At 37.5% G+C, this 62,547-nt stretch overlaps 10 protein-coding genes and 1 long non-coding RNA gene across 16 annotated transcripts in view; 9 read left to right on the top strand and 2 right to left on the bottom strand.

The window, feature by feature from the left end:
• Window positions 1–2,011: 2,011 nt before the first annotated feature.
• Window positions 2,012–7,355, top strand: LOC106309991 (wall-associated receptor kinase-like 9). 2 transcript variants are annotated; one of them, XM_013747178.1, is made up of 5 exons: window positions 2,012–2,095; window positions 4,520–4,594; window positions 4,757–5,611; window positions 5,780–5,908; window positions 6,013–7,355. In XM_013747178.1, the coding sequence occupies exons 1-5, from the start codon at window positions 2,029–2,031 to the stop codon at window positions 7,194–7,196; spliced, it is 2,310 nt and encodes a 769-aa protein (XP_013602632.1). In that variant the 5' UTR covers window positions 2,012–2,028; the 3' UTR covers window positions 7,197–7,355. The 2 variants fall into 2 exon arrangements, with proteins under 2 accessions (XP_013602632.1, XP_013602634.1); XM_013747180.1 differs by lacking the exons at window positions 2,012–2,095; window positions 4,520–4,594 and having other exon boundaries at window positions 4,687–5,611.
• Window positions 7,356–9,601: 2,246 nt separating this feature from the next.
• On the bottom strand, window positions 9,602–10,698 carry LOC106308370 (glutathione S-transferase T3-like). Its single transcript, XM_013745528.1, has 2 exons — window positions 9,964–10,698; window positions 9,602–9,754 (listed from the first exon to the last, which is right to left on the bottom strand). Exons 1-2 carry the CDS (start codon window positions 10,696–10,698, stop codon window positions 9,602–9,604), a joined length of 888 nt encoding a protein of 295 aa, XP_013600982.1.
• A 1,595-nt stretch (window positions 10,699–12,293) lies between these two features.
• On the top strand, window positions 12,294–14,642 carry LOC106310702 (high mobility group B protein 15-like). The gene is made up of 6 exons (XM_013747928.1): window positions 12,294–12,442; window positions 12,832–12,985; window positions 13,123–13,201; window positions 13,326–13,482; window positions 13,555–13,647; window positions 13,724–14,642. The coding sequence occupies exons 1-6, from the start codon at window positions 12,430–12,432 to the stop codon at window positions 14,461–14,463; spliced, it is 1,236 nt and encodes a 411-aa protein (XP_013603382.1). The 5' UTR covers window positions 12,294–12,429; the 3' UTR covers window positions 14,464–14,642.
• A 740-nt stretch (window positions 14,643–15,382) lies between these two features.
• LOC106312123 (ubiquitin carboxyl-terminal hydrolase 2) lies at window positions 15,383–18,919 on the top strand. Its single transcript, XM_013749519.1, has 3 exons — window positions 15,383–15,585; window positions 15,896–18,509; window positions 18,610–18,919. The coding sequence occupies exons 2-3, from the start codon at window positions 15,916–15,918 to the stop codon at window positions 18,833–18,835; spliced, it is 2,820 nt and encodes a 939-aa protein (XP_013604973.1). The 5' UTR covers window positions 15,383–15,585; window positions 15,896–15,915; the 3' UTR covers window positions 18,836–18,919.
• A 191-nt stretch (window positions 18,920–19,110) lies between these two features.
• LOC106307844 (chromatin assembly factor 1 subunit A-B-like) lies at window positions 19,111–22,374 on the top strand. Its single transcript, XM_013744917.1, has 12 exons — window positions 19,111–19,351; window positions 19,641–19,791; window positions 19,885–19,980; window positions 20,209–20,285; window positions 20,572–20,651; window positions 20,833–20,893; window positions 21,100–21,167; window positions 21,256–21,337; window positions 21,417–21,500; window positions 21,576–21,653; window positions 21,834–21,953; window positions 22,033–22,374. Exons 1-12 carry the CDS (start codon window positions 19,184–19,186, stop codon window positions 22,207–22,209), a joined length of 1,242 nt encoding a protein of 413 aa, XP_013600371.1. The 5' UTR covers window positions 19,111–19,183; the 3' UTR covers window positions 22,210–22,374.
• An 8,223-nt stretch (window positions 22,375–30,597) lies between these two features.
• LOC106310634 (TBC domain-containing protein C1952.17c) lies at window positions 30,598–33,398 on the top strand. The gene is made up of 9 exons (XM_013747859.1): window positions 30,598–31,078; window positions 31,150–31,242; window positions 31,496–31,600; window positions 31,756–31,908; window positions 32,032–32,130; window positions 32,217–32,345; window positions 32,545–32,724; window positions 32,928–33,044; window positions 33,162–33,398. The coding sequence occupies exons 1-9, from the start codon at window positions 30,770–30,772 to the stop codon at window positions 33,324–33,326; spliced, it is 1,350 nt and encodes a 449-aa protein (XP_013603313.1). The 5' UTR covers window positions 30,598–30,769; the 3' UTR covers window positions 33,327–33,398.
• Window positions 33,399–33,953: 555 nt separating this feature from the next.
• LOC106310633 (ankyrin repeat domain-containing protein 13C-B-like) lies at window positions 33,954–37,175 on the top strand. The gene is made up of 2 exons (XM_013747858.1): window positions 33,954–36,015; window positions 36,541–37,175. Exons 1-2 carry the CDS (start codon window positions 34,480–34,482, stop codon window positions 36,904–36,906), a joined length of 1,902 nt encoding a protein of 633 aa, XP_013603312.1. The 5' UTR covers window positions 33,954–34,479; the 3' UTR covers window positions 36,907–37,175.
• A 702-nt stretch (window positions 37,176–37,877) lies between these two features.
• Window positions 37,878–39,532, top strand: LOC106310632 (protein SULFUR DEFICIENCY-INDUCED 2-like). 2 transcript variants are annotated; one of them, XR_001263832.1, is made up of 5 exons: window positions 37,878–38,080; window positions 38,160–38,372; window positions 38,452–38,607; window positions 38,699–39,219; window positions 39,336–39,532. XR_001263832.1 is itself a non-coding variant. In XM_013747857.1 (4 exons), exons 1-4 carry the CDS (start codon window positions 37,994–37,996, stop codon window positions 39,116–39,118), a joined length of 876 nt encoding a protein of 291 aa, XP_013603311.1. In that variant the 5' UTR covers window positions 37,878–37,993; the 3' UTR covers window positions 39,119–39,532. The 2 variants fall into 2 exon arrangements, 1 of the variants encoding a protein (XP_013603311.1); XM_013747857.1 differs by having other exon boundaries at window positions 38,699–39,532.
• Window positions 39,533–49,663: 10,131 nt separating this feature from the next.
• Window positions 49,664–52,038, bottom strand: LOC106310631. Of its 4 annotated transcripts, XR_001263831.1 has the most exons (7): window positions 51,808–52,019; window positions 51,584–51,695; window positions 51,272–51,495; window positions 51,053–51,111; window positions 50,780–50,834; window positions 50,260–50,594; window positions 49,664–50,168 (listed from the first exon to the last, which is right to left on the bottom strand). It is a non-coding gene; the product is annotated as an uncharacterized LOC106310631 (long non-coding RNA). The 4 variants fall into 4 exon arrangements; XR_001263828.1 differs by having other exon boundaries at window positions 51,053–51,495; window positions 51,808–52,038; XR_001263829.1 differs by having other exon boundaries at window positions 51,053–51,495; window positions 51,584–51,717.
• A 5,799-nt stretch (window positions 52,039–57,837) lies between these two features.
• LOC106310630 (vesicle-associated membrane protein 721) lies at window positions 57,838–59,159 on the top strand. The gene is made up of 5 exons (XM_013747855.1): window positions 57,838–58,130; window positions 58,291–58,432; window positions 58,518–58,638; window positions 58,725–58,787; window positions 58,854–59,159. The coding sequence occupies exons 1-5, from the start codon at window positions 57,941–57,943 to the stop codon at window positions 58,995–58,997; spliced, it is 660 nt and encodes a 219-aa protein (XP_013603309.1). The 5' UTR covers window positions 57,838–57,940; the 3' UTR covers window positions 58,998–59,159.
• A 478-nt stretch (window positions 59,160–59,637) lies between these two features.
• LOC106310629 (chromosome transmission fidelity protein 18 homolog) overlaps window positions 59,638–62,547 on the top strand; it is a 6,035-nt gene continuing 3,125 nt past the window's right edge. The window contains 10 exon segments of the mRNA XM_013747854.1: window positions 59,638–60,102; window positions 60,185–60,318; window positions 60,620–60,681; window positions 60,890–61,027; window positions 61,110–61,247; window positions 61,249–61,383; window positions 61,491–61,577; window positions 61,791–61,892; window positions 61,995–62,060; window positions 62,326–62,486. Coding sequence (XP_013603308.1) covers window positions 59,696–60,102; window positions 60,185–60,318; window positions 60,620–60,681; window positions 60,890–61,027; window positions 61,110–61,247; window positions 61,249–61,383; window positions 61,491–61,577; window positions 61,791–61,892; window positions 61,995–62,060; window positions 62,326–62,486 — 1,430 coding nt within the window. The 5' untranslated portion in view covers window positions 59,638–59,695.

Genomic DNA, 62,547 nt, shown 5'->3' with positions numbered 1-62,547 from the left:
AAAGGGTCATTGGAAGTCTAATGTACTTATCCAATTGTATAGTACCCGATTTAGCGCATGCGATCAAAGTATTAAGTCGTTACACAAGTAATCCAAGTCATATACACTAGAAAGCCATAACAAGGGTATTAAATTATTTGTGATACACCATAAGTTATAGACTGCTCTATAGTAAAGAACCAAGAGTCTTAGAAGGTTAAAGTGATGCAAACTGTATATCCGAATCTAAGAACTGGATATGTCTTTACACTTGGAGATGCAGTGATATCTTGGAAATCTCCCAAATAAACATTATTGGCCAGATTCCAAAGTAATATGAGTTCATTGCTATAGTCAAAAAGTTGAAGAAGCAGAATGGCTTTATAATTTTGGAAGGTATTCCAATGTTGGAGAAACCACTCCAGCTACGCTTAGTCAATCAGCTATAGCTCAGGAGCTGGATACTCTCTATAATGGTAAGTCGCATCACATAAGACAACGTAAAACCATTAGAAACTGTGATCTCAAAACGTCAGCTGACAACCTTATGGATTATTTACCAACGGTTTAACATGAGATTAAGTATTAAAATCATTGAAGGGGATGGGATTATTGCCTATTACTAAAGGATGTTTGATGGAAACCCTACCAACGTGACCGGAGATCCCAAGAAGTTGGTTCAAAGGGACAACTAAATCAAACAAAATCCGATAAAAGCACTGAAACCTACCCATATTCCAAGATGATAATAGTGCTCCTGTAAATTTAAGGTTAAGCATTGACTTTTAATGAGATAATACCATGGCCTTCATATACATGTATATAAAGTATTACAGGGTACTTTATTGTGTATATGGTAGGTGCACATGTCAATCACTTAGTGAGTGTGAAATGGGGCCGTTTCTAGGAGAATGAAGTTCAGGCTATACTCTCCGAGTTCACTCATGACTAACCAGGCAAGTTCACGACCAAAATGAACACAATAGAGAACTTAACTCTACGAGAAAACGCAGCTGTGTTATATCTGTTGACTCGGTTTACATAAACTTTCGGGGGGTTCAAGACATCATGTTCACCACCTGAAAAGTAAATCCGACAGATATTAACAATGAGTAGTTCAAAGCTGGAAAACGCTACTACATCATATACATATAGTTTTTTCGCTTATACTCTCGAAAAGTCCGTTTGTCTAGTCTACTGTTAGGTCTAGTTGTAGAGTCGGTCATAGTCTATCTAGTTTAGTGTTTAGAGTAATTTCTATTCACGTGGGGGATTGTTGGACCAATTTTATTATAAGCCCATTTGTGTAATAAATTGGTTATGTGAATAGAAAATCTTTTGCAATCCTAATGGGCTGAGTAAAAGATTGATTTTATGTGAATGATTATGGGGATTATTTGACTCATTTTGCAAGCTCAATAGGCTGAATAAATTTAATGGGTTAAGGTTTCAATAACTTAAAAAAAAAAAGGAGCCAACTTGGTGACCAAGTTAGCCAACTTGGTGGCCAAGTTTAGCCACCTTGGTGACCAAGTTAAGCCAACTTGGTGACCAAATTTAGCCAACTTGGTTTCCAAGTTTAGCTAACATGGTGACCAAGTTTAATTCTCTATAAATACCACCATGATCTCTCCATAATCATACATCTCACAACTCACACAATCATCTCTCTAACTACCATTTTCTCTCACTAGAAAAGAAAAAAAATACTTTTTAGATTTTATTCTTTAAAGTAACTGTCTCGAGAGTATATCGTAGTAGTTAGTTCGTAGATTCTACTGTTGCGAAATGGTCTCATCACGGTTGTATCATGGGATTCAAAAATCGCATAAAACCGTCACACATTACAGGCGATTTATTGAGTTAAGGAAAGAGATCAAATCTCGACTCCGTGAATTCGTCTATTTTCTTACAATTTCTTAAACGTTGTAAGTCTTTATATTATCGTTTATATGCTTTTTGTTTCGTAATTTTCAATCAGGATTTTCGCGATCCTACAGCAACAACGTGGGCCTTAGTGCACCTTCAGGGTTACAGTACAACAATGATATGAGCCGTTATTTCCTCGTCAAACATGGTGATCACCACGTTTCGATAGCACCAGATGATTTCGTTAGTAAGTCTTCTATATCAACTATACAATGATAACTCTATAAATTTCTCGCTAGTGTATCAAGAACATGAAATAAGAGCATCTGCATCAGTGAACTCCATGGGGAGTTCACACAGTTTTCGAAAAAAAAATATATTAAAATAAGCAAAAGAAGTGAACCTGTCTCCTGCAGGGTCACTGCACTGAACTTGGGTCATCACTGTAGTGCGGACCCCACGGCACGTGGTGGCCTGCGATTGGTCCGATTAATTAATTAATTTTTTTTAAAAAACAAAAAACAAACAGAAAAAATAATAATAAAAAAATACTTTGTGAACCCCTTCCATGGGGTTCACTGATGCAGATGCCGTAAACAATGGTTATGCATGTGTATGCACTTGTATCAAAGTAAGAAGTACTATTATGTTTTTTTCTTAAATCTGCACCAAGTTGAATGATATTTATTATGTTTTCAAAGCGCATACGACTCATATAACAAGCAGAGTGACAGGTAAAAAATACAAGTCGTATTTCTCATCATCTTATTCACAAAAATAGGGTTGTCGTTATTTTTTATTTGTTTTTGAAAACGAGCATCTTATATATTAAAACAGAAGTCACAATTTTGATTTATGTGTGATTTTTTAAAAAATTGACCTAATGGACATATTCCTAAAAATCACGTTACATTTAATATCTAATCTTATCATTTAAATTTTGGGCTTACCAGAAATTTTTATTGGACTATCAATAATTGGATTTAAACAATAAATGATTCATTGGATTTATAGATAGTATAAATTAAATAGATATAATTTAATGTTGTAATACTATATCTCTATATGCTAAATATTTAAATATTTGTCGATGTTAACTTTTAAAATTATAAAGATTTTTTTTTTAAATAACAAAAATCATATTATCTAACAATGAGTAATCTTTACTACCTTAAACCAATGAAAACAAATTTTAAACTATATAGTTTATTTTAAAAATTAAACAAAAATTAAATGTTTAATTATTTACTCGATAATATAAATCTATGAAGCGAAAAGTTTAATTTTAAAAAAAATTTCTAAATTTTGTGAAATGTTACAATATCTTTGAATATGACAATAAAACAATATTTTACTAATCTTTATATATATAGTTACGATTTTAATAATGAAATAATAATCCAAAAATATATATGTAGAAGAAGATACAAATACATGTGAAAGTTTGAAACAATCTATTCAATGAAAAAAATATACAGGAAACTTATTATGTTTTAAAAATTGATAGACACATATATATTATAATAAATATCATTTTAGAAATGAAAACAAAATATGTATATAAAAATAAATGAAAAAAAATCTGTGCGGTCGCGCGGATCGAGATCTAGTTCAAATCAAAAGACAAAACATACGAGGTATGGCTTTACAACTTTTTTTTTTACAGAGAGGAAATCTTGGTTGAACTTAATTAATATGAATTGTTACAAAAAGAGAAACAAAAATTAGAGGTTCTTTCCTTTGTAGTCTCCGAACATTTTGAAAGCTTCGGAGAAGAGAAAAAATCGAAGGGGAGCCATGAAATTTCCTTCTCTCTCGGGTCTCGCTTTCCTCCTATCTCAGCTCCAGTTTCCACGACATTTCGACTGAATGAACTAACCGGTTCAGGCTTCACTGAGGTTTAGGGTTTAGATCCGGTTCTGTTTTAAAACTCCTTAAAATCCGAGAACCAGATTCGAACCATATCTAATTATTTTATTTTGTTTTACCGGCTCACTAAACAAATAGTTTACTAAAAACCTAATGTAAACTTTTTTTTATAACTGATTTTCATTCATATTTCTCAACTTGTAGAAATTTTAGAATTTTGATTGGTTAAATAACTGTAGAAATTTAGTTTACAAAAAAAAAAATAATAACTGTAGAAATTTACTAACTACGGTAAACTTTGGTTGACAAGGGAATGCTGATTGGTTAAAGAATTGTAAAATTCAAAAAAGAAGGTCTTCAACTTTGGGACCAATTAAGAAGAAGAGCTTGATCAATGAGATAGATTGATTGTATATCATGACTACCTCACTTGGACCTACATCTTAATGTTTATTAATCTACGTTTTCTTCTTCGTTTTTCTACTAACTCAGCACATTAGTTCAACTAGATCCTGATGCTCTAAAGAACCAACCAATCGAAATTTATATGATTTGCATGAGAACACACTAACTCTGCCTTTGTATTCGTATTTCCTTTTTCAAAGAAATTGGTATAAAACATTAAAACTACTGGAAATATAAACCAAACTAAAAACAAAATTATTCACGAAAATTATAAGAGATGATGATAAATTATGATTGGAATGAGAGTCAGTTCATCGAATTTAAAATCATTTTTAAGTAAGACACTTTGCCCACCACAAGATAGTAATAAATTAATATTACTGCTTACACTTGCTAGGAAGTGGTTGTAATAGCAGTCGTTGGACACGAGATTGGACTTCTCAAACTTTCTTTTACGCACACATTAATGGAGGTAAGAATATTCAATTGTGACAAGCTCTCACTATTATATATACACTATATAGTATATGCTGAATTCAGATATGAAGAAAACATATTAAAAAAACAAATATGAACTGTGCACCACTACTCATGACTCATCTCTCACTACTACTTGTCTTGATTCTTGCTTCAGCAAATCTCACCGCTTCGAGATCATCTTGTCCGAGCCACTGTGGAAGCATCTCAATACCGTATCCTTTCGGGATCGGAAGCGATTGCTATCTCAACGAATGGTTTGCAATTCAATGCAACAATTCCACTTCCGGAGACCTTGTCCCCTATCTACCGAAGATTAACAAAGAAGTTGTCAAAATCTCTCTACCGGATCCAAATAATTTCGACGATGCCAAATCATACGGGTCACTTCGCATCAAAACCAACATAACGTCCATGGGATGTTCCAACAGCAGCGATGAAACAAAGTTTGATGAGCCTTTGAATATTACTGGATCCCCATTTACTATTAGCCGTTCCAACATCTTCCAAGCTATCGGCTGCAACTACAAGGCCACCTTGACACATCTTGACCCCACAGTGGTGGGGTGCATCTCGACTTGTGAGCCAAGAAAGATAGGTGATCATACAAGCTGCCGTGGTAACAAATGCTGCCAAGTAGACCCACCTAGTGAGATTGGACAAATAGTCGGAATCAGCATGGAGGAAATCTCTAGTAACGTAACAAGAAAGAGAGGGTGTCGAGTAGCCTTCTTAACTGACGAAAATCAAGACCCTCTAGCGTACCGTGAAGGCAAAGTAACTGATCCAAACTGGTTTTACGATAGGCAATATGTTAGACTCCAGCTAAGGTGGGCCATTCAGATGAAAAATCTCTCGTTTATCAATTCCTTGGGTTGCACAATGGGGCACTCCAGCTCTAGCGTTAGTCCTTGCATATGCGTGAATAATACAAACGATCAGATCAGCAGTGTAGGTTGTGCATGCCACAAGGGTTACATAGGTAACCCCTATATCATGGGTGGATGTAAAGGTTAGTAATTGTTTCTTATATTCCATGTAATGTAAATATCATGTAAGCTTATAACAAGTCATATATGGGTGGTAGCAAATCATAATCAATGATAACAATCAAAGTAATACAGACATATATAAGAGGTTATAATCATCTAATTACAATTTCGTGACATTGTTCATCTAGATATTGATGAGTGCCAACTCGACAAGGGTAACTACGAAAATTGTAGGCCACAAGGAGGCACTTGTGTGAATACTCCGGGAAGCTACCAGTGCGTATTCAAGAAGTACAAGACTATGCCAGTTACTATGGGTAACTAAAATCACATATTTGCTATATTGATACATCATGTATTGCATATTATCTGAGTGGTACAAAAATTAACTATTCTTTTCACATTTCTTGTGGGTTTGCAGGACTATGTGTAGGTTTTGGTGTGCTGATGATGGTTTTCGCAGTTGCCTTTTTGTTATGCAAATTTATCAAAAAGCAAAGGAAGATCATTTGCAAAAATAAGTTATTTAGACGTAATGGAGGTTTATTGTTGAAACAACAGTTGACTTCAACAGAAGGCAGCATCGAGAAGACAAAAGTATTCACCTCCAAAGAGCTAAAGAAAGCAACTGAAAACTTCAGTTCAACAAGAGTGCTTGGAAAAGGTGGCCAGGGCACCGTGTATAAAGGAATGCTTGTAGATGGTAGAATCGTAGCTGTGAAAAAATCTACCGTTGTAGATCAAGACAAGGTGGGAGAGTTCATTAACGAGGTTGTCATTCTATCGCAGATCAACCACAGAAACATCGTGAAACTCATAGGCTGTTGCCTTGAGACAGAAGTGCCTCTTCTAGTTTATGAGTTTGTTTCTAATGGTAACATTTTTGAGCATCTTCATGGTGAGTTTGATGAGTCCGCAATGACTAGTTGGGAGATGCGTTTGCGCATTGTCATAGATATTGCTGGAGCTCTTTCATACCTCCACTCATCAGCCTCGACTCCGATTTTTCATAGAGATGTCAAATCTACAAATATAATGTTGGACGAAAAATATCGAGTTAAAGTGTCTGACTTCGGCACTTCAAGATGGGTAACTGATGATCATACCCACCTAACTACTGTGGTTTCAGGTACAGTTGGATATGTAGATCCGGAGTACTTCCAGACTAGCCAATTCACCGACAAAAGTGATGTGTATAGCTTTGGGGTGGTGCTAGTGGAACTCATCACCGGAGAAAAGCCCATATCCCTTGTCCGGTTTCTAAGAAACAGAACACTGGCAGCTTATTTCATTCTTGCAATGGAAGAGAATCGACTCATCGACATTATCGACCCTCAAATCAGAGCTGAGTGCAAGCTAGAGCAAGTCATGGCGGCAGCACAACTTGCAAGGAGGTGTCTGATGCTTACTGGAAAGGATCGACCGAGCATGAGAGAAGTGGCAATGGAGTTAGAGAGAATTCGCTCATCAACTAAAGATTTACAGTCAAATGTTCATATTGTCATAAACAATGCGGAGGAAGCAGATATTGGTGTGGAATCGTGTAGCGTTGATACAACTTCAACGTTAGATGCCGAGCCGTTATTTCCTGGTCAAACATGGTGACCATCACATTTTCGATATCACTGGATGATTTCGTGATATTAGTATAAGTATTGTATAGTATATATCAACTAGACGACTATAACTCTATAAAGTTTGTATGAAAAACATGTGATAAGCGGTGTATATCTGCGTTATGGTTTCCATTTGTATTAAACTAAGTACTAGTATGGGTAGTTGTTGAATATGCACTGATTTGAATGATATGTTTCTTTAAGCACGTACATAAAAGTTATACAAGTGGTAGTTCTCATCATCTTACGTACTCACTCTCAGTTGTATATTATTTTAGGTTTAACACCAACCGAAATGACCTTCTACTAACGTAATTAATGTACACGGGTTAACACCAACCGAAATGACCTTCTACATGTCATGTTTCATAATATATACCCGTGAACCCTAAGAGCATCCACGTTAGTGAACCCCCCCTTTGGGTTTCATAGCATTTCTGCATTAGTGAACCTGAAGAAGAGGTTCATAAGAATTAGATAATATATTTATAATTTTTTTTTAGTTTTGAAATTATTTTGGAAAGATAAATATAATATTATAAAATATATTTTATAAATAAAATTTATTCATTACATTGATAATTGATGAACATACCAAGATTATTCATCTATGTTACCAAATTTTTGCCATACATTTTCAACTAAATCAGTTTTCAAACTATCATGTTTTCCTGAATCCCGAACTTCATTGCGCATGCCTAGCATGTTATTCAAATGCAAACTTTCTCTCCTTTTGACCTTCGAACTTCTGCTTGACTCTCCTGACTCGAACTGAGAAGTATCACTTAGAGAGTATCCGCCTCGTTCGTTCTCCACAATCATATTGTGCAATATGACACAAGTTCTCATAATCTTCCCTAACTTTTCCTTGTCCCATAGTAGACCTGGGTTTTTTACTATTGCAAACCTCGATTGCAATACCCCGAAAGCCCGTTCGACATCTTTCCTAGTGGATTCTTGATGTTTAGCAAACAGCTCTGCTTTATTACCTTGAGGAAGTGGGATGGATTGGATAAATGTTGACCAATTCAGATAAATTCTGTCAGTAAGTGTGATTGTTGACCTTGAATTTAACTTTAGGTGCTCGACCTTGTATAATGTCATCAAAAACAGGAGACCGATCAAGAACATTGATATCGTTTAGGGTACCTGGTAATCCGAAAAATGCGTGCCATATCCAAAGATCTTCTGATGCCACAGCCTCTAAGACAATTGTCGGCTTTCCTGAACCTCGTGTGTACTGCCCTCTCCAAGCCGTTGGGCAGTTTTTCCACTCCCAATGCATACAATCAATGCTGCCAATCATCCCTGGAAACCCGCGTACCTCTCCAATATCGAGTAATTGTTGAAGATCTTCCGCCGTAGGTCTTCTTAGATACTCTTCACCAAAAAAGTCTATTATCCCATTAGTGAAATGTTCCAAACATAAAAGTGCCGTACTTTCACCAAGTCGGAGATATTCGTCATACGTATCTCCCGATTCACCATATGCGAGCATACGTATAGCTGCCGTACATTTTTGAAGTGGTGATAGCCCTTTCCTTCCGTGAGCATTTCGTCTTTGCCGAAAGTATGGAACACCTGTACTGAGCCGCTCGACAATGCGAAGGAACAAGGGCTTGTTCATTCGAAAACGCCGCCTAAACATGTCCGGTGGGTAAGTAGGATTTTCGTGGAAATAGTCGTTCCATAGTTGAATGTGGCCTTGTTCCCGATCTCTTTCGATATAAGCTCGTCTTTTTGGTTTGTTGGCTTGTACATCAAGTAGGGAGTCGACGATATTATCAAATTCTTCGTCAAAAAATTCTTCAAAAGCTTCATCTACGCCATCTGACGATGAGGACGACATTTCTTTTAAAGAAAAAAAAAGAATAGATAAAAGAAGAAAATATGAATAAGAGTTGAAATTAAAAATATGATGGAGTTTTTTTTTTAAAAAAATGATTAAGAGAAAAATTTGAAAAAAAAGAGATAGAAGAAGAAAATATGATGAAGTGTTTTAAAAACAAAAAGCCTGATACAAGAAGAATGTGTGGGCGTGGGTGGATTGTCTTGTGGTTGTCTTGATAGAAGACGAATGTTTGGGCGTGGGGTTAGATAAGAAGAAGGATGTTTGCGCTTGATAGAAGAAGAATGTTTGGGCGTTGTGTTGTGATTGTTTAGATAAGAGATGGGAAATAGAGTTGTGTTCTGATTGTTTTAGAGAGAAGAGATGAACAAGAAGATGAGACCAATGCATAAATGAGACATAGATTATATAGTGATGTTATACAACATCCGTGACACTTGCATAAACAACAACAAGTACTTGAAAATGTGTTGTCACCAGTACAACCCATGACAACAACACTACTGCCTATTACAATATGTTTCCTGTGAAGCACAACCCATCAACTACACTACAGTACAACTACTACTACTACGATAACCCATCAACCTCAGAAAAAAACGTGCTGCGCCAGTAGAACCCGTGACCTCTAGAACCCGTGACCTGCAGAAGCAATAAACCTTGTAGAACCCGTGACCTCCAGAACCAACAACCTTCACCTGCAAAACGACACAAAAGAAGAAAAAACGACACCGAAGAAGAGAAGTTTTAGTCAACAAGTAATGAACTAAGAGTTTCCGCAACTAAGTAAAAGCAGTTATCAAGTAATGAACTAAGCAAATTATCAAGTAAACAACATAGAAAACTAGACAAATTATCAAATTGTCACCTAGAGCATCTCAGAAACTAGTTTGTCCTTCAGAGCCACCTCACTCTCAGTTAGAGTTTCTAGTTTCTTAGAGAGTAGACGATCTAGTATTTTTTGTTTCGATAGGTTCCGTTTCAAGTCTAGAATGCTCTCTAGTCGATCAAATGCTGCTTCATTCCCCTTTTTCTTGCGTTTGGCTGCTTTGCAAGCCTTCACACCAGGAGGCCTAGCCTCATCCGAGTCAGGGACTGACTCCGCAGCTTCCTTCTGTTTCTCCTTTGCACCATCTTTTGCGCAAGAGGTCGATCTCCACTTTTGATCAAACCTCAGCTCCCTCCACGCGTGTTCAAGTGTGAACTTCGCCTGGTAGTCGTTAAAGAAGATGTCATGAGCAGACTTCATGACATCGTTCTCATTTTGGCCACTAGCTTGCTCCTTCAAAGCCGCCTCATAGCTTCCAACAAACTTACACACCTGCTCATTAACCCTTCCCCACCTCTGCTTACACTGACTCCACTCTCTGGGAGCAAAGCCAGTGAGCTGAGCGCTTGAATTAAAGTAATCCTCTATTCTTTTCCAAAAAGACCCTAACTTCTGCTGGTTACTAACTATGGGATCCTTACTGGTGTTCAACCAGGCACTGATGAGGACTATGTCTTCTTGTGTTGTCCACTTTCTCCTCTCCACCGGTTTAGGAACATCAGAGGACCCTACATCTATGGTTTGAGTGGTTTGACTGCACTGAGAAGATAATAGGTTCACAAACCCGAGAGAATTAAGAGAAAAGGGATCCATTTTGGTTTCGGGTTGTGTTTTAATTTCTTTTTGGTTTTTTGACAAGTGCGTGGTGATTTAGAGTGATTTTGAGTATCTATAAAAGGTGTTTCTAACTACCAAACATTCATTACCCTTAATTAGACAACAAGTTTATCACAGAATGCATTCATTACACATCAAATCAATTTTTTAAACTCAAACAAGTTTCGGACAGATAGCATTTTATGACCATTCATCACAGCAACCAACCAACAACTATTTAATGAAACCTAAAATCTAGTACAGCTCCTACTCTAGATATTTAATGAAACTAGTTGAGTTCCTAGTTAAGTTAAGTATCAGTTCAACTACAACAAACAACCTACGCGGAAAGAACTTCTACTTCAGTGATACTCACCTCTGCTCCTGGAGGAGACAATCCTGCGTCGAATCGATCGAGAAAAGGAGAGAAAAGTGGAGAGAGATCGGCGTCCCACGGGAAATCGCCTGAGGAGGAAACCCTAGCTTTTCACGCGAAAATGAGAGAAATGATTCTCTCTCCACTTTCCTCCGCGTGACGTCGACTCCCCTTCCCCAGTGAAAATGCAACACCTGTCGTGAACCCGTATCGGACGGGGTCAAGCGTAAGAGGCGGGTCGCGAGATTAAACCCAATATATGATTTATTTTTATTATCCGGCCCTATGATACTGAGCCCATGAACCTGTTATAAACCTTTGATGGGGTTGCTCTAACGCTCGTACTTGTCTCGTCAACGTCATGGACACTCACCATTTGGATGAAGCTTTGGCCGCAAGTCACCTCTTTAGATATCAATTTCAAATTATTATTTTTCTCTTAGTAATTGTTATTTAAAAAAACACACAACATATGAATTTTTATTCTTCTAACTACTAAAAATCGGGTATGATATTTTGGAAATTGTTGAGATACTGAATCTTCCGGATTTGAATCATCAAATATATATGCATGACATTGTTCCTACTAAAAAGATGCATATATGAAAAGTATATATATATATATATATCGATTTTCCTCATGAAATATTTTTCTCATACTTTTTACCACTCTTATTTAAAAAGTGATAAATTGTAGATTTGCATATCTAATCTATTGATAGTCATTAATTTTTTTGACTTAAAACAGAAGTCACAATATTTTTGTTGTCTACTAATTTATAGTTTAATATAAATTATATGTTTCTTATTTATATCTTAATTTATGTGAAAAAACAGTCGAAATAATTTATATTTTAATAATTCTACACCACTCAAAAATAGCTGTTGGGAACAAGTATTAGAAAATAATTATCATTTTATATAAAAATAGACAAATTAGGTTTGAATAAAAATCATCAAACTATATTTGCCACAACTTATTAATAAAATACAAAATTAATATTTCAAAACTTATTTTTGTGGTCAATCTTCAAAATGTAAAATTTTAATTAAAATAGAAAATTGTTAAATACCTTTAAATCGATGTAATCTTCCTCTTTCTTGTCCCAAAAAAAATCTTCCTCTTTTTATTTATTTCCTTATATCGTGCATTATTTCTCATTCTCAGTTCTCTCGCACCCTCTGGTAAATATATATAAATTTGACCTATTTTATAGCCTCCCCATCTGTTATATTTTTGCTGCATCTCTGGGTTCCTCATTTACGCGTCCCTTCATTATATTCTCTCTAATGCATTGCTTCACGATTAAAAGCAAACCAAAGCTTTGATTTTTATGAATATTCAAGGGTAAATGGTCAGCAAAGGTGAGATCTTTTTAATCATTTCACTACTATTATTTAATCATCATTCTGTCGTCTGAGCTATTTTTAATATACTATCATCGTTTTCCCTGTTGCATCCCATCGAAATATCTATTCGTTGTCTGGTCATATAAACAGAGAGAGCTAATGGCTTCTTTGGAGAAAGTTGTTGTTGTGCAATACGTTTTCTTAGATGTCTATATTTGTTGTCATCATTACATTATACATATGTTCTTTCAAGTTTTCTTCATTTGCATCTATGTGGCTAAATATCCTCTGCTGTGTATCTTTTGGGTTTAGATATGTAGAAAGTCTCTAACTTTTGTTTCATTTATAAGCAGGAATGATCTTGAAGTTCTATACCTTTTTTTTGTTTTTTTTTGGTGTGTAAGGAATGGGATCAAGCTCTTGTCTTAAGCAAGGTCCAGTGCCAATGGACAATGTTCACATTACACCCGAAGCAACCTATGAAGCTGTGGTTGCAGACTCTAAACTGTTCATGGGTTCCTTGGAGAGGCTACACTCTCAATTGAGTACTAAATTCATGTAAGTTTCTTTTCTCCCTTATCCTTTCTTGTGAGAGTAAAGTCTTCATTTTGAGATTTAAGCTCTTTGATATGGTTGCAACACTATTAGCTTCTTCCAGGTTTCACCATTATTCATGTATGCATGTGTGATTGTAGGGTTCCGATTATAGGAGGGAAAGATTTGGACTTGCACAAGCTTTTCATTGAGGTAACCTCTCGTGGTGGAATCATTAAGGTATGTATTTCAAACTGCAGTATAGTTTTCACATGTTGTAATCAAAGTCTCATTTGTTTTTCCCTTTGTTATCTACATTGATTGATCTTTGTGCTTGGATCATTTACCTTGTATGGATTTGCAGATAATTCATGAAAGGAGATGGAAAGAAGTAACATCTAAGTTTGACTTCCCTGCAACAGCAACAAACGCATCATTTGTCATGCGCAAATACTACTTCTCCCTGCTTAACAACTATGAGCAGATCTATTTCTTCAGAACTAATAGCCAGATGCCTCCAGGTTTTAACTCATTACAACAAACACATGTTCTTGAGTTTACTTCTCTGTTTTGTAACATCATTTCTTCTGTAGACTCTCTCCAGAACCAATCCACTGTGGTGGGACTTGGAACCATAAGACCTCCACAAGAACTTCAAGCTCCACAACCAAGGATTGATTTTGGAGGTCTCAATTTTTGTTCTCTATTAGCTTCTATAGATGGTCTAACTGTGACTTACAAAAGCTGTTGTAACTGTTTCAGGATCTTTAACTGGTCCAAACGTGACTGGAGTGATCGATGGAAAATTCGAAGACGGTTACCTTGTAACTGTGACAATGGGAACAAAGCAGCTTAGAGGAGTTCTCTACGAGCTTCTTCCTCAACAGAGTCATTGTAGCTTTCCCAACACTAATGTCAACCTTCAGGGGGTTACTACAAAGCGTCCAAGGAGAAGAAAGAAGTCAGAGATCAAGAGACGCGACCCTGCTCATCCCAAACCCAACAGAAGCGGTTATAACTTCTTCTTCTCAGATCAGCACGCTAGGCTGAAGCCTCTTAACCCTGGCAAGGACAGAGAGATCAGCAGGATGATTGGTGAGCTCTGGAACAAGCTTAATGAGCAAGAGAGATTGGTTTACCAAGGGAAGGCGATGGAGGACAAGGAGAGGTATCTGATTGAGATGGAAGAGTATAGAGAGAAGCTTAGGACAGGACAGCTGATGATAAGTAACGCTGTTCCATTGCAGCAGAGGGTTCCAGAGCAGACGGCTGAAGCTGATTTTGTAATAGAAGAAGAGCAAGAAGGCGATTCAAGCGATTGCTCAGGAGAAAGCGAGCCACGTGATGATCCTGAACTGGAGGACGAGCCAGCTCTGAATCATTTAGGTCTAAACCTTAACTCTAATAGGACTGCTATAGTGGTGGGCGATGTTGTGATGGAAACATGTCCGAGTAAGAAACCTGAAGAGCCGAGTGTGGTGGTGGCTGCTGAGCAGAAGTGAAGATTCTTCTCTTGTTTCGTTTTCTAGTTGCTACTTTTTTTTCTTGTATTACACAGCCACAGGTATAAGGAGGTTAGGGTTTCACATGGTTACTTGTGGCATAAGACAATGTTTTTAGGCTTGGTACTGATGTTTTGTGTTTTTATTTTATTTAGGTTTTCTTCTGCAACAACACATGTTTTGGAGTGAATTTTTTAACATTTTTGTTGGTCTTTTATGCTAAAATCTTGTTTTGTTATACATATGAAAGAAAAGATCTATAAAAATATACACATTGCAAAGGGTGTAACTTAGAGAAAAGATCTATAAAAATATACACATTAAAGAATAATAGGTTTAAGTAAACAGAGTATGTTGTTTAGATTTTAGGTCAAAGATTTAAGTTAAACATACATTTTTTTTTCCTGTAGCAGACTGCTGTAGGACTTTTAATTGACCTTTCTAATTGGTGACCCTTAGATAAATAGAAAAATGTACAAAATAATAAGCAAAAATTCATTTAAGGAATTTAATAAATAAAAAATATGAATTTTGTTCATTTGATTTCTCATAAAAATTGAAGAAGAATTTGTTTCTATATAAATTCATTTCTCTAGAAGGAATTTTAAGGAATAGAGTAGCACTGGCATGATAATAATTTGATTAAAAATTCAATTCATTAGGTATAAAATTTGAGAAACAAAGAGATCACCATAATTTGTTTCCTAAAACATAGGTCACCAATTGGAGTCAATGTACACAAAAATAAGGATTTTATACCTTTTGTAACATTTGAAAAAGAACCTAAATTCTTAATGTAGAGCGGTATATTAAATTGTTTTAAGACGATTGTAAATTTAGGCCGGTTAAGGATGAACCAACCAAACCTATGCTTAACCAATCGGGTCTTCCCCTCTTCCGAAGCGAATCATTTCGTCGACTCTCTGTCTCCTTTTTAACGGCGGAAGCAACAACGAAGCAGCAGAAGTGATAACCCTCTCTCTCTGGCTGTGTTTAATCTATATGATTAGAGGCTAGATCCCAGTTTTTCCGAGTGTCGATTCTTCTTCAATCCTTTTCATGTGAAAGTCTCCCCAAAGCAGCTTCTCCTCCTTCTTCTATTTTGGGGAAGGGTCTTAGTGGGTAAAATCTCTGGATTCTTCTTTTTACTTTGTTATGATTGCGATAATTGCTTCTGCTGAGCAATGATAGGTTCTAGTTCCTTAGCGATTATGGATCTTTGTTTGATTGTCTTTACAAAGTCTTCTACTTTCTTTGTGGGTGGTCCTTGGAATCCTTGAAATTTTAATCATTTCGTATAAATTCTTAAAATTTTCTTGGAGCTGAGTATTGATTTTGAAAGTATGTGCACCGTTGCTTCATTGCTTTTTATGTAGATGATGTAATGAGAGTTGAGGTACTTTACTATTCTATTATTGGCTTTTATTTTCAGTGTGTTGTGGAGAGTAACTCATGGGGAAGAAAGCGAAGAAGAAGTCCCGAACCCCAACTAAGGAGAATCTCTCCAAGAAGGTCTCTGAGCAGCCTAGTGAGACCGGGGAAATAACTGCGGGAGGTTCAGTTCAAGCAGTTAAGGAGAAACAAGCTTGTGTGCATTTCGATAAGGGTCTTAATTTGGATAAACTGTTGGAGAAGATTAAGTCTTCCCGGCAGATTAAGTGTCAAGAATGCAAGGAAGGGGTGCACGGTAAGAGAGGAGCTAAGGAAAAGGTTAATAAGGGGAAACATGCTTTTTCTTCTTCTGCTGCTGACCCAAAAGCTGACAAGAAGGCTATTTGGGTTTGTTTGGAGTGTGGGGCTTTTGTTTGTGGAGGTGTTGGTTTACCCACTGGAGCGCAGAGTCATGTTGTGAGGCATATCAGAGTGACTCGCCACCGGTTGATGATTCAGTGGGAAAACCCTCAGTTAAGGTGGTGTTTTCCGTGCCAGTCGCTTCTCCCTGTTGAAAAAGAAGACAACGGTGAGAAGAAAGATGTGTTGCTGGAGGTTGTGAAACTGATGAAAGAGCGGTCTTTGAACAGTTTAGCTCCATCTGAGGCTGAAGCGGAGAGCTCAGGAAGTGGCAGTATCACTAGTGACATCAAATTACAAGGTGCTGTCACCACCAGTGGTATAGAAGCAAGGGAGGGTTACGTTGTGCGAGGGTTAGTTAACCTTGGGAACACATGTTTCTTTAATTCGATAATGCAGAATCTTCTTTCCTTGGATCAGTTACGCGATCACTTCTTGAAGGAGGATGCGTCTGGTATCGGTGGGACTCTTGCTTGTTCCCTGAAGAAATTATTTGCGGAAACGAAACCAGAAGCAGGCTTAAAGAGTGTGATAAACCCCAGAGTCTTTTTTGGGTCTTTCTGTGTTAAGGCGCCACAGTTTAGAGGATACGACCAGCATGACAGCCACGAGCTGCTACGCTGTTTGCTAGATTCCTTGAGCACCGAAGAATCAGCCTTGAGAAAGAAGCGTGGTGTTTCTGATAACGATGAGAAATCTACTACTCTCATTGAATCTGTGTTTGGAGGCGAAACGTCGAGCATTGTTTCTTGTATGGAGTGCGGTCACTCCTCAAAAGTCTATGAGCCGTTCTTGGATCTTTCTTTACCAGTACCGTTCAAGAAAACACCTCCTAAGAAGCAACCAACCGTTTCTCTAGCAAAGAAAGCTAAGCTTCCACCAAAGAGAGTCGCTAAGCATGTGTCCAAAGTAAGTAAAGTGTCGAAAGTCCTCCCAAGTAAGGCTTTGTTGGATCCGAAATCTCCGGGAAAAGGTGCGGTTGTCCCAGCTGATCCGGATGCTTCCTCTTCCAGTTTTGCGCCAGTTGATAATGGTACGGTTTCAGATAACAAGCAGGGCTCGGAAAGTGTAACGCAGAGTGATAGTGTTTTTGATAACTTCTGGTTGGATGTTATTGGACCAGACCCCTTTGGAGATGAGACGAATGTGGATACGGAAGATAGTGTCAGTGACAAAATCACAACTACTGAGGCTAATCAAATTCTTCCAGGTCCAGATAATTCTTCCAACACCTCAACTTTGGAAGGTAACACAGAGAGGCTGATGCAAGATAATGATGAGATTATAAAGGCAGAAACCTTCTTGGATGATAAAGATGAACAAGCTATGCAGCATGATGAAGGCACAGCTACAAGCGGTGTTTCTACTGAAATCAATCAAGCTAGTTTCATTGGTTGTGATCCTGGTTTAGGGGAAAGTTCATCCTCGGTGAATCCTTGGGATGAGGAAGAGCTTCCTTTGATGGTTGCAGATTCGCAAGTTCTGTACATGCCGTACAAAGAAAACATATCCTATGATGATGATAAACCAGCTGTGGAAGAAGGCGAGGGTGAGGCATCATCATCTTCATTTGTGGCTGGTGATCATGAGCCACCACAAGACAATGATTTTGTTGGTTTAGGGGGTTTATTTGATGAGCCTGAGGTTACCGAAGGGCCTGTTGTTTTTGGACCTCCTTGCAATCCTGAAGCTTCTTCGGGAGGAGCTGGTTTTATGGCGTTCAGCAGCGAGTCTGATCCTGAAGAAATAGATGATTCGGATTCGCCGGTGTCTGTAGAGAGGTGCTTGGCTCATTTCACTAAGCCTGAGATTTTGTCTGACGACAACGCTTGGAACTGCGAGAACTGTTCAAAGAACCTGAAGCTCCAACGGTTGAAGGAAAAGAGAAAATCCAAGAAAGATGAATCGAGATCAAGCAACACCAGCAACGGATGGGTGAGTGAAAATGAAGATGTTTCAGCAATGAAGCAAGATCCAAGTGATGGTTCTAGTAGTGTCAAGGATGATGGGAAAGAAGCTATGAGTTCTAACTCAGCTAATGACAGTGTAAGTGAAGAAGAAAGCGAAGAAGATTCCGAGAAAGTGACAACAGTGAAAAGAGATGCAACTAAAAGAGTACTTGTGAACAAAACTCCACCTGTCTTAACCATACATCTAAAGCGATTCAGCCAAGACCTGCGTGGGAGGCTAAGTAAGTTAAATGGTCATGTTGCTTTCAAAGAAGTCATCGATCTTCGACAGTATATGGACTCAAGGTAATCATCTCCTCTCTTCTACATTTTCCGTTTTTTTTCTTTCTAAAACTCAAATCTCTTCACAATATGAACTGTTTCTTTGTTCTTTTACTCACTTCAGGTGTAGTGGAGAAGACTCGCCAGTCTATAGATTGGCTGGACTGGTGGAGCATTCAGGGACGATGAGAGGAGGTCACTATGTGGCGTATGTTAGAGGAGGTCAGAAAGGTAAAGAGAGTGTGTGGTATAACATAAGCGATGCACATGTCCGTCAGGTTTCGTTGGACAAGGTTATGCATTCAGAAGCGTATATCTTATTCTACGAACGGATCTTCACACAAGACTAAGATTATTTTTGTTGATCTCCATTATACTGAAAAAGGAAAGTTTTTGACGATCACATTAGATCAAATACCATTAGTTTTGTTTTTTTTATACAATGTTATGGGGTTACATATGTACAATTATCAGAAACATGTCTGAAAAATATAATTTTTCCAAATATTTATTCAAAAATTTATATACTGTGACAAGAAAAGAGTAAGGAGCGGGTTAAGCAATATGAACCGGCCAATTTAAACTACAAGTGTGTGTGATCGACCCTAACCAAACCGAAAAACTGAACCGGCCCTACGCCTTCCTCTCTCCCCAAGCAACCATTAAAAGGAAAGACATGGGAGAGATAGTAGGGAGGCATGGCAGGAGTATCGCTAAAGTGTGGTGATTGTGGCGCGTTGCTGAAGTCAGTGGAGGAGGCTCAGGAGCATGCGGAGCTCACATCTCACTCCAATTTCGCCGAGTCCACTGAGGCGGTGCTCAATCTCGTCTGCACTACTTGCAGCAAGCCTTGCCGCTCTAAAACCGTACGGATCTTTCGATTTTTCATTCGCTTCTTTTATGAAATTGAGATCTTGATTAGATTAGGCTTTTACAATCTTTACTTTCTCTTTTGGAGTTGACTTGACTTTATGAATGAAATTGAGTCTTAATTAGAACACAAAGTTGACAACTTTATACCTCATAGCCCATTCTTGGTGATCTCTGCTGATGTATTCGTAGTTTGATTACTTGTGGATCGTTGGCTTCCGCAATTTTTGTACGCGTTTCATGACTACTTTATTATTTCTGATTTCTTTGTAATACGATGTGAAGGAAAGCGATTTGCATACGAAGAGAACAGGGCATACTGAGTTTGTGGATAAGACAATGGAGACTGTAAAACCCATCAGCTTGGAAGCTCCCAAGGCTGCTATGGAGATTGCCAACCACGATGGTTCCAGTGGTAGTGGAGATGCTGCTGAAGGTACATTGTAAATGCTAATTCTCATATCTGTTGCCTGAGTTTCTGAATGTGACTTAAACGTTGTTTCTTATGGTCGTTATCTCTTTCCAGTAGAGATGGTTGTTCCAGACGTTGACAAAAACATTCTCCTGGAACTTGAAGCGATGGCCTTCCCTAAAGCTCGTGCTACCCGAGCACTTCACTACTCTGGTCAAAATCTCGCGTTATTCCCTATTGATTGAGTGTTGTGCTTACTAGCTTGATCGTGTGTAGCTGACATCTTTAACACCTCTCATTTATCTCAGTGAAGCATGTTAATTTATACGTAGAAATTTGAAGATTTGACTTCTTGCATCTGAATCTTGAAGTTCTTTTGTACACTGTTATATTCTTCTTCGTTTCACTTTTTGTAACATAGTTTGAGCTTCATTCCTTCAGGTAATGCCAGTCTTGAGGCTGCAGTTAATTGGGTGGTGGAGCATGAGAATGATCCTGACGTAGATGAAATGCCAAAGGTTGGTTGTCTTGTCACTATTTTGGTTTTCAGCAGAATGTCTTTTCTGAACTGTTTTTTTTTTCTTATTGATAATTGCTATCTAAATCATGGTTTTTAGTTCTTGTTTCAACTTGAAAAGTGTTTTATTTTCCTGAATGTGATGTGACAATAATTATGTCAAATATTTTTCCTTTTTCGTTTTTTAACCAATCTTATATCACCTTGTGCATATATATGTTCTTAAGATTACTTCATTGCTTCTTTGACTGTAAGTGTAATGTCTTTGCTGTTGACTGTTTGCCTAGGTACCTGCTAACTCTAATGCTGGACCTCCTAAACCTGCTCTTACACCAGAAGAAGTGAAGATAAAAGCACAAGAACTAAGGTCATATGAGTATTCTCTTTTTTCAGTGCATGTTCATTTTATTTTGTAGCGTGCGCCAGAGACTGAGACATCACTACTTATGCTTTTCGTTTTTTTTGTCAACTAGTATCAAGACAAATGTCTACACTTCGATTAATATTGGTTAACTGAATCCTCTTTTATGTGCTGTTCCGCATAATAGGGAACGTGCACGGAAGAAGAAAGAAGAGGAAGAAAAACGGATGGAACGTGAAAGAGAGAAGGTTTTCTCTTGATCCTTTTATAAAATGTGTTATCTGCATTTACTTATTGATGGTTCAACAATGCTTGTTCTGTTCTGTTAAAATTAACTTTTGCTCTACTGGCTGCAATTGCTGTGCAAGTATCTAAAGTGCAATAAGCATGGTAGAATGTGTTGAAACTGTCAGCCCCCTTTTGTATCTTTTAACATGTTAATTTATTGGTTCAGGAGCGAATTAGGATTGGCAAGGAACTTCTAGAAGCAAAGCGGATAGAAGAAGATAACGAAAGAAAACGGTTTTTTTCTTCTACTTATAGTGCCAGGCTTGTCAGCTCCACTATTATTTGTTTATTCAAGTAAATACTTATTGGTTGTGTTTTTCAGTATAATCCTTTTGCGTAAAGCCGAGAAAGAAGAAGAAAGACGGGCTAGGGAAAAGATCCGTCAAAAAGTTGAAGAAGACAAGGTATAGATTTACATGCCTTTTGCATTACATATATCTTTCTCAATAAAACCTTGTAGACTCATTTATACATTATAACAAGGCTGAAAGAAGGCGGAAACTAGGATTGCCTGCGGAAGATCCTGCCGCTGCAAAACCCTCAGTGCCAGTTGTGGAGGAGAAGAAGGTAAACGTTTTCAAAAAGCAAGTTATAAATATCCTCTCCTACTATGTGCTTAAGGAGACTTTTTTTTTTTGGCAGAGTTCATTGCCTATTAGACCCGCCACTAAGACTGAGAAAATGAGAGAGTGCTTGAGGTCGCTTAAGCAAGCCCACAAGGTAAATGCATTCAGTATTTATATCAATCCACACAGCAAGTAGTCTTTTGGTAAGAGAGGAAAAAGGTTCAGGGATATAATCAACCATTAATTTGTCTTGTGGAAGTGTTTCAATTGAAATTTAGGTGGGAGGATCAAGTTAAACTTTCACTAAAACAGTGATGACTTGTTGTTGGTTCAGGAGGAAGATGCTAAGGTGAAGAGAGCGTTCCAGACATTGCTGACATACATGGGAAATGTCGCTAAGAATCCAGATGAAGAGAAATTCCGGAAAATTAGACTCACCAACCAAACGTTTCAGGTAAAACAATAGTATCTTTACTCGATCAGTCATTGGTGGTCCAGTTTCTTACTAATCATGGTTCTTGGGATGAGAACAGGAGAGGGTTGGTTCACTGAGAGGAGGCATAGAGTTCATGGAGCTATGTGGGTTTGAGAAAATGGAAGGAGGAGAGTTCTTGTTCTTGCCAATGGACAAGATAGATCCAGCCGTTATCAACTCAGCTGGAACAGAGCTCAATTCCGCCATCAACAACCCTTTCTTTGGTGTTCTTTAAACCGCTGCATTTTCTTCTTCTCTCTCTTTGGTGTTGTGTTAGATTATGAAACTAATAAAAATTCAGCAATCTTATGTATAATAATAAGGCACTTACTATGAATATTACTGGCAAGTGTCATTCTTGTTTCTTCAACAATTCAATCTTAAGTCCCAATGTTCTTATCAATACCATTAAAAGGGGATCATTCCCATTTTTTACCCTTAATGAAATACTTAAGTTTTCCAATTTTGACCTTACTTTTATGAACAAATTAAAATTATCATTAATGGCATTATTGTCATTCGAAATTTGGGCTTATCATTAAATTTAAATGGACTTTGATTTGGACGTATTAGTTTCACCGCCACTTTTAAAACAAGAGAATTATATACTTAAATGAAATCTACAATCGGGCTTAAATAATTAACTTCTTTGGGCCTATATAACTACAACAATATACTTAGATAAAACCTAAATTCATGCTTAAGGATTATGATGTTACCTTGATTTACACGTACCTTTGATTTAAGCAAGCGAATATACCCCATTATTAATACCCGTTTATAATCTAAAACGAAGGTACACCCAGGATATTATTCCAAATTTATAATCAGAATATTCTTCTAACTCCACAATATTTGCGATATCAAACTGTTTTGGTAATCTGAGAAGCGTAGCCTATAAACTTTTGATAGCCAAATCTGTTAATTAATCAAATGGGTTATGTTTATTTATAATCCATTTCATAGCCTATAAACATTTTTGATAATAACAAATAAATTAAAATCTCCAATAATTTAAAAAGTAATATTAGATATTGAAATTTTCTAACTAAATGATTTTAAGACTTTATCATAAAACTAAAAAAAAATTGGACAGCTTTATATGTCTAAAAATACAACCATTCTTTAACTTATTTACAAACATAAAACGGTTGTGTGAGACATTTTAAAAAACACAATTTCTTCATACTGTACAAACTATAAAGTTTCTTATTCTATATAATCAAATCATATGACTTATATTTAATTTATAGAAATATTCAACTATTCATATATCCACCATTTTTATATAACTAAGTAACAAATAACTGACCCGCATAATTGAAAATTGATCATGTGACATTTTATATAATCAAAATAAAAGATTTATCGATCTATTTGTTGATAAAACAACAAAAATAGAACCCGCGCTTTTTAAGCGCGGGTCAAAAATCTAGTATATATGTAATATAATAAGTTTTATAAGCTGATATTTTGTAAGAGGCGATTTTGAGATGTTTATATACGTGTGGTTGTGAAATGTATTATTGAAGAAGACAACGGGACACATGGGAGTTGTATGTGAAGCAATAGCTATCACATGAGAACAAATGCCACTCGCCAAGGTTAACAGGGTCCATCTCTTTCTGATGGTTAAAGCTTTTGTGTTTGTAGGGATCCCTGTGTTTGTATATAACTTCATCAATCATAGTTTCTAGGTGTCTTCCTTCATCATGTACAGTAAAATAATTTAAAATATTTTTTTAACAGATAAATATAAATTATATTTTAAAATAAAATTGTATTAATATTTTAAATTTTCTTTTTCGTATCAATATTTTAATATAAATTTGATTTAATTAAACATAAAAATTATATTTAAGAATATGCATATATATATTTGAAATTATAATCTTAGATAGATTTTTCTATCTATTTATTTAATTAAATATATTAAATAAATTTGTAAAAGTTGCATAATTACCAAAAATTAAAATTAAACAATATTTATAAAATTTGTAGATATATAAGAAAATAATGATTTTACGATTAAAATTTTATAATTTTCTAAAAAAATTGTATACATTTTTGAAAATTTTAGTAATAAAATTGTATAATTTAAAAATATATAATTAAATTATATTTCAAAATTTATAATGTCATATTTGAATATATTTATTTTAATGATGATTTATATCATTAAATTTAAATGGACTTTGATTTGGACGTATTAGTTTCACCGCCACTTTTAAAACAAGAGAATTATATACTTAAATGAAATCTACAATCGGGCTTAAATAATTAACTTCTTTGGGCTTATATAACTACAACAATATACTTAGATAAAACCTAAATTCATGCTTAAGGATTATGATGTTACCTTGATTTACACGTACCTTTGATTTAAGCAAGCGAATATACCCCATTATTAATACCCGTTTATAATCTAAAACGAAGGTACACCCAGGATATTATTCCAAATTTATAATCAGAATATTCTTCTAACTCCACAATATTTGCGATATCAAACTGTTTTGGTAATCTGAGAAGCGTAGCCTATAAACTTTTGATAGCCAAATCTGTTAATTAATCAAATCAATACCATTAAAAGGGGATCATTCCCATTTTTTACCCTTAATGAAATACTTAAGTTTTCCAATTTTGACCTTACTTTTATGAACAAATTAAAATTATCATTAATGGCATTATTGTCATTCGAAATTTGGGCTTATCATTAAATTTAAATGGACTTTGATTTGGACGTATTAGTTTCACCGCCACTTTTAAAACAAGAGAATTATATACTTAAATGAAATCTACAATCGGGCTTAAATAATTAACTTCTTTGGGCTTATATAACTACAACAATATACTTAGATAAAACCTAAATTCATGCTTAAGGATTATGATGTTACCTTGATTTACACGTACCTTTGATTTAAGCAAGCGAATATACCCCATTATTAATACCCGTTTATAATCTAAAACGAAGGTACACCCAGGATATTATTCCAAATTTATAATCAGAATATTCTTCTAACTCCACAATATTTGCGATATCAAACTGTTTTGGTAATCTGAGAAGCGTAGCCTATAAACTTTTGATAGCCAAATCTGTTAATTAATCAAATCAATACCATTAAAAGGGGATCATTCCCATTTTTTACCCTTAATGAAATACTTAAGTTTTCCAATTTTGACCTTACTTTTATGAACAAATTAAAATTATCATTAATGGCATTATTGTCATTCGAAATTTGGGCTTATCATTAAATTTAAATGGACTTTGATTTGGACGTATTAGTTTCACCGCCACTTTTAAAACAAGAGAATTATATACTTAAATGAAATCTACAATCGGGCTTAAATAATTAACTTCTTTGGGCTTATATAACTACAACAATATACTTAGATAAAACCTAAATTCATGCTTAAGGATTATGATGTTACCTTGATTTACACGTACCTTTGATTTAAGCAAGCGAATATACCCCATTATTAATACCCGTTTATAATCTAAAACGAAGGTACACCCAGGATATTATTCCAAATTTATAATCAGAATATTCTTCTAACTCCACAATATTTGCGATATCAAACTGTTTTGGTAATCTGAGAAGCGTAGCCTATAAACTTTTGATAGCCAAATCTGTTAATTAATCAAATCAATACCATTAAAAGGGGATCATTCCCATTTTTTACCCTTAATGAAATACTTAAGTTTTCCAATTTTGACCTTACTTTTATGAACAAATTAAAATTATCATTAATGGCATTATTGTCATTCGAAATTTGGGCTTATCATTAAATTTAAATGGACTTTGATTTGGACGTATTAGTTTCACCGCCACTTTTAAAACAAGAGAATTATATACTTAAATGAAATCTACAATCGGGCTTAAATAATTAACTTCTTTGGGCTTATATAACTACAACAATATACTTAGATAAAACCTAAATTCATGCTTAAGGATTATGATGTTACCTTGATTTACACGTACCTTTGATTTAAGCAAGCGAATATACCCCATTATTAATACCCGTTTATAATCTAAAACGAAGGTACACCCAGGATATTATTCCAAATTTATAATCAGAATATTCTTCTAACTCCACAATATTTGCGATATCAAACTGTTTTGGTAATCTGAGAAGCGTAGCCTATAAACTTTTGATAGCCAAATCTGTTAATTAATCAAATCAATACCATTAAAAGGGGATCATTCCCATTTTTTACCCTTAATGAAATACTTAAGTTTTCCAATTTTGACCTTACTTTTATGAACAAATTAAAATTATCATTAATGGCATTATTGTCATTCGAAATTTGGGCTTATCATTAAATTTAAATGGACTTTGATTTGGACGTATTAGTTTCACCGCCACTTTTAAAACAAGAGAATTATATACTTAAATGAAATCTACAATCGGGCTTAAATAATTAACTTCTTTGGGCTTATATAACTACAACAATATACTTAGATAAAACCTAAATTCATGCTTAAGGATTATGATGTTACCTTGATTTACACGTACCTTTGATTTAAGCAAGCGAATATACCCCATTATTAATACCCGTTTATAATCTAAAACGAAGGTACACCCAGGATATTATTCCAAATTTATAATCAGAATATTCTTCTAACTCCACAATATTTGCGATATCAAACTGTTTTGGTAATCTGAGAAGCGTAGCCTATAAACTTTTGATAGCCAAATCTGTTAATTAATCAAATCAATACCATTAAAAGGGGATCATTCCCATTTTTTACCCTTAATGAAATACTTAAGTTTTCCAATTTTGACCTTACTTTTATGAACAAATTAAAATTATCATTAATGGCATTATTGTCATTCGAAATTTGGGCTTATCATTAAATTTAAATGGACTTTGATTTGGACGTATTAGTTTCACCGCCACTTTTAAAACAAGAGAATTATATACTTAAATGAAATCTACAATCGGGCTTAAATAATTAACTTCTTTGGGCTTATATAACTACAACAATATACTTAGATAAAACCTAAATTCATGCTTAAGGATTATGATGTTACCTTGATTTACACGTACCTTTGATTTAAGCAAGCGAATATACCCCATTATTAATACCCGTTTATAATCTAAAACGAAGGTACACCCAGGATATTATTCCAAATTTATAATCAGAATATTCTTCTAACTCCACAATATTTGCGATATCAAACTGTTTTGGTAATCTGAGAAGCGTAGCCTATAAACTTTTGATAGCCAAATCTGTTAATTAATCAAATCAATACCATTAAAAGGGGATCATTCCCATTTTTTACCCTTAATGAAATACTTAAGTTTTCCAATTTTGACCTTACTTTTATGAACAAATTAAAATTATCATTAATGGCATTATTGTCATTCGAAATTTGGGCTTATCATTAAATTTAAATGGACTTTGATTTGGACGTATTAGTTTCACCGCCACTTTTAAAACAAGAGAATTATATACTTAAATGAAATCTACAATCGGGCTTAAATAATTAACTTCTTTGGGCTTATATAACTACAACAATATACTTAGATAAAACCTAAATTCATGCTTAAGGATTATGATGTTACCTTGATTTACACGTACCTTTGATTTAAGCAAGCGAATATACCCCATTATTAATACCCGTTTATAATCTAAAACGAAGGTACACCCAGGATATTATTCCAAATTTATAATCAGAATATTCTTCTAACTCCACAATATTTGCGATATCAAACTGTTTTGGTAATCTGAGAAGCGTAGCCTATAAACTTTTGATAGCCAAATCTGTTAATTAATCAAATCAATACCATTAAAAGGGGATCATTCCCATTTTTTACCCTTAATGAAATACTTAAGTTTTCCAATTTTGACCTTACTTTTATGAACAAATTAAAATTATCATTAATGGCATTATTGTCATTCGAAATTTGGGCTTATCATTAAATTTAAATGGACTTTGATTTGGACGTATTAGTTTCACCGCCACTTTTAAAACAAGAGAATTATATACTTAAATGAAATCTACAATCGGGCTTAAATAATTAACTTCTTTGGGCTTATATAACTACAACAATATACTTAGATAAAACCTAAATTCATGCTTAAGGATTATGATGTTACCTTGATTTACACGTACCTTTGATTTAAGCAAGCGAATATACCCCATTATTAATACCCGTTTATAATCTAAAACGAAGGTACACCCAGGATATTATTCCAAATTTATAATCAGAATATTCTTCTAACTCCACAATATTTGCGATATCAAACTGTTTTGGTAATCTGAGAAGCGTAGCCTATAAACTTTTGATAGCCAAATCTGTTAATTAATCAAATCAATACCATTAAAAGGGGATCATTCCCATTTTTTACCCTTAATGAAATACTTAAGTTTTCCAATTTTGACCTTACTTTTATGAACAAATTAAAATTATCATTAATGGCATTATTGTCATTCGAAATTTGGGCTTATCATTAAATTTAAATGGACTTTGATTTGGACGTATTAGTTTCACCGCCACTTTTAAAACAAGAGAATTATATACTTAAATGAAATCTACAATCGGGCTTAAATAATTAACTTCTTTGGGCTTATATAACTACAACAATATACTTAGATAAAACCTAAATTCATGCTTAAGGATTATGATGTTACCTTGATTTACACGTACCTTTGATTTAAGCAAGCGAATATACCCCATTATTAATACCCGTTTATAATCTAAAACGAAGGTACACCCAGGATATTATTCCAAATTTATAATCAGAATATTCTTCTAACTCCACAATATTTGCGATATCAAACTGTTTTGGTAATCTGAGAAGCGTAGCCTATAAACTTTTGATAGCCAAATCTGTTAATTAATCAAATGGGTTATGTTTATTTATAATCCATTTCATAGCCTATAAACATTTTTGATAATAACAAATAAATTAAAATCTCCAATAATTTAAAAAGTAATATTAGATATTGAAATTTTCTAACTAAATGATTTTAAGACTTTATCATAAAACTAAAAAAAAATTGGACAGCTTTATATGTCTAAAAATACAACCATTCTTTAACTTATTTACAAACATAAAACGGTTGTGTGAGACATTTTAAAAAACACAATTTCTTCATACTGTACAAACTATAAAGTTTCTTATTATATATAATCAAATCATATGACTTATATTTAATTTATAGAAATATTCAACTATTCATATATCCACCATTTTTATATAACTAAGTAACAAATAACTGACCCGCATAATTGAAAATTGATCATGTGACATTTTATATAATCAAAATAAAAGATTTATCGATCTATTTGTTGATAAAACAACAAAAATAGAACCCGCGCTTTTTAAGCGCGGGTCAAAAATCTAGTATATATGTAATATAATAAGTTTTATAAGCTGATATTTTGTAAGAGGCGATTTTGAGATGTTTATATACGTGTGGTTGTGAAATGTATTATTGAAGAAGACAACGGGACACATGGGAGTTGTATGTGAAGCAATAGCTATCACATGAGAACAAATGCCACTCGCCAAGGTTAACAGGGTCCATCTCTTTCTGATGGTTAAAGCTTTTGTGTTTGTAGGGATCCCTGTGTTTGTATATAACTTCATCAATCATAGTTTCTAGGTGTCTTCCTTCATCATGTACAGTAAAATAATTTAAAATATTTTTTTAACAGATAAATATAAATTATATTTTAAAATAAAATTGTATTAATATTTTAAATTTTCTTTTTCGTATCAATATTTTAATATAAATTTGATTTAATTAAACATAAAAATTATATTTAAGAATATGCATATATATATTTGAAATTATAATCTTAGATAGATTTTTCTATCTATTTATTTAATTAAATATATTAAATAAATTTGTAAAAGTTGCATAATTACCAAAAATTAAAATTAAACAATATTTATAAAATTTGTAGATATATAAGAAAATAATGATTTTACGATTAAAATTTTATAATTTTCTAAAAAAATTGTATACATTTTTGAAAATTTTAGTAATAAAATTGTATAATTTAAAAATATATAATTAAATTATATTTCAAAATTTATAATGTCATATTTGAATATATTTATTTTAATGATGATTTATGAGTTATTCCCATATTCTAAAAAAAATTCCAAAAATATAAATTGATATTAAATGTAATATATGAGTTATTACCATATTTTAAAAAATTACTAAAAATATAAATTAACATTAAATGCAATTGTCCATGTCATATGAAGCTATAAGACATGTCATCAATTTCAGTAGTCATATCATATTTGTTTTGTGAAATTGATTGTATAAAGGATATGTGGCAAAATCACTTTGCAAATATAGTAGGTTTCCCTCTTGTTGTTTCCATTAGTTACCATAAATACTATAATCCACATTTTTAGTAGTGTCCACAAATACCAGTTTTGCGGAAATGTGTTTCTTCTAGTAATAAAAACGAATATTTATGCTTAATTATAAACATTTCCCAATCAAACGGGGAAAAATTGAGAAATAGAAAGAAAAGGGTTAAATGTGTACAGAATCAGTAATATCGAGGACAACTCCATAAGTAAATACTAATTTGTCCGTGACTTGTTCATTTACCATAAGGCCCCTTTATCTCTCTCTTTCTTTCTTTCTTCTCATTCTCATTTCTGTGAGAAGAGAAAAGAAACATTTTTACGGACTTCGATTTCCACAATCACCGACTCGCGGAGTCGAATTGATAATCTTCTCGATACTCTCTGAAACTTGAATCTCTCGCCACTTTCAATCGATTGATCGATCCATCAATCAATCCCTAGGAAGAAATGGTGAGGAAGAAGGTGCCGGAATGGCTCAACAGCACCATGTGGTCTACTCCTCCTTCTCAACCGTCGTCTTTCAACGACGATTCTACTCTCCTCCGCCATTCCCCCGCCACTAAAATGTCGTCAATGAAGAAGCAAGAGGCGGAATCAATTTCCGTTACTCCTCCGCCTTCCACCGCTTCTTCGGTTCAATCACCGTCTCCTAGACCGAGGAACAACGGTAGCAGTATCTCTGGTGAATATGGAAACTCGAGTGTTGCTCCTTCCTCGGCGGAGGACTTTTCCCGCCAGGCTCATCTCTCAGCTGAGGTCAATTGCAACCTGTATCAATTACAAAATCTTTGATTACAGATTCTGAATTTGTTTTTTTACTTGATTAGTTATCGAAGAAGGTGATTAATATGAAGGAGCTGAGGAGTCTTGCTTCACAGAGTTTGCCTGATTCTCCTGGCATCCGTTCTACTGTTTGGAAGGTGCTCTTTATTACTCCCTCCCTTTCATTTTAATTGCGGTTCTAGCCTCTAGCCTTATGCACACAGATTAATAAAACATATGATTTTGTATATTTTCAAAATAAAAACATAATTACCTATACACCTAACCATATACAAATTTTTTTCCCTTCAACGACAACCAAATCCAAATCGAAACGGAGGGAGTAAGAGATAATCTTGATTTGCATGAAAAGAACTTAGTTAGGCAAGATTTGATTTATCTTTTTTGCAGCTTTTGCTTGGCTACTTGCCACCTGAACGTTCACTCTGGTCATCTGAGTTGAAACAGAAGAGATCACAATACAAGCATTATAAAGATGAGCTTCTTACGAGTCCTGTAAGTGATCCTCCCCTTTCCTTTCTTGCCTAGGAGTTGTTATTGTCAAGTTTGCAAGTATTTTGGATTATGAAAGCTTCTTTCTTTACACAGCTATCTTTTTCTTTCTTGAAAATGTGTTTGTTGTACCTCTAAATTGATTATGTGGTAGTTAGTCAGAAATCACATGGAGATTGGTGAGGTCAAAGGGGTTTGATAATTACGAGTTGAAGAGTGGAAGCCGATGCATGCTTTCCCGATCCAGAATCACTGACGAGGACCATCCTTTGAGCCTAGGGAAGGCAAGCGTCTGGAATACATACTTCCAGGTACCATATCTTTGCATCCCTTCTTTGTTTTAAGGCCTCTGAACATTACTTGAGGACAGGATTAAAGGCTATGGTGTTCAATTTGTTCACCAGTTCTTACATAAACTCTTTTTATTGATACAGGATATTGAGACCATAGAACAAATAGACAAAGATGTCAAGCGTACACATCCAGATATTCCCTTTTTCTCTGCTGAGTCATCTTTTGCGCGTTCTAATCAGGTGACCTTTTTGTGTTCTCTTTAGCAAATTCTCACATATATTGTTTGGTTCATCAAGCTCAGTGACGTTTCCGTTTACATGTCTAGGAATCTATGAAGAATATATTGCTTGTGTTTGCCAAGTTAAATCAAGGAATCAGATATGTTCAAGGGATGAACGAAATTTTGGCACCTATCTTTTATGTGTTCCGTAACGACCCTGATGAAGATAGTTCAGTAAGTACTCTCTTCTTCTTCTTCTTCTTTTTTTTTGCTACCTTTTAAACTACTTTGACAGGATAGGGTATTCAATTTCAAGATATCAGTGCCAGTCTTAGAAGATTAAGATTTTTTGTGTGTGATCTTTCGTTATTTAACCATGTGTTTACTCTTATCTTATGAGCTGTTTTGTATTAACTCTATTCAAATCATGCAGTCTCATGCTGAAGCTGATGCATTCTTCTGCTTTGTTGAACTTTTGAGTGGGTTTCGTGACTTCTACTGTCAACAACTTGACAATAGTGTGGTTGGAATCCGATCCGCGATAACAAGGCTTTCGCAACTTGTTAGGAATCATGATGAGGAACTTTGGCGACATCTTGAGATCACCACGAAAGTAAGACATTTTTTTCTCTCTTCCTCTCTGTTGTATCTGTTGTGGCATCTATATTTGTCATTCTGTGGCGGAAGTTCTAAATACCCCGATAGCTAAGTCATGTGAACAAGCTTACTAGTGGTCTTGTTCTCTGATCTAGACATGGTAGAAATGGATTATACCTTGTGAGATGGCTGACATTGTATAGTTTCTGTGGTTTATAGGTAAACCCACAGTTTTATGCATTTAGGTGGATCACTCTCCTCCTTACACAAGAGTTTAGTTTCTTCGACTGTCTTCACATATGGGATGCACTCTTAAGCGACCCCGAAGGTCCTCTGGTAAGATTTGCCAAATCCATAGATGCACAAGACCCAGTTATTGTCTGTTACATCTTTTTTTTTTTTTTACTAATGTTGGCTTGAATGATAGAACTCAGTTAGCTTTTATCGTTGCAGGAAAGCTTACTGGGGATATGTTGTGCGATGCTGGTACTGGTGAGGAGGAGGTTGATCGCTGGAGATTTCACATCGAATATGAAGTTACTTCAACATTATCCAACTACCAACATCAGCCATCTCTTGTATGTAGCTAATAAGCTTCGTTCCAAAATGTTAGTTTAAAGTCTTTCCTTTTTCCCCAACTTTTGAGCAAACCAACTGCATAGTTACATATACAAAGCTCTGTTTGTTTTTTATTTTTTTGTTATAATGTTGTTTTCTTTGCGAAAGATAAAAGTTTAATGTCACTATTCACTAACACGCAGTCTACATATTCATCACAGTACTTTGACAAGTACTATATGACAATGTACTTCTTTGGAGATTTGTTTAATGGCAAAGTAAGAGAGGAAAAAACACGAGTACAAGAAATCATTTATTGGGATAATCAAGCTACCAATTGCCCCAAAACCAATTACTTTGGCGGTTTCTTAATGAACTATTCGAGGATATGTCCTCTCTTTTCTTTCGGTTAATTTTGGCTTTTACTGCATCCAATATAAAATATTACTATTGTTTAGTGTATAGTACAAAAAAAATCACCAAACTTATTAAATTACAAATGTTTCATTTCGATTCTAGTAATTTGTTTTTAGTAACTTTAATTAATAATATAACATTATGCTAATTTTATTAATTTATATTTATTACATCTACTTAGAGTTATTAATTTATTACTATTTTTGTCCTAATATCTTTTGAGGAGCTTTTAACGGTTTAATCAAATCTAATAACTCTTTCCAGATATATTCCATGTAAAACTTTTCCCGACCGGACTTTGAATCTTTCGCACTGGAGACAGCGAAAGGAACCGTGTCCACCTTCCGTTCCTCTTATATTCCTTTCTTCCCAAACTTCACATCTCATCTTCTCTCGTTGCCTTTAGATCTCTAACTTTCTTCTCGGGTTGGGTTTTTCCCGATCCGGGTTCGGATCTGATTCCCCTGAAGCAACGAATCTCTCTAAGTCTCCTTTTGTTTTGCCTTTCAGGGAAAGTCTAGAATAGTTTCTCTTCCAAGAGGGATAAATAAAAAAGAGTCCTTTTACTTCCTCTGTAGCTGGTTAGCTTCAATCATCTTTGATCTGGGTATAGTAAAAAAAAAAAAAACTTTCCTTTTTTAGCAAATTGTTTCTGGGCTTGAGGAACAACTTCATAGGCGTTAGTTTGAATGCTTGAATCTGTTAAAAGTTGTCGAGTTTAGGACATTTGTGATGGGGACATGAGTTTAGGGTTTGTCTTTGTGAAAGATTGAGTCTTTTGTTTGTTATATTCAATATGGCAAGCAACATTGATGTTACCAAGTATGGTCACAGTCCCGTACACCACGCCGTCGTCACAAGAGACTACACCCGTCTCAAGAAACTACTCTCCTCCCTCCCCAAGATGCGGGACCCATCCGAGGTCAAAACCGAAGCAGCTTCCGCATCCGAAGAGACAAAAGCCGACACCATCGCGTCCCTCATAGACAGACGCGATGTCGTCAACCGAGACACCGCCCTCCACCTAGCCGTAAAGCTAGGCGACGAGACCTCAGCAGAGATGCTAATGTCCTCCGGAGCTGACTGGAGCCTCCAGAACGAGCAAGGGTGGAGCGCGTTGCAAGAAGCTATCTGCTGTAGAGAAGAGAGGATCGCTATGATTATAGTAAAGCATTATCAGCCTCTTGCTTGGGCTAAATGGTGCAGGAGGTTGCCTAGGCTTGTGGCTACTATGCATAGGATGAGAGACTTCTACATGGAGATCACTTTCCATTTCGAGAGCTCGGTGATACCTTTTATCTCCAGAGTGGCTCCCTCTGATACTTACAAGATATGGAAGAGAGGTGCTAACCTTAGAGCTGATATGACGTTAGCTGGCTTCGACGGTTTCAGGATACAACGATCGGATCAGACTATACTCTTTCTTGGTGACGGGTCTGAAGACGGTAAGGTTCCTTCAGGCTCTCTACTTATGATCTCGCATAAAGATAAGGAGGTTATGAATGCGTTGGACGGTGCTGGCGCGCCTGCCACAGAGGAGGAAGTGCGTCAAGAAGTGGCTGCGATGTCGAAAACGTCCATTTTCAGACCGGGGATCGATGTTACTCAGGCGGTTTTGTTTCCCCAGTTGACGTGGAGGCGGCAGGAGAGGAGCGAGATGGTTGGGAAGTGGAAGGCTAAAGTGTATGATATGCACAATGTGGTTGTTAGTATAAAGTCTAGGAGGGTACCCGGCGCGATGACCGATGAGGAGCTTTTCTCGAATGGTAATAATAATCAAGGGGACGAGACTGAGGGGGAGGATCTTGGTGATGTGTTGACTGAGGATGAGAGGAAGCAGCTGGAGTTAGCTCTCAAGTTGGATTCGCCGGAAGAATCTTGTGAGGAGAGGGAGGTGATGGTAACAGATGGGAACGGGTGTTGTAAACAGGAGAAGAAAGGTTGGTTTAGTGGGTGGAAGAAACGAGAGGAAGGAGGAGGCAAAAGAAGTAGTGTTCCTCCGAGGAGTTCGCTTTGTGTTGATGAGAAAGTGAGTGATCTTCTTGGGGAGGAAGGAAGAGAGATTAAACCGGGGAGGCACTCGACGGTTGAGAGTGTTGTGAGAGATGATTCATCAAAAGCTTCAACATCGGAAGGTAAGAGAAAGGAAGGGAGCAAAGAGAACGAGTACAAGAAAGGGCTTAGACCGATTCTTTGGCTCTCTGAGAGGTTTCCGTTGCAGACAAAGGAGCTTCTTCCGTTGCTTGATATCCTTGCAAACAAAGTTAAAGCAGTTCGGCGTTTAAGGGAGCTTATGACTACTAAACTACCATCCGGAACATTCCCTGTCAAGGTCTGTTGTAAACCTTTAATGCTCACTATCATCATATTAGTCAGTATTGTACTTAGACCTGCGGCTTCGGGTAGTTCGGTTTTCAGGTAGTTCGATTTGACTAAAACTTCGCCAAATTGAACCGTTAAAAGTTTGGTTTCAAAATGTTTTAGTTAGTTCGGTTAAATTTTTGGTTTAAATTGAATAAAATTCGGAAAATTTCGGTCAATTTTGGTTATGCCGGTTTGGATTTTGGTTAGTTCAGTTCGGTTATTTCGATTCGGATTTTAGTTAGCTCGGTTATTTCGATTCGGTTAGTACTTTTCGGTTCGGTTAAAAATCCCAGCCCTAATTGTTTGGTTTTGCAGTTAGTTCGGTTAAATTTTTTTGTCTAAAGTGAATAAATTTGGAAAATTTCGGTTAATTTATGTTACGCCGGATTGGATTTTGGTTAGTTTGGTTAGCTTGGTTATTTCGATTCGGTTAGTACTTTTCGGTTTGGTTAAAATCCCAATACTCATTTCAGTTATATTTTATATTACACAGGTTGCTATTCCGGTGATACCTACGATTAGAGTACTAGTTACATTCACAAAGTTTGAAGAGCTAGAACCTATTGAAGATGAGTTTGTAACGCCACCATCAACCCCTACTTCTCCGGTGAAGAACAGTCCTAGAGAGGAAACACAGGCCTCATCAAGCTCATCCTCCTCATCATGGTATCAATGGATGAAAACACCTAGCCAACGTCCATCAACAAGCTCAGGAGGGTTTAATAATGGTAAAGGCGAGAACGATCAAGACCCTTTTGCAATTCCAAGGGGATATAATTGGATCACAGCTGAAGAGAAGAAAAAGAAGGTCCAAGAGAAGAATAAAGCTAAGAAGGGGAAGTCATCTCAGAACAGCTGAAGAAACCACAAGTAAGAAAAAAAATATTGAAATAGGAAAATCTAGCAGATTATAATATAGTGGAGGGGGAAAATAGAGGAATGATGTGGATTTAATGTTGTTGTGACTTTATATATATGCGTATGATTCTTTCTTTTGTCTTTTGGTTTTAAATCGTTGGAGATGATTATTAACTCTGCATCATCATCTTGAAATAAGCTGTAGTTGTTGGTATGAGATGATGATATTGTCATTGGATTATACAGATGCCACAATGTTTTGTTTTAGCATTTACTGCATTGGATTATACAGATGCCACAACCCAAGATTAATGTCCTTGTACCGGACTAATGTAAACCGGGAATTAACCGTTCTCATGAATGACCAAAGTTAACCAGCCGAGTCTAATGTATGTGTATAGAGATTTACCTGATGTCAAACTCTTGAACATGAGCAAAGTCTTTGCCGTGAGCATCAGGCCAGCTTACTTTCCTCTGTTATGTGTATAGTGGAATCTTTTTTTTTTTGTGTGCAAAAAGTACAGTGGAATAATCTTAAGATTTAAGAACAAACCGCTTGTGCTTTACACCGAACATTTCACCAAGTCAAAAAAATCCAGACGGTGTGCAAAATCATTGAACACACTTTCTTCATTTTTCCTTTTTGACTTTTAGAGATCCGTCAACTTCTACTAGCGTCGCTGCTTTCTAGAAAACAGTGGGAAAAATAATTAAAAAATCTAGAGATATGGTTTGGTGTAACTTATTCATGAGGATAACTACAAATATAGATTTAAAAAATGGAAGTATTCAAAATAATACGACCCAACTAAAAAAATCAAAACAGGAAGTGTGAGAATAATGGGGACGATATGTGACGTGGCGACGTTCCATAGGTTTTAAAAGACGACCAACCCGCGGTATTACAGATCCAGTTGACTATAATGAACCAAGACGAGTTCCCGTCTTGGTTCTTTCTTCTTCTTACACAATATAATTATTTCCTCAGACAGAACGGTGTTACCGCTTTTAGGAGAGAGAGATAGAAGAGAGAAAGTTTGTTTCTTCATTTAGAATCTTGGATAGAAAGAAAGAAAGATTGTTTTGTGATGATGAGTCTGAGAAGACAAGACTACAACGTTGTTCATAAGCTGCCTCACGGTGACAGTCCTTATGTCAGAGCCAAACATGTTCAGGTAAAATCATAAACGATAATCTAAAATTGATTTGATTGGTTCTTAAGTCTGAAACTGAAACTTTGACATGTTTGGTCAGCTTGTGGAGAAAGATGCGGAAGCAGCGGTAGAGCTGTTCTGGAAAGCGATTAAAGCGAGAGACAGAGTGGACAGTGCTCTTAAAGACATGTCCTTGCTTATGAAACAACAGAACAGAGCTGATGAAGCTATTGATGCTATTCATTCCTTTAGATATCTTTGCTCGAGACAAGCTCAAGAGTCACTCGACAATGTCCTCATCGATCTCTACAAGGTATAAAACATTCAGACCAACACCACTCTTGTCTTGTTATTATTGTTAAGACATTAAAATTGTAACTGATGTCGGGCAGAAGTGTGGGAGGATAGAAGAGCAGGTTGAGCTACTGAAGCAAAAGCTTTGGATGATATACCAAGGAGAAGCGTTTAACGGCAAGCCGACAAAGACAGCTAGATCTCATGGGAAGAAGTTTCAGGTCACGGTCCAGAAGGAGACATCTAGGATCTTGGTATGATTATCTCACTAATCTTTAGTTTTGATTAGATTTATTTAAGTTTATTGAAGCTAATGGGCTTATTTGAATGAAACGTGTGTTACAGGGAAACTTGGGATGGGCTTATATGCAGCTAAGGGACTATACATCGGCAGAAACCGTGTACCGTAAGGCTCAAGCGATAGAGCCAGATGCAAACAAGGCTTGTAACCTATGCTCATGTCTCATCAAGCAAGGGAAGCTTGGTGAGGCGAGATCGATTCTCTTTCATGATGTATTAGAGAAGAAAGAAGGGTTTGATGATGATTTGAGGTTGAAGGTTCGAGTTCAAGAGCTGTTGAGTGAGCTAGAGAGACGGGAAGAAGAAGAAACAGATGTTTTAGCTTCTGTGGAATGTGAAGTTGGTATGGATGAGATTGTTGTTGTGGAAGGGTTTGTGAAGGAATGGAGGAGGCCTTTTAGGACAAGAAGAAGACTTCCAATTTTTGAAGAGATCTTACCACTGAGAGATCAACTAGCTTGTTGATGCATATGATTCTCTGTGCTTTTGGATACTGAATAGGAACTTCTGTTTGTTTGTTTTTTTGTGTAGAAGAATGTAGTGAATATAGTTTACTTCTTGTAAACTGTTTTGGTGTCCTTCACTTGTTATCACTGTGATGTCAAGTTACATACTCCAAATAGAAACATTATTAGTTAAGACTGAGCAGAATGGTTTAGTAGTACCATTCATTAGTATAGTTTGTTTATCTCTAGGCTATCTACTTTAGTTAAGGAGATGCTCAGTTTTGAGAAAATTTGATTCTCACACAAGCATTGATGAGTATTGGGTGTATCAATTGCGGACCAGTGTGCTAGTTGCTGGTGATGTCTTTCCATCATCTAGTTTAGATGTGGATTACATCGTTATCTATTTGTCCATGTATGTTTAGGTGCTTTACCTCGAGAATTTGAAAAAGAACAAGAGAATTGCAAGTGCTTTACGACGGGTTTCTGATCAATTTCTGAGAACATATGATTTTTGTCGGAAAATTCTCGGAACTTTGCGATAAATCAGTATTCTCTGTAATTTGTCGTAAATTAATGTCGGTACTTTGTCATAGAAACTGACAAAAGTTCGTCGCAGTTCTCTCGGTTCGGCATGTCGGCAACTGAACTGTTTCCAACTTTACTTGAACAACGCAGTAATCTGATTCAGATTGAATAGCTTCAGATTTTGTTTTAATCAAGTAAAAGTTATGAATCTGGAAGTAAACTCATTTCAGCCATTTGTAAACATTAATCGATTTCGTTGTGATCCCAAATCTCTATTTTCCCAGTTTGATTTCTCTTGATATCTTCAAAGACAGTAACACGTGGCCAAACTAGATGTGTCGTTAAGAAAAGAAGGGTCCGGATGCAGAGCTATATTTTATTTTATTTAGTGCTTTCAGATTTGTTTTTTCTTTAAACTGACACCACCGCCGCCTCAATTCCTTGCAGTGCCACCATCACCGACGAAACTCCCTCCACCGCCATTGCTGCTGCTCCACCTCCACCATCACGGCGACCGTCGCATATCAACGATTATTAATTAGATTATAAGTTTTATTTTTTTTGTTTAATTTTATAGAACTTTTATTTTTAATTTGTTTATTTGTAATATATATTTGACAATTTGAATTTTAATATTATTGTGAATTTTATTTGTATTTCATTTAAAAATATATATATATTTGTTTGTCGGAAGATCATCGCTAATCTTTTTTGGAAGTTCATCGTGATCTTCCGATCACTTTCCCATAAATAGTTCCAACAAAATTTGTTAACGGAACGTACCGACTAACTTCCGACAAACCGAGATTTCCGAGACCCAAACTCCGACTAAAATTTGATTGTCAGGAATCTCCGACTAAAATTTGATTGTCAGAAAGTAATAGGTAATGACCATTACCGACCAACTGCCGATTAATACGCTCGTCGGAGTATAAGCTTTATTCTTGTAGTGTAACGGTATAACGATCATCCTCAATTTACCACTTGTTAGATAATTTGTAAGAGAACTAGAAGTATAAATAAATAGATTACAGCGTTCAAAGTAAATAAATAGATTATCAAATGCGTTAATTCTCTTTTAAGCTTCTCAGCCTGTAGTCAGCCATAATCATTATAAGACTGACCAGTGCCAAATGCCAATTGTCCATTTTATATTGTTGTTGTTTCTTTCGGTTATTATGCTATGATTTTTTATGACTAGTTTCCAACCAGTTTCCATGATTTGACTGTCTTTTTTTAAACACTGATTGATTACCTAAGAATGAACACAGAGGATTACATCAAAATCTGAAACAAACCTGGAAAGTTATATCTAAAATAATAATACACTTTTTCATACATTTGACTGTCTTTATTCGGACAATTTGGTTTGTTGGATAATTTACTTACTTCCCAATATTTTATATTTAATAAATTTAATATATGATTTTTCAGTTATATTTTATGGTTTGTAATATCATGTATTGGTGTAGGTTTTTTATTTGATTTGGTTTCATTTACAAGCTTGGATAAAATGGCCAAGCTTATTTAGGCAATATTATTTGTTGATAGATAAGTATTATCAATGAGGATTGGTTTCGCCGCTTTAGGGTTTAGGCGATAATATAGGCGATTCCGAAGCTGTAACCCTTCCGACAAGCAACGACCGCCAAGAGGGAGACTACCACACTCTTCTCATTACCGGTGTCCTGCGAAGAGTGCAGAGTATTGTGGATTTCTTAGAAACCTTTTTGTAACAAGTTGCGAGCCTTTCCACCGCTTTGGTGCGTTTCCGTTTTAGACAAGTTCTACACCTTGCTCTGTGATTTACTGTCACAGTTTCAACCTCGGATGAATCGACTTATGAGAAACCGTGGTAAGGATGAGACGTCGCGTCTGATGAGGAGAAGGATCCAGGAAGAAGAAGAGGAAATCATACGGGTCCCAGCTTTTGATAATTCTGATCTGATAGAAAAGTTCAAACTCACCTTGGTAGGCAGGATGTTCCACGAGGATGGTAGGAGAGTGGAGGCCTTATTGAAGCACATGCCCAAGCGTAGAATCTGGGACGTTGAAGGTAGGGTTCGGGGGACAAACCTTGGAAACAATAAATTCCAGTTTGATTTCGATAAGGAAGAGGACTTGCTCAAAGTTCTACAGCACCGGCCCTGCCACTTTAACAATGGAGCTTTTCCCTGGAGAGATGGATCCCAACTATCAAAGAAGATTTCCCAAACACTCTTTCTTTTTGGGCTGTGGTCTCGGGAATCCCAAGTCACTATAAAAAGGAAGAGACTTATCAGAGTGTTCGAAAAACTTTGGGGATCTTCGAGAAAGCAGATGTGGAAGGAGGACGTGTGCGCATCTGCATCAATGGAGACCAACCTCTGAAGTTTGAATGCAAAGTAGGCTTTGATAATGGAGATGTTGTCAAGGTTAAAATTCAATACGAAGACCTCTACCGGCATTGATTTACTTGCAAAAGGATCTCCCATGAGGAGGGTACATGTCCTGAGCTCACTGATGGACAAAAGGAAAGAAAAAGAGTGGCTAGAATTGATCAAATGGAAGCAGAGGAGCGAGCCAATCGAGAAGCCTTCTCGACTCCCCAACGTATCAGATTGGAGTCGCAACGTAGGGTCTCTCCTGAGACCAAGAGGGGCAGAGAGTCTTACTATAAGGATGATACATCAAACAGAGCATGGAGGAGAACCCCCAGTGAAGAGAAGCGAGACCTAAGGAATAAACTGACGGAGAAACGGGTCACCCATTCAAAAAACGTCTGGAATCGACTTGACTCTGTTACTTCAACACATTATCCAAGAGCAAATGATAGATACCATCCTTATTATCAAAATTCAGGAGGAGTGGGTCAAAGAGATAAGACAAGAGATACTGCCTCGTCCTCTGAGTGGAGAAGGAAAGACCTCAACAAGAATTCTGAAAGAAACGGTGATTTATTTCGGAAGAATCCTTCTCGTAGTCGAGTCTCACCAGACTCCCAGAGGACCATCTCTGAGCACTCGAGACCACCGAGCTACAGAGGTAATTACGGGGGTCGGAAATCAAGATCACCACCCAAATATCGAACTGAATGGAGACCAGTTTCAAACCCTAGAAGTGGCGGGAACATGATAAGTACCTCAAACTCAAAAGATCAGGAGGACCGTGACCGAACTAGCGCAAGAACGTGCTCAGATCAGGTCACAGGAAGAGACGGAGGAATTTCAACTGAGACACGTCTGCAAATACTTCAAAGGAGTGCTGAAAATCAACTATATCTCCAAAAAGATAAGAATCAAGGAGAAACCAGTGATTTAGCAGAGCCGGCCAAGGCAACTAACCCTTTCTCCAATGATAACAGCAGTATCCTGTTGGGTGAAAAAGAGAAAGCGCAAGGAGAAACACCAAGGGAAAATGCTTTGCACCATATGGATAAGGAGATAGTACCCTTTAAAGAAACAGAAGGAGAGCAGGAGCTGGCTAACCCCATTGATGATTTGACCGAGGGAGAGATGGAGGAGGCGATGCTGGAAAATGATGATCTACTGGATTAGGACTTCGAAATAAGAACAGGGGAAGCAGACGAGACTTTTGAAGAAGGAGAAATTAAAGCCTTATCCCATCTCTTACCAGACAAGGCAGGCCGACAAGAATCTCCAGCCCATGCTCCTAGACCCACGAGAACAAAAGCGGAACAGACGAAGGATAAGAAGGTCGCTAAGGGGAGCAAAGATGATAAGGCGGTCCGAGGTGCTCTGGGGTACACAAACCAGACAAGAAAGAGAGGAGCGAGAAGCCCAGAGATCAAAGGCACAGCAGCTTCAAATAAGCTAGCAACCCGGGGAAGGATGTCACCGAAACCAAAGCAGATGAAACCAGATAGAGATATGATGATGGCTACACGACAGTCTACAAAGGTCCCTCGTAATGAGGTGTATCTCTCTGCTTCCAGGAGCAGGAAAACAGTGGTTACTTCAGGTTCGGTGGTGTCCCAGAAACTACCCAGTCCTCTCATATGAATGCAATAGCCTGGAACTGTCAGGGGGCTGGTGCGTACCTGACAAAGCAACACTTGCGAGAGTTGCACCGCTATTTTCGTCCTAGTTTTCTTTTTCTTTCCGAAACAAAAAAACAATTTTAATTTTTTGCAAGACTATAAGTTTGAATTTGGTTATGATAATTTGTTCACCGTAGAGCCAGTGGGGCGAAGCGGTGGACTTGCTTTGTTATATATGAATGATGCTGAATTGAAGGTGGATTTTTCAAATGAAAGAATGATTGATGTTGAAGCAAAGATCGAAGGCAACAAAGTGTTTATTACCTTTGTGTATGGAGATCCGGTAGTTGAATGCCGCGAGGATGTTTGGGAAAGACTTATGCGGATAAGCTTCAGACGGCAAGGAGCTTGGCTAATGGTGGGCGACTTCAATGAAATCACCAGTAACTCGGAAAAAAGAGGAGGTCGCAAAAGATCAGAAGCGTCCTTCCTTCCTTTCAAGAACATGATATCAACTTGTGGTATGATTGAATTCCCACACACTGGAAATTTCTTTTCATGGTCAGGCAGAAGAAGATCAGGGAGAGTTCAATGTCGCTTAGACCGTGCACTTGGAAACGAAGATTGGCACCAAGTGTTTTCCCACACTGATGTGGAGTATCTACTTAGATGGGGATCTGACCACAGACCTGTTATGGTACGAATAAAATCAAAAGAGTCGACTGGTCGTATAGGCTTCAAGTTTGATCGGAGATGGCTAGGGAAGGAGGGATTCGCTGAAACGGTGAAACACGGCTGGGGGCAAGAGGATCCGAGAGAGCCGACTAGTATATTTGAGAGGATAGGCTGGTGTAGAAAGCAATCTCCAAATGGAAAAGAAGAAACACATCAAACAATTTGAAGCTGATCGAAAAACTTAAGATGGAGCTGGATAGAGCACAAGGTAATGACAATATGTCCAGTGAGGAAGAGCTAGAGCTAAAATGGAAATTATGTGAAGCATACAGAGAGGAAGAACTCTTCTGGAGACAAAAAAGTAGAGCCATTTGGCTAAGGGAAGGAGATAGGAACACGAAGTTCTTCCATGCGAAAAAAAGCAGCGCCGAGCCCGGAATCGTATCACCAAACTGATGGAACTGATGGACTCACTGGGGAACTGGGTGGAGACAGAAGAGGGCATAGAAGGATTAGCTAATAACTATTTTGATACTCTTTTCACAGCTTCAGAACCGAGTAACCGAGACGAAGTTTTCCGGTACATTACCACGTCGGTTACTCAGGAGATGAATGCAACTTTGATGAGAGAGCCGAATGAGGCCGAGATAAAAGAAGCCGTATTCGCTATAAACCCAGAAAAGGCGCCGGGACCTGATGGGATGACCAGTTTATTTAATCAACGGTTCTGGAAAATAGTGGGAAAAGATATCGTGAAAATGGTTCAAGCCTTTTTCGCCTCGGGAGAGCTAGACGATCGCATAAACCAGACCAATATCTGTTTAATACCAAAGACGGAGCGTCCAAGGAATATGTCAGAGTTCAGACCAATAAACTTATGCAATGTAAGCTGTAAGATCATCTCAAAAGTCCTCTCATCGCGCCTGAAGAAAGTGCTTCCGAAGCTAGTTTCAGAAACACAATCGGCCTTTGTGGCTCGTAGACTTATTACAGATAATATCTTAGTGGCGCAGGAAATGTTCCATGCTCTGCGAACGAATCCAAGCTGCCAAGGAAAATTTGTAGCGATCAAAACGGATATGAGTAAGGTGTACGATCGGGTAGAATGGAGTTTCCTCGAAACCTTAATGGAGAAGATGGGTTTTGATGATAGATGGATCCAGTTGATCATGCGATGTATATCATCAGTCTCTTACAAAGTCCTCATAAACGGAGAAGCAAAAGGAAACATCATACCGTCGCGTGGCCTGCGACAAGGAGACCCGTTATCTCAGTTCCTCTTCATACTATGCACAGAAGTTCTGATATCGCAAATACAACATGCAGAAAGGGAGAAGAAGATCACAGGTATAAAAATTGCAAGGGAGAGCCCACCGATCTCACATTTACTCTTCACGGACGACAGCCTCTTCTTTTGTAAGGCTGAACAAAGCGAATGCAGTGAACTAATGAGACTCATTGACGTCTACGGAAAAGCCTCAGGACAACAACTGAATAAGTCAAAATCTTCAGTTATGTTCGGTTCTAAGGTTGTGGCGTCCTTAAAAATTGACCTGAAAAGGTCGCTCGATATCAACCAAGATGGAGGGATGGGCATGTACCTCGGCTTACCAGAGAAAATTTGTGGATCCAAGAAGCAAGTCTTCAGCTTCGTACAAGAAAGATTAAACGACCGTACTAACTCGTGGTCATCGAAGCTGCTATCCAAGGAGGGGGGGAAGAAGTTCAAATCAAGTCTGTGGCCTAGGCTGTCCCCTCATATGTAATGTCCTGTTATCTTCTTCCATTAGGAATCACTAGAAATCTTACTAGCGCAGTCTCCCGATTCTGGTGGACTACAAAGAGTGAAAACAGAGGTTTGCACTGGGTGGCTTGGGACAAGATTTGTATTCCTATGGATAGGGGAGGACTGGGATTCCGAGATTTCCATGATTTCAACCTTGCACTCTTAGCCAAACAGCTATGGAGACTTCTCAAATATCCAAATTCTCTCTTGGCGCGGGTGATGAAAGGAAGGTATTATAGACATACAAATCCAATGAATGTAGATAAAGCCTCAAACCCATCGTATGGCTGGAGAAGTATCCTAGCAGGGAAACAAGTCCTACTACAAGGACTAAGGAAGAGAATCGGAAATGGGTATGAAACTAGGGTCTGGGAAGAACCATGGCTCCCTACGTCTCCTGCAAGACCCCCACTCTGCTGCGATAATGCCAGAGACGATCATCTACGAGTTCACCATCTCATCGATACAGAAACCAATACATGGAACTCGGATATGTTGAGTACTTTTGTAGCAGCCGCAGATATACCTCGGGTTGAATCGATACGGGTGAGCCGCACAGGAAGAAGAGACTGCTACAGCTGGGACTTTACTAAGTCCGGCACATACACGGTAAAATCTGGTTATGCAGTAGCTCACGCTCTTCGGACACGAACTATCCAGCCACTGGTGTCTGAACCCAGCACAACTGATCTTAAAAAAGCAACATGGAAGATCAAAGCGCCAAGGAAACTGAAGCACTTTATCTGGCAAGCTATCTCTGGATATGTCGCTACGGCGCAGAACCTAAAAGACCGCCACTGTGCACCGGAAAGTACTTGCGTTCGCTGCGGAGCGGAGTCTGAAACTACTAATCACACATTGTTTGAATGCCCACCCACCCTACAGTGTTGGGCTCTTTCGCAAATCCCTACAGCTCTGGGGTTATTCCCGCGGCAATTTCTTTTTGAAAACATAATCTACTAGGGAGAGCAAAGGGACAAGGCGTAAATGTGGAGACGGCGAAAGTCTTCCCATGGATAATGTGGTATATATGGAAGGCGCGTAACGAAAAACTGTTCAATAACAAGGACATTACACCACCGGAAACGATCCAAATCGCCATGAGAGAAGCAGAGAGCTGGACGATTGCGCAACTCACGCCAGAAATGAAAGATATGGTGATGAACGAGGCACTTGAGGACGTACCTACAGAGACCCAAGCTCCGGAACCACCACAATGGATATGTCAGGTAGACGCTTCATGGATAAGTTCTCGAGAGACCACTGGTCTAGGTTTCGTGATAATAGACGCAGGAGCGGCAGCTCTGTTCGGGGCAAAGAGAGTAAACATGACGGAATCTCCTCTACATGCAGAGGCCGAAGGGCTCATATGGGCAATGCAGGAATCGCTAAACAGAGGATACATGTCATTGCATTTTGAATCAGATTGTCAACAATTAGTGAATCTAATACAACGAGATGATGAGGAGTGGCCGACATTGGCACCAGAACTGGACGAAATCAAAGCTCTGTGTACTAGCTTCGACACTTTCTCTATTGCTTATGTCTCACGGTCTCTCAACATCCGTGCGGATGGCCTGGCAAAAGGAGTCCGTTCACGCGATCTCAGGGTTTCTTATCTTCAAAGCTGCACTCCATGGTGGCTAGCCCCTGTTGCTAACCAAATGGAAGCAGTCTAAGTTTGGTTTTTTTTTTAGTTCGATGTCAAAAAAAAAATAAAGATAAGTATTATCAAAATGTAACCAAGAACAAATATTTTTTGTATATGCACATTTTCATTTATGCATGGATTTGATATATACATGTTGTTTATATAATAAACTAGTACCGGCCCGCCCTACGGGCGGGATGAAAATTTGAAAATAATTTAAATAGTTAGAGTAAATATTTAATATAAGTTTTTTAATTAAAAAAAATATATTAGTTAAATTTTGTACATGTTATTTATTTGAAGACAAAATAAACCATGATATGTTGATAATTGTTTTTTTTTTCTCTTGGGATGGCATCACATCATTTCTTGTAATTTTCTGGAGTTTGATGAATTTAAAGAAACTCGTCAGAAAAACAAACTTGTAATTTTAGGTTAGGTAAATATATATATGAGAAAAATTTATTATTAGGACGGTTAATTGTTAGTCATATTAACCGAAAACAATAACATTAAAGTATTGCATATCGACATGTTGTGCTGTTTAAATTTGATATAAACCAATAATTTGACTTATGTGTAAGTTTCAATATGATGTTTTTCATTACAATGGGAAATATAAAAAATCTTAAATAAGACATAGTCGTCTGTTGAGAAAATTTAAAATAAAACAGAATTGTGAGTCTCTGCGGCCTTGTATATACGCTGCTTTCACTGCAAGTCGTGAGGTGTTCCAAGTGAACTGTGCAAAGGAATGATGTGCTTAGTTTCTATAAACGAAATCAGGTTGATACTGATATATAAACTAAATGTTTAGTGCTAACCTGAGAGCCTCAGACATCCTTGAAGATTTTCTTGTAGAATACCGACATGACTACTGGCTGTAGATACAATCTATGTTTTTACATGCAAAGGCTTTTCGTGACTCTCGGTCAAAAAGAATCTTTACTCTTGAGAGCTTTAGACAAAGTGTAGCTCTTCAACTCCCTGAGACAAAAGCTGATTATTATGTCTCATAAATTGATCCTCTTTAGCTTGTTGATGATGTTTTGCTGAGTTAGGCTGCTCATTTTCGCGTTTATGAATAACTTGAAAGTTCTTGTATGATTACTGCTTATAAACAATGAAGTTAAGGTAGTATACAATGGATTGGAACTTGGTCTAACACTTGCAATGAAATAGTGTGTTTTGATTTATTAATTTGGATCTTAAGTCAGCAGAATCATGCTCTTCAACCAGGTTAACTTTAAGCCATCAGATCAGAGTATCAAAAATTCTTACCCCCATTCGGATATCCAAAACATTCATTACAGTTACAACTTTTCTTTTGTTCATGACAAACACAACTTTTACAGTTATACATACATAAGGAACAAAAGATCCATCACTAACCTTTTCTGCGACGAACACCATGTCAACCCCAATTAGCTTTCCTCCATTCTTAACATTCTAGATCCCCAAAACCAAAGCAGAAGTGTGACCGCAACCTGCTTACTACGCCCTGGCTTCAATTCGGAGAGATGGATTTGGGAATTTGCCATGACCGGGAGGTTCGAAATGGGGTAACGCAAAGGAGATAAAACCATTATGAGTTTCTATTTTGTCACCAAGTCCTTATATGCAGAGATCCTCCACGTAAAAGAATAGATTGTCGAACTGAATTAAAGTTAACTTAGTTGCAGTCACTGATGTCTGCTATTTTTTGACATCTGTTAACAATTTATTTTAAACACTTGCTACTGAATGAATATAGCTAAAGTAAAATACACATTTATATATATGAACAGATTAAACGAAACAAATGTTTTAAGCAAACAAACACCACTCTAATAAGCTTTACGCATTAGACATCATCTGTAACACTTAGGCTACTTCAATATAGTGAAGTCTAGAGCTTTTTAAACAAAACACTAAAGAGCTTATATACAAATAAATATATAGAAAGTATAACAATAATATGTAGCATTTCTCAAAAAAAAAATCACTAATCTGTAGCAACGGATATAAAAAAAAAGTAATGTAGTCTCTCCTCCCTCTTGTACAGACAACACTATAGTAATTTAAATACTCTTCTATTTCCACTATTTGAGCAAAAACTTCTCATTGAGACACCTTGCCATATATCCCATTCCATCCACACTAAAATGCACCGTTGATCCCACGATGCTAACCTTGGATAAGCATGCACTATTGTTGTTTTATCGTCTTTCACTTCGACCTGAAGTATAGACTCTAATTTCCACAATAACTTCCCATTGTTGGACTAAACACTCCTCTGCTAACTCACAGTACAACCTAATCTCTTCAAGCTTTTATTTCCAATCAAGAAACTGGTCTATGATCTCTTCTATCTTTGCTTTCTTCACCAACTTTTTCGCACATTTGATCAATTCACTTTCTTGAAATATATGGATCAATGAGTAGTGTCCCGCATAGTACCTTAAGAATCACTGCAAACAAAGAGAGTAAACATCAGATTTCCTCAGTAATTGGTACCTGGTCAAGTACATAACCAAAACTTCCTTTCACAGCTAGACTCACATATGTCTGGTCAAGATATGGACCAGTCTTAGGGAGTCCCAATTCTGAAACTTTGGCCATGAACTTCTCATCCAAGAGAACGTTAGCAGATTTCACATCGCGTATGTGATGGCTCTTGCAAAACCTGTATGGAGATAGTCCCTCTAGCTGCACCAACGCATATCTCCAGCTTGTGTCTGCAGCTCACTTTGGGTTATCCAAGTCATAATATGGTTCTTAACCGTTCCTTTTCCATATACTCGTACACCATGATCATCTTGATGTTCTCATTGCAGTACCCGATTTAAGGAACCAAATGCATGTGTCTTAACTGAGACAGTATATCGATCCCTATCCTGAATATTATTGATGCCAAGCGGGTTAGTATTTTCTGTGTGTGGAAAAAGATACTTTACATTATGGGTTAGTAACAAAATATAAGTGTCAGTAGCATCGACAGTGACTAAGAACTATTATCCTAAGCACTTTCTAAAACTATAAGAGAACATTGTGCAACATAGAAGAATAGAAGAAGATTTACAAATATTCACAGAATAAAGCTGTCAGTGAGATCTCCCTATAAAGCAACAATCAACCTGCACAAAAAATAAAGAAACAAATGTTCTGTATACATCGACAAAGAAAAAGATATGCATAACAGAACTAAAACTAATTCGCTCAATTAATTCAACAGAAACAGCACCCTACTGGAGTCATGATTTCTCCAACAACAATTGGCTTTATCATCACAAAGTCTAAATTAAAGAAAAATAAGCAAACATAATAAAAGAGAGATGCATCAAACAGGACGCACCAGCCACTCTCGAGATGTTTCGTACATCAAAAGTCTCCCTAGTTCTGCTATTGCATTCCCTGAAAGAATGCTCAAAAGAACTAAGGTTTCAAAGAAAGACATATACTTTACGTAGGAAACTGAAAACATGTTCCTGTATACTTATTTTTAAACTCAATAGTACAACCTAACAGTGGTTGCATCGGTACAAACCCTGAAATCAAAATTATATATACTCACTGAAAATAGGAGAGGGAGTTAGGCAAGGGAGAAACCAGATCTGTTAGCTCATCAAAATCGGTTAGATCACTAAACTGGATCAGGAAAGGAGAGTCTGTCAGCCTGTAATTCTGAGTACATCGGGCAACATCGAAACCGGAGAGGAAAAACATCTTCCCGGCGGCGAGCTTAGACCGGAATCTCGGAAGGCGGTTAGCATAGATAGTGGCTTGCATTATGGTCGCCTGCTCAGAATTGATATTTCACAAAAACAAAATTCAGACAGAGGAGCAAAGCAAAAATATACAAAATAGCAAAAAAAAAAAAACTTACTGTCGATCGTGAGCATGTCGACCCACATCAGGTCACCGCCGCGTTTCACATTCTGGGCCTCCCAGTATCGCAAGAGCCTTGCCTCGACGACGGATGAGCACTTGCCGCCGGACTTCAGATCAGAAAAGAAAACTCTGGTATTAGCCATATCACAGTGAATTTGATAGAGATGAGAGAACTGAGAGATATGAACAGAGTATGAGCTCTAGCAGAGCAGCACCCACCTCTATTTATACTGTTTAGAGACCGCCTTTCACAAATCATTGAAGATGAATCGTGGAGGGATGATCAATTCGATTTACCACGCAGCCATTAATAAACCGTTTCAAATCGAATGAAGAATCGCAGGAGTCCCGCATCACGGCCGCATCGTAGAAGAAGATCAAATTTCGTTTTTTTTGTCGTATCCTTATTAGGGTTTCCGTAATTGTCATTAACAGACTGGACCGAGTCGACGAAACAAAAAAGAAAGCCCAAGACAACTCCTTTTAATGAAACGACGCGGAGAGAAGGTGGACACGTGTCGCGACCGTACGAAGCGAGTTTCCTAGGTGGAATCCAACGTGGAGGCCCTAAGGAGAGAGTAAACTTAACTTTATATATAAAGATCTCTAATTACATTTAAATAAAATAAAAAAAATTTGTTAGAGATTTAAGTGAATCTTTACAACCGTTTAAGTGAACTACTACAATTGTTTAGATGAACAATTACAACTTATTAAATGAATCATTGCAATTATCAGTGATTACAATTTTTTTTGGTGATCGACCGTTGCAATTTTTTTTGTGTAATGAACAATTGTTGATAATTGTACCTTTTGTGATTTATAGTATTTGGTGCTAAATTTTGATAATAAATAATTGCAACTTTTGGTTTTAACCATTATTGGGAGAACTCGTGCTAATGAAATTTAATACACAAGCAGAATGAAAAATCATGCATGGTTTAAACGTCACTTTCCACAAAACTATGCTAAAAATTAAAGACCTAATATGAACCAACTGTTCCAGATGCAAAAATACAGAATGACTAAATAACAATGGTAGGAGTGTTCAATGACAATGGTACAACAACCTGACCTTTAATTGCATTCCAAGTAACTAAACGCAACCTAACTTTTGGTCTAACTACAAAAGTTTTAATTCTTTGATTTGAGTTTGATTGTTGATATAACATTGAGGAGTAGACAAAAAAAATTTTGCATTAATAAACAATGTAGACAAGACAAACTATAATCTTTGTAGTCAAACATCCCACATTGGATACAAATGGAATAAATCAAAACTTTATACGATCATATGGCGCCCAAACTATTGACATATGTAGCATGAAATATATAGCCAGATAGAGATTCTTGTCGAGTAGTATCTGATATATTAGGAAATATATAACATTCCATATATTGAACAAATACCCTAATGACTCCAGTGTATATATACTTTACATAATCTAATATATGAAGGCAAAGGTTTTACCAAGTTTTATGGTATCAGACGCCAAACCTTAATCTCCTAGCCGCCCTTCTTCTTCTTCTTCTTCTTTCTTCGATCTACAATCTCTTCTTCTGTTTTCCTCATGGCTCAAATAACTAACAAAGCATTCGGTGTTACACACATCAAGTCATACATTCCCCTGGTTCTAGACATGCAAAAGATGAACTACGATGCATGGCGTGAACTGGTTGAGACCCACTGTCTCTCCTTTGGTGTTTCTGGCCATCTAGACGGGACTTCCCTCCCCGCAAACGCTGAAGATACACCATGGAAGGAACGTGACGGTCTTGTGAAGATGTCGATCTACGGAACCATCTCCTCTTCTCTCCTTGATATGGTATTGAAGACTCGCTGCTCTGCTCGTGATCTATGGGTCATAATCGAAAACCTTTTCCGCGACAACAAAGAAGCATGGGCAATCCAGCTTGAGAATGAGCTTTGTACTCTCACCATTGGCGACATGTCTATCCACGACTACTGTCAAAAACTCAAGAACCTCACAGATCTACTCGCCAATGTAGATTCCCCTGTTACTGATCGTGCTGTTGTAATGCACATGTTGAATGGTCTCTCGGAGAAGTTTGATAACATTCACAATGTTATAAAACACAGATCTCCATTCCCAAGCTTCTCAGTGGCTCGCTCCATGCTTCTTATGGAGGAAGATCGCATCAGCAAGAACACCAAGAGCTCCACACCTCAAGTCCTTCATGTTGCTACTACGCAAGCCGATGCTCCATCCCCTCAACCTAGCAACAATCGCGGAGGTCAGCAACCACAACAATACAATCAGGGTAACTATCGTAACAATCAAAACATAGGCCGTGGCAAAGGACGTAACAACAACTATCGTGGACGTGGCCGCAATAACTGGAACAGCAACCAATCTGGCTGGGTGCAACAACCTTCAACATAGCAATCACAACCACCTCAGCAGTACTGGCAACAACAAAACTGGCAACAAAACCAGCAGCAATGGCGTCCTGGTCCGATGGCATATCAAGTCACTGCAACTCCATCTCCTAGCGTTGGCATACTTGGTCCATTCCAGCAGAGTGCAAACAATCAACCACTGATGCCAACTACCATTCTGCAGAGCCTTGCTCAGGCTTTTGGCACAATGACTATGCAAGAACCTCAGGACTCCGGCTGGTATTTTGACTCCGGCGCCACGGCCCACGTCACGTCTCAACCAGGTACCCTCTGTTCTCTTTTTAATTCAAGCAAAACGCCTTCTATTCTCGTCGGTGATGGTACCTCTCTTCCTACTTCTGCCATTGGTTTTCATTCCATTCCCACCTCAAAACGCCCTTTGCATCTTAATAACATTCTTGTCTGTCCGTCCATCATAAAAAATCTCATCTCTGTTCGTCAATTTACTAAAGACAATTGGGTTTCGATTGAATTTGATCCTTTTGGTTTTTTTGGTTAAGGACTTGACGACTCAAACACCAATGCTCCGATGTAACAGCCCCAGACCTCTCTACTCCATTGACATCACAGCTGCAACATCTTCTTCTCCGCAAGCTTTTCTTTCTTCTACTGCAAGCTCCACGGTGTGGCATCGTCGTCTTGGCCACCCCGGCAATAATGTCTTGCAATCTCTTTTATCTTCTGACTTAATTCATTTCTCAAAAACAGATCATTATTTATGTCATGCTTGTCAACTTGGGAAACACATCAAACTTCCTTTTGATTCAGTTATATTAGATGTTTTTGAACCTTTTCAAATTATTCATTCAGATGTTTGGACCTCTCCGGTTCCCAACATCGGTGGCAAAAAATACTATGTCATCTTTCTTGATCATTATAGCCATTACATTTGGGTTTATCCACTGAAAAAGAAATCAGAAGTTTTCTCAGCTTTCATTCATCTCTCAGCTTATATTCAAAACCAATTTGGCTGCAAAATCAAATCACTTCAATGTGACAATGGTGGTGAGTATAACAATAGCCAATTTCTAAACTTCTTCTCCTTAAATGGAATTACTCACCTCTTTTCTTGTCCCCACACCTCTCAACAAAATGGCAAGTTTGAGCGCACTCTACACACATTAAACAATTTTGTACGGTCTCTTCTCTTTCAAGCCAACTTGCCTCCGGGTTATTGGGTAGAAGCTCTTAACATGGCTGCTCATCTATTCAGTCTTCTTCCATCTACAGCCATCAAAAATGAAATACCTTTCACCAAGCTCTTTCATAAACCCGTTTCCTATAACCACCTTCGAGTCTTTGGCTGTCTATGCTATCCAAATCTCACATCGACAGCAAAACACAAGTTCTCTCCTCGTTCAACAGCTTGTGTCTTTCTCGGTTTCTCTACTTCTCATAAGGGATATCGATGTTTAGACTTAATTACTCGAAAGGTAATCCTATCTCGTCATGTCATTTTTGACGAAAACATTTTTCATTTCTCCACAAATAAACCATCCTCTTTCGAAACAGAATCTCATGATATCTCACCTCCACTTTCTTCTCCTCTGCTCCGTGAGATAATCTCCCCTCCTCCGATCCCAAACACAACTCAACCACCACCTCCAAACAACCCTCCTGCTGTTCCACCTACAACTCATCCTATGGTGACTCGCAGTAAACGAGGAATTTCCAAACCTCGTCAACCTCTCTCTCTTACAGCTCAAGCAATCTCATCCTTACCTACTTCTTATCTTCAAGCTCTTGAGGACCCTCACTGGCGAGATTCTATGCATGAAGAGTATGATGCTCAGATTAAAAAGGGAACATGGTCACTGGTTCCCAGACCAAACAATGTTAATGTTGTGCGTTTAATGTGGATTCACAGGTACAAGTATGACTCGGAAGGCAATCTAGTTCGTCACAAATCACGTATGGTGGCTAACGGCTGATCACAACAACCCGGCATCGATTGCGACGAGACTTTCAGTCCTGTGGTTAAGCCAGCAACCATAAGACTTGTACTCGGCATTGCTATATCCAAGAACAGGCCGCTCCACCAACTAGACGTCAAGAATGCCTTCATCAACAGTGATCTTCAAGAAACCGTCTACATGCATCAGCCGTTAGGTTTCAAAGACGAAACCAAACCAGATCATGTCTGCTTGTTACACAAGGCGCTCTACGGCCTTAAACAAGCCCCGCGCGCATGGTATCAGCGTTTTGCTACTTTCGCTACACGAGTGGGCTTCAAACTGAGTAACTGCGACTCCTCTCTCTTCGTTCACCACAGCCGCTCCGGCATCGCATATCTCTTACTCTATGTCGACGATATTCTCCTCACTGCTTCCTCTCCAGCTCTTCGCGACTCCATCATTGCATCTCTCAACGTAGAATTCGCCATGACTGATCTCAGACAACTTCATTATTTTCTTGGCATCACGATCAAATACAACAAAGCGAGTCTATTTCTGCAACAAAAGACATATGCCATGGAGATTCTACAGAGAGCAAACATGTCGGAATGCAACTCTTGCACCACTCCAGCGGATGCTCGAGGTAAACTCTCCGACGAAGGAAGCCCGCCGATGTCAGATCCCACGCTCTATCGAAGTCTCGCCGGTGCCCTCCAATACCTTACTTTCACTAGACCGGATATCGCCTTCGCTGTTCAACAGGTGAGCCTCTTTATGCATGCACCTTTAGATTCTCATTACAATGCTTTAAAGCGCATACTGCGCTACATCAAAGGGACACTGGACCACGGTCTGCAGCTCACGCCCAACACTTCTCACACGCTCACCGCCTACTCAGACGCTGATTGGACAGGATGCCCAAACACGAGACAGTCAACCTCAGGCTACTGCATCTTCCATGGAGACAACCTCATCTCCTGGTCTTCTAAACGCCAGCAAACCGTCTCACGTTCAAGCGCAGAGGCAGAATACCGTGGCGTTGCCAATGACGTCTCTGAAGTTACGTGGATCAGAAACTTGATGCTCGAGCTATACTGTCCATTGCGAACCGCAACAATAGTCTACTGCGACAATGTCAGTGCCGTCTATCTCTCAACCAATCCAGTTCAACATCAACGTATGAAGCACGTCGAAATAGGCATTCACTTTGTTCGCGAACGCATCGCCATTGGTCAAGTTCGAGTGATACACGTACCTTCTTCAAGCCAATATGCGGATATTTTCACCAAAGGTATACACTCACCTCTCTTCTTGGACTTCAAATCCAGTCTTCGCGTCTCCAAAGACCCGACTTCGACTGCGGGGGAGTGATAGATTAGGAAATATATAACATTCCATATATTGAACAAATATCCTAATGACACCAGTGTATATATACTTTACATAATCTAATATATGAAAGCAAGGGTTTTACCAAGTTACGGTATCAATGTATCATCATCAACAACAGGAATGAGTGTATCTATTGTCTTATAAAATCACTCATATTCTAGGCTTTGCAGTGAGTTATATCCAAACTTTTTGTGGCTAAGGTTTGTGACTGAATATAGGACACGGATCAGTGGTGGATTTGTAAAAGAAGATAGTCAGAGAGACCGACACTCTGTGTTACTCTACGACACTGGCACCTGAAACTTATCGTAAAAGTAATTTATTACGACCTTTTGCCATCCGCAAGGCCGGATCCGGGTAAAATCCAAATGGATCTCGAGATTTGGTCTTTAGGTATCGAAATTGTCTTCTAGTCCTTAAATTCTAGGTTTTATTATGTCCATAAATGACCCTCATCTCTTAAAGTGAATGACTACTTTGCCCTTGACTTCTTCTCTACTTTTTCTTTTTTTCCTTTCCCCCACTTTAGTCCTCATTTTATTTGTTGTTTAGTCTTATAATTAGATCTCTATTTCCTCGCGACAGCACCATTAAAATCCTCTGATCGGATCGAGCCGAATCGAGGATTTAGAGTTCGAAAAAAATGGCGCAGCAATCGCTGATCTACAGCTTCGTCGCTCGAGGCACGGTGATCCTCGTCGAGTTCACAGATTTCAAAGGCAACTTCACCTCCGTCGCTGCACAGTGCCTCCAGAAGCTCCCCTCTTCCAACAACAAGTTCACTTACAACTGCGACGGCCACACCTTCAACTACCTCGTCGAAGATGGATTCAGTGAGTCATCACGCAGATTTTGATCTATAGCTTCTTACGTTTTACACCACTCGCTGCTTGCCTCAGATTGTAATCGTCTAGTGTTGATTTGTAACAAACTTTTTAGGGTTTAGATCTGATTGTAACTGAGATTGATTTGGTTTCTTGTTTGTGTTGTTAGCCTATTGTGTTGTTGCGGTTGAGTCTGCTGGGAGGCAGATTCCGATGGCGTTCTTGGAGAGAGTGAAGGAGGATTTTAACAAGAGATATGGTGGTGGGAAGGCTGCCACTGCTCAAGCAAACAGCTTGAATAAAGAGTTTGGGTACTTTTTTTTTTTCTGATGTTGTTGTTGATTCTATCTTTCTCATTACTCTTTGGATTGACTCTGATTTGGTTGCTTTTGAAAGGTCTAAGCTGAAAGAGCACATGCAGTATTGTATGGATCATCCTGATGAGATTAGCAAGCTTGCTAAGGTGAAGGCGCAGGTGTCTGAGGTTAAGGGTGTTATGATGGAGAACATCGAGAAGGTTTTAGTCTGAACTCTTTCTTTGTGTTGATATAACACATGTTTTGCTGTTAAATGATTTATGGAACTTAAATTCATTTGTTGTAGGTTCTTGACCGTGGTGAGAAAATTGAGCTTCTGGTGGACAAAACCGAGAACCTTCGCTCACAGGTTAGACTCTCACTGGTTCACCATGTTGACTTGTCTCGTGTTTAATTAAACTCGGAACTGGTGCAGGCACAAGATTTCAGAACAACGGGGACGCAGATGAGAAGAAAGATGTGGCTTCAGAACATGAAGATAAAACTCATAGTTCTCGCCATCATTGTCGCGTTGATTCTCATTATCGTGCTCTCAGTTTGCCATGGCTTCAAGTGTTAAAACTCTCTTGTGGGTACATGGTACTTCCTTTTCTTTTATTGTTCTATCGTCATTATCATTCTAAATGTTTTCCGCTTGAATTGGTTTTTGTATAGATAGACATATATGTATGCTTCACATTTGCTATATTGCTTGCACCTGGTAACTTTAATCCCTCGCGAAGTAGTATTTGCCAAGAGATCGAAAACTATAACCTGATTTTGTGGACTAATGACTGCTTATGATGATGATATTAATTTGATAATGATGATGATATTGGCATAGCTAATGAAATGTCTAAGGTCTATATGATATAATTAATAGATTCAAATCGAATACATTTTCTCTGCACCGTCCGGTTCCGACCACCTAACCGTATAGGCTTTAGTGAAACCCATAGACAAGACACGAAAGCCCCTCTTGTATACATAAGCTCTTGTCTTGAACAAAGGTTACGAACTATAGTCGACACGAGATACAAATCCAACAATATCAACTTGATAATCACGATGTTACAAATTCGAATTAGTCAATATTGTATCCGGCAAAGCTCGTCACTCTCTTTGGGCTATATTTGATAAATGGGCTTAACTTAATGGGCCTTAAAACCTACTTCTACGGCTTTCCCGCCAAAAACTCCTCATTTCCGCTTAAGCTCACCACCAGATTCCGATTTGCCACTTCTGTTCTCCGCCGCACACCAATCCCTAGATTAGGAAATGGAATTCGATATCCCATTGCCGGAGGAGCTTGAGCTTCTCGAAGCCAACTCTTACTATCCCGAAGAAGAAGATGATGACTACCTAAACTTCGAGGAGGCGCCGTATCCTTACCCAATCGACGGCGATGAAGAAAAAGAAGAAGAAGAAGAGGAGGAGATCGCGCAGAAGGAGTCTAATCTCCAACAATCGGAATCTCCTGATATCAACGGCTGTAAACGACCCAGGAGTCTAGTGTCCGATCCGATTGTCAATCTCGACGAAGCTTCTGAGAAGAGAAGCAAAGTTAATGATAATCGAGTAGAGATGGAAGACGAGGAATGGCTGCGATTCTCTCCGGTTAAGGAAGCGGTACAAATCATGGAGGAGGAAGAAGAAGTCATTTCCCAGGAGACTGTCTTGTCCAGGTTACTACTACTGTGCACGAGACTTACCGAGTTGAGAATTTTTTATTTCTTTTTTTAGTAATTTCGTTGTTGGGATTTTCAGATACGCTTCTGAGATAGACGGGGAATGCTTTCCGATTACGGCACCGGACGGAGGAGACAGGGTTTATGCGAAATTCTCTCGAGCTTTGGGAGATGAAGAGGTGAAGAGATTCCATCTAAAAGCCAAATCTAACGGTACCAAGTTTTCAATTAAACTTTATTTTTCAATTAAGACATTTTTCCATAGTGTATCTTAAATGAATTAGTTTTGTGTATTATTGGTTTAGTAGAGATTTGACTAAAGCGCAAGGACATAGGTCGTATGATCAGTTTAGCTTTAGAATATGTTATTCACTGGTCTTAGGCTCATAGCTGTGTATGTAGGAACTTTACTCTGGACAAGGTTCGGGACTCCATTTCGATTTCTTTATGGAGGCATACAATCTTCTGGCAAGAACTATCTTCCTCAGAAGTTTAGAGTTTTAATCTTTTGCAGGTCTTATCAAAGATCCTATCAGTGTTCTTCTACAACAATCAGAAAATGAGTCATTTAACAAGGTAAAATTTCTTATTATTTTTTTCAGTTTCAGGCTGTTTTCTATCTTGTCTGGTCCGTTCTCAAAAAGTTATTGGTTTTATCATTGTAAAGCGCTCATTAATAATTGTCTGTATGTGAGCCATAGCTAGCATGTGCATAGTATTTAGCAGTTGTGCATGATAATTGTGTCCCCTCATGACCAGTATATGTTTTCTTTTGACATTGAAGGCCTTGCAAACTAGTTCCGAGGATCAGAATGAAGCCATGACTGCAGAAACTTCTGTAATGCATGGAAAGCGCTGGGTGGACAAATATTCTCCGAGCTCATTTACTGAGCTTCTCAGTGATGAGCAGACCAACCTGGAGGTATTTTGCATGTTTTGGTAAAGTTTTGTGTAAATTAGATGAATCAGGAATCAGTAGTTGATGTTCTAAATGTTATGTGCAGGTTCTTCTATGGCTTAAGCAGTGGGATGCTTCTGTTTTTGGATCTGAAATTAGGAGCACGACGGATGAAGTACTGTCAGCTTTGAAACGACATTCTACACCAAGTCATCGTCAAAAATCAGATTCAGCTTTCACGAGGAAAAAAACATTTCAGTAGATGGAGTAAGGAAAGTTCTACATATCCTAAAGATTCAGACGTGAGCAATAGCAACACTACAGATAATCATGACATGAGGAACAAAAAGTCAAAACTTATTGGTCCTCCAGAGCAGAAGGTGTGATAATCTGATTTAGACTTCAAACTTTTTTCACTAATAGGATGTTTCTCATTGTATTATACTACACTATGAATCGGCCCTAAATATTTCATCTGCTGTTGCAGATCCTTCTGCTTTGTGGCCCCCCAGGGCTTGGAAAGACTACACTTGCTCATGTTGCAGCTAAGCATTGTGGATATCGCGTTGTTGAGGTATTCTTGTATATCCCACAAGCCAAATTCATAAATTTGCTAGTTAAGTTCTTGACTGTTAGGATAAGCGGGGGCATATCACTGTTTAATCTCTGATGGTTTTGCATGGAGGACATTGATTCATGTTCATTAACTGTGCTGCAGCAATTTCTTGGATGTGTATGTTTCTCATTTCTTGTGTACAAGGTTTGATTCAAACTTTTATTTTTGCAGATCAATGCTAGTGACGAGCGATCAGCAGCAGCCATTGAAACTAGAATTCTTGATGTAGTTCAGATGAACTCAGTTACGGCTGATTCTAGGCCTAAGTGTTTGGTATGTGGCTTACTCTATGTTCGCTGGGGACATTTTTCATTATGTCAAATTTGATTACTCAAAGTTTCTTAAAGTAGAAGAGACTGACGATAATTTATGTAGGTGATTGACGAGATAGATGGAGCTCTTGGTAATGGAAAAGGAGCAGTAGATGTTATTCTAAAGATGGTATGTATCTGTATGCTTGTACTGGGCTGGTCATTTGGGTCTCTAAAATTTAGGTTAAGTCTGGCAAATACTGAACTATTAACTCTTTGCTCATTTTACCTTAGACGAAAGATTTAGCTAATTTACTTGCTAGTGCTACACCTCTAGTTCTCTGAATATTTATTGCATTTTTATTTTCGTTTTACATTTGCTTGAAGTCTTAAAGAACAATTTAGGAAACTATGTGATAACATTCTTAGTTTTTAATTGTATCTTCGGTGCATAGGTGTTGGAGGAAAGGAAGAATGCTACAGGCAAGGAAAATATAGATAATGGGAAGACTTCCTCAAAGAAGGAGCGGCGAACAGCACCACTATCAAGACCTGTCATTTGTATATGTAATGACTTATATGCACCAGTTTTTAGACCTCTGCGACAAATAGCGAAGTAAGTTTGACTTCCTATGCACTTGGATCGTCCCCTTTTCCTGTTACATTTTTTTACGTAG

The sequence above is a fragment of the Brassica oleracea genome, chromosome C8, assembly GCF_000695525.1.
Source record: "Brassica oleracea var. oleracea cultivar TO1000 chromosome C8, BOL, whole genome shotgun sequence".
Lineage (NCBI taxonomy): Eukaryota > Viridiplantae > Streptophyta > Magnoliopsida > Brassicales > Brassicaceae > Brassica > Brassica oleracea.
This window is presented reverse-complemented; position numbering and strand designations above follow the sequence as displayed.

Coding starts and splice junctions, on each gene's coding strand:
- LOC106308370 (XM_013745528.1), bottom strand. CDS start 10,698: ATGGATCCCTTTTCTCTTAATTCTCTCGGGTTTGTGAACCTATTATCT. Junction 9,755..9,963: donor AAACTCTAACTGAGAGTGAG/GTGGCTCTGAAG, acceptor GTCGTTTTGCAG/GTGAAGGTTGTTGGTTCTGG.
- LOC106310634 (XM_013747859.1), top strand. CDS start 30,770: ATGGTGAGGAAGAAGGTGCCGGAATGGCTCAACAGCACCATGTGGTCT. Junction 31,079..31,149: donor AGGCTCATCTCTCAGCTGAG/GTCAATTGCAAC, acceptor TTACTTGATTAG/TTATCGAAGAAGGTGATTAA. Junction 31,243..31,495: donor TCCGTTCTACTGTTTGGAAG/GTGCTCTTTATT, acceptor TCTTTTTTGCAG/CTTTTGCTTGGCTACTTGCC.
- LOC106312123 (XM_013749519.1), top strand. CDS start 15,916: ATGGGGAAGAAAGCGAAGAAGAAGTCCCGAACCCCAACTAAGGAGAAT. Junction 18,510..18,609: donor CGACAGTATATGGACTCAAG/GTAATCATCTCC, acceptor TACTCACTTCAG/GTGTAGTGGAGAAGACTCGC.
- LOC106309991 (XM_013747178.1), top strand. CDS start 2,029: ATGAGCCGTTATTTCCTCGTCAAACATGGTGATCACCACGTTTCGATA. Junction 4,595..4,756: donor TTACGCACACATTAATGGAG/GTAAGAATATTC, acceptor TTCTTGCTTCAG/CAAATCTCACCGCTTCGAGA. Junction 5,612..5,779: donor TATCATGGGTGGATGTAAAG/GTTAGTAATTGT, acceptor TTGTTCATCTAG/ATATTGATGAGTGCCAACTC.
- LOC106310630 (XM_013747855.1), top strand. CDS start 57,941: ATGGCGCAGCAATCGCTGATCTACAGCTTCGTCGCTCGAGGCACGGTG. Junction 58,433..58,517: donor AGCTTGAATAAAGAGTTTGG/GTACTTTTTTTT, acceptor TGCTTTTGAAAG/GTCTAAGCTGAAAGAGCACA. Junction 58,639..58,724: donor TGATGGAGAACATCGAGAAG/GTTTTAGTCTGA, acceptor CATTTGTTGTAG/GTTCTTGACCGTGGTGAGAA.
- LOC106310632 (XM_013747857.1), top strand. CDS start 37,994: ATGATGAGTCTGAGAAGACAAGACTACAACGTTGTTCATAAGCTGCCT. Junction 38,373..38,451: donor TCCTCATCGATCTCTACAAG/GTATAAAACATT, acceptor GATGTCGGGCAG/AAGTGTGGGAGGATAGAAGA. Junction 38,608..38,698: donor AGGAGACATCTAGGATCTTG/GTATGATTATCT, acceptor CGTGTGTTACAG/GGAAACTTGGGATGGGCTTA.
- LOC106310702 (XM_013747928.1), top strand. Junction 13,483..13,554: donor TAATAGCCAGATGCCTCCAG/GTTTTAACTCAT, acceptor TTTCTTCTGTAG/ACTCTCTCCAGAACCAATCC. Junction 13,648..13,723: donor ACCAAGGATTGATTTTGGAG/GTCTCAATTTTT, acceptor TAACTGTTTCAG/GATCTTTAACTGGTCCAAAC.
- LOC106310633 (XM_013747858.1), top strand. CDS start 34,480: ATGGCAAGCAACATTGATGTTACCAAGTATGGTCACAGTCCCGTACAC. Junction 36,016..36,540: donor CCGGAACATTCCCTGTCAAG/GTCTGTTGTAAA, acceptor TATATTACACAG/GTTGCTATTCCGGTGATACC.
- LOC106307844 (XM_013744917.1), top strand. CDS start 19,184: ATGGCAGGAGTATCGCTAAAGTGTGGTGATTGTGGCGCGTTGCTGAAG. Junction 19,352..19,640: donor AGCCTTGCCGCTCTAAAACC/GTACGGATCTTT, acceptor TACGATGTGAAG/GAAAGCGATTTGCATACGAA. Junction 21,168..21,255: donor GAAGATAACGAAAGAAAACG/GTTTTTTTCTTC, acceptor TGTGTTTTTCAG/TATAATCCTTTTGCGTAAAG.